Here is a 72,089-nt window from a genome sequence, read left to right as displayed (position 1 = left end):
ATGCCTCTGCAGTAAAACAGAACACACAAATGTGTGGGGACACATGCACACAGGAACAAGCACACACACTCCGCTGTCTGCAATCATAACTGGATATTGAAATCTCCCCATTAACAACAGTCAGAACAGGTATTTTTTGTGAGACTTCATTAAAAAATGTATTTAATGACGGTACTTTGTTTTTTGTTTTGTTTTTACTTTATGAAAATACTTAAAAACTAGGGCTTTCAAAATGTGATATTTTTATCACACTCTTTTCATGTGAGATATGTCGATTAAATAATTGTATCAATATTTGCAGAGAAAGGCCCCAAAATAACAATAATTCAATATCTAATGATTAAACAATTCTAAATAATTAAAATAGGCAATATATTGTTTATTTCCATATCATTGAACATTTGGCCTACAGTCCACAGCAATCCATTTTGAAGTGAAAGACACGTTTATGTACACATGCATCAGATGGACGCTTTTGGAGCATCTCACTTTGGTAACATTACATCATAAACAGGTTTTTAGGATGCTGTGTCAAGTTTAACATAGTTTGAAACCTGTATTCGTAGTTGCTCCGTCCAGCTGTGTCTGAACGCAAGAAGACTGTCCTCATCTTGTGCTGTGTGCTGTTGAGCCAAACTCATCTGTCACAGGACAGATCATTGATAATTGTGGTTTGCTGCCTGTATAGTTGTGCATTGCCTATACAGCTGATGTTGCATTTACTGCCCCCTGCTGATCAAGACTGGTAAAAACATGAAGGTAGTACTTCAAGCTTGAAATATTCTGATGGTAGTAAAAATCTTTATTGTGGACCGGGGCATGATTAATTGCATAAAAAATAACAAACGCGTTATTGTTCATATAATTCAATACACAGAATTAATGTGTTAAATCTGCCCCCATTAAAAACATGAAAGAAAAAAAAAAGCTTATGCTAAATGAATTAATGTAAATTCTATGAGAAAATGCATCAGTGTAAGAAATTAAAGTTTTTATTAAGCGTCAATATTCTCAAAATTGATTTTTAGGGGCAGTATTTTTTTCTTTTAACTTTTCAATATGTATTTTTTGATAGCATATTTTTCAACAACCCTTGCCTCTGTGCAAAAACAAATACCTGACAGCTTCAGGTCACTACATTGTCTGCAAAGGCTCTAAAACTATAATTAGACAGGCCTAGAGCAGAATATTATGAAATAGCCTATATCAAATGCTAGATAAAAAAAACAAAAAAACATTTGAGTTCACTGCCCCCAACAGTTTAAATGCCTGAGGCAATTCTGTCAGTTTCAGTGGCAGTTTTACCCCAAACCCTGGTTAATTTCACTGGTATACAACTTAATCTAACAAGAGCTGCTTCAAATACAATAAAACTTAAAGTAAAACTGAATTCTGGTGGAGTAATTTTGAGAACATTTTTTTTTCTAAATTGAGAAAAAACAAATTTCAAAGAACAAATCATTATGCCCTTAAATAAAGAATGCTGATGAATAAGATGAATCACACACTTGATATGTAGGCGAAGTGTTTTTGTGGGGGAGAAAAATACTTCACGATTGCTGTCGATCCATTTTTCGTTATTAAAGAAATAAACTTCTTTGTTAGGTAAAATTTGTATGTAAGCTTCCTTACTGTATGTCCAAAATGCTGAATTCAGGGTTGGGCCATTGTGGAGAGGGGAGCTGAAAAACCCAACCACCCCCCCCCATCCCCAAACACCATTCCAGGTCTCAGTTTGCTACACCGGTGAAGCTTTAACTTTAATTAAAAGTTTCTTCCCTGTAGGTGACCTACATCCCTTTCCAAGGTGACTGAGTGTCAGAGAAAGAGAAGGAACTGATTTAAAAAAAGAAAAGTATGATTAAATGATGGAAGTGTAGGAGACGGAAAAAGCTGGACAAAAAGTTGTGCCACAGGGGAAGAGACGACACCCAGGGACGCTTAAACACAGCTGGCGATCAACAATACATGTCACTAAGTCATATAGGAATATTTTAATTAAGATACATACAGTAAGCAGTATACACTGGGAACAGAGACAGTATAAAATTTAGACATCAATATATAAATGTATATAAAACCCAACATACAACATCTAAACATTTTCTATATATTATTTAAAGGTGCAATATGTAAAAAAAAAAATTGCCAGTGTGTGAACGGCTTGTAACGCAACTTAAAAAATGAGCCCTTCCCGGACTTCCTAGGTTGCCTATTAAAGCCTGTAGAATGATGTTCATGGGAAGGGAGCGGGTCGCTTTTGCCGGGAAAATCCAAAGGATGTGACGTATATGCGCGCTCCCGAGAGCCTTGCCTCAGACAGTAGCTTCTCTTCTGCTATTCAAGAGCATCAACAGATAGCCTACAACACTAGGTAACGATATCTTAGAGATGGAATCCAGTAAACGTCCGGCTCCCAGCACAACACCGACTCAGACCCAAACTCAGAGTAAGCCAAAACAAAATTTAAAAAAATGTATCTACTGAATCCCATCTGTCTAAGCGGAAATGTGATCGTGGTCGAATGAAAACTAGAGTGAACATCGGCAGGGCATTTGATTCCTGTAGGGACCTTCGTTCGGTTTTGGGGATCAAAACCGAGCCTGAATTGGCGTTCTTCTTATTGGACAGGTAAGCTTACATAACTGCAAAGCATGTGAAATATAGTGCCATAAGGATTGATATGTGTAATATTAGCTAACTTGATCTTGCCTGCTAACGCTGATGAATTGCAAGCTACCATAACTTTCAAATGATTTCAACGATCTTCTCTTTATACTGAAGGTCAGGTTAATGTCAATGTTAATCTGTAATTATTCAGCAAGGTAAACTAAAATAACACATGACATGACTGCTAGACAATGTTCAAGATAATGCAAAAAGACCCATTCATTAGTGTAATGTAACTTGGTTATACAGAAAATATATACATTCTATTATTATAAAACTATAGCGCATCGATATATCAAAATGACAGTTGTGATGGAATCACATCAATACTGAATTGTGTCAACATATTTATAATGTACAGTCTATTTTATAAACAGCTACTGTCATCATCCACCAAATATAGCTAACAGCTATTGATAAAGCTGGTTAGCTAGCTAATGGCAACATAGGCTATCGTATAAATGCAGTCAATGTATCATGCAAAGTAAAGTGATTACTTCAAACTACAGTCTCGCATAGTCAGACCTATATCCACACTTTGTTTTAGCCCTGTTCCAGCACTGGAGAATCAAATATAATATGCAGTCTCAAAGTTTGTAGTAAAACAATCATAACTGTGTAATTTTAATTATGCTACCTCATCTATCAGCATGATGTCGGTGAATCACGTTCAGTCTCTTTGTACGTTACGTCATTGTTTTGGTCGATGCTCGTGTCCCTATGGAGTGTGTGCACGAGCGCGAGCATGAGCAACAGCTAGCTGGCTGCAGTTCACTTAACGGCCACAGGTGTCATTAATAAAAAGGGTTTCTGAATCTTACATACTGCACCTTTAAGGAAATTAGAAACACATACATTTATTAATTAGGAGCAAATATATAATAAATGTACCTAAATATATAGTAGTAATGTTTAAAGCCATATTGATAAAAAAAAAAAAAAAAACTACTTCTTTGGAGTACAATATTTTTATCTTGTTCATTAATTATGTGTGGGTGATTCTTACAAAACCTGACAAAAAATGTCCTGGTCCTATTTTACTCCAAAATCAAAAGTAAACTAAGAAATTATATTTTGTATATAGAAAATTAAGCTTATTTGAGCCCATTAAGATTTGTTTCATTGTGACATTACTTAGTTGTGTACATTTTACCCACAAATTCTCATTACTGCAGTGCGAAAGAAGATGGTCATTATGATATTCTCATCACTGCAACGTGGACAAAAATGCAGTATTATTAAAATTTTATTTATATATGATTGTAATACTCCCTAGATAATGCCTTTCATTTTCACTGATTTTAATTGAAAAATATCATTGTACAACAGCATCTTTTTGCTGTGACATAATCACTGAAAACAATAGAAATAGTAAAAGACAATGCCTGAATATGTATGGTAATGAAAATCTGGGGGTAAAATGTGTTTAAGTGTCCTGAAAATAACATCACAACACAACAAAAATCGTAATAATCCTAACATTTTGGATTTATTTTCTTCATTTCTTTATTTTCTTTATATAAAATAGATTTAAGTATGACCAGGATATTTCTTGACAGGTTTCATGTGAATCACACCTGTCATGATAGACAAAGTTGTCACTAAAGAAAGAAGATCATATCAAGCTGTTATAGAGGACAGCCTTCTGCTATTCTTTCATCAGTAAGTGCTCAAACACTATATCAGTGGTGATCATAAATCATTGTTTGTCAGTTGTTTGAGTCATGATTATCAGACAGCCAGTATCTGTATGGTAACACAAATGATAATTGAGAATCAGACTCGCTGGATGTGGCACCATACATGCTACACCTCCCTGGGCACACCTATAGAGGAGCAACATCTACTGGGCTCCCCTCTATGAGCAGCATGGGCCAAAGGGAGAGAGATGAGAGAGATGGAAGCCTGAGGGGCCAGAGAAAGTGTGATGGGGTGGGGGGTGGAAGACGAGGGAGCTCTCTGTTTCACTTAGTGTCTGTCTCCCGGGCTGACTCCCAGCTGAGCCCTCCTGTGACTGGGACTTTATCTGTGTTCAATCATAGCGGAGCTCCAGCAGGCCAAATCGTTGGCCACCCCGGGCTCCTGGACAGTGAAATATGGCCACAATTAGCCCCGGACACAGTTCAATGATGATAAAGCGCATTCGCACCTTTTACGCCATGATTAAAAGGCCTGTCCGCTCAGCCACTGATAGGGAGAACTAATTTCACATTATTATTATTAGCATTACCAATCCTTGATTGTAATGCACTCACCCATTTTCTACTCTCCCTCTCTCTCTCAATTTCTTTCTTTCATAGCATCCAAGCCTCAGATAGATGCTGGGGGCTCTTTATCATTTACACATCAGTGCCTGTGCATTGCTCCCCTGTCTGCCCCATTTATTTTGCCTCTCTTTTCTATGTATACCTATAGTACTCTATCTTTATTCACATCTATCAGCCTGTATGCAGGGCAGCCCATCTGCCACTTCTCCGGTGCCAAACAAACAAGACACCTGCAGAGAATATTACACAGCTCCGTCAGCAGACAGCCTCCAATGTCATCTGCACAGATATGAACCCACACAGAACAGATACACACATACAATCACAGAGCTCTACCAAAAAAAAAACAGACGTTGGGGAAAGTCACTCCTCACCCGAAAAGAGTTGATAAATGGAGGGGCCATAATGAAATGGAGACATCAAGGAGCATGAAAAGGAGGAGAAAAGAGGTGAAAGGGAGGGAGGATGAGAGAGAGAGAGAGAGAGAGAGAGAGAGAGAGAGAGAGGGGGGGGGGGCCATAATCCTGCACGAACAGAAGTGTGTACAGAGAAAGGAAAAAGAACAGGGGAGCGAGAGAGAGAGAGAGAGAGAGAGAAAGAGGCAGAGGAATAAGAAGGATCGCCTTTCGTCTGTGTTCCATCAAGGGAGAAATTACACATTTACTAAGGTTTTTTCTGAGGACGACGGCCCCCATAGATCAAACCACTGAATGTACGAGCCAATTTTCAACATGAAAAATAGACACCAAGAATCAATTTCACCTGTGTTCTCTTCCCCCCTCTTTTCACACCAATGGCCCCTGCTCTCACTGTCCCATGGATCAGACCATGTTTTATGTCTCCCCGTTACCTATACTGTCCAATACACCTCTGTTACAAATGTCGAGTCGAGTGCATGCAAGACATAAGTATATTAAGTAGACTTATTTAAATTAATCATGCTACCTTGCTCAGTAATGGAGTCTGACATTCATTCTCAGGTTCAAACCTCTTTTTATCCTTTTACGAGGCCGTCCTGGGCTTCTACAGTAGGATAGAGAATTCCATTATTATGGAAAAAACCAACAAGCAAATATATAAAAAGAAAATGGAGCAAAAACTAAAATCAATAAAAAAATATGTACGATTTGATTAGCTCTAAAATATAGGCACAATTTGCATAAACACAATCATGCTCTGTACAAGTACATTCACTGTGTTTTTAAATAATGGAACTGCATCACACGAGCCAAAATTCCCATTCCCAGTGTGAAAGTTAATTAAGACACTCCCAGCACATATCCAGACATTATCAGGGGAGTGCAAGCTCATGATAGCGAGATTATTCTTGTTGTGTATTGTGAATGCGAGGGTACAGTTTATGACATGTGGTAATATCTTTAATGCTCACACACAGCTACACAAGCGTGAGAGATGCTTACACAGCAGTGTGTTCTGCACCTGGACATCAGGAAGTGACTCCCCAGCCCACTTCCACTTTGCAAAGAAATGCATGCATTGGATCACCAGTGTGAACTGAATTGTGTTCTGACTTGACAGTAAATTTAGAATCACTGGCTGATATAAAAGAGAGCAACTAGATTTTGGCACCCACCAGGTTTAGCATCGTTTAAGAGTGAAAAAGGGAAAACAAATACAGAATGTAAGTGTAATGCAATTGTTGAAATAATTGTTTAAAACACAGGAAGGAAAAAAATAAAGCAGAACCTTTTTGCATACATCTGAAAAGCTTAAAAGCACAACTTGCTTTTTTTTCCCCACATTTCATATATCCAATGCATATACATTTTTCCCCCAAGGTTTTACGGAAACACCCCGTGCCATGTGCATATGACAAGTCTTCTGTCTCCACTGAAGTTCACCTACAGTCATTGTCTCTGTCAGAACACAATTACTTCACATCCAGGAAAGGGGCCCTGGTGATAAGCAGTGGGAGGGTCTTCATGTAAAATTCACTTAGGTGCCATATTTTTCCTCCTGGACAAGATTAATTGTATTATAACTCGTTTCAGGGAAGAATAATGGCACGACCGCCATTCTCCTCAAACACTCCGCTCACGGGTATTTCTTAATCCATCCTGCAGAATTGAGGTTAAGAGGGAATCTCCTGGAGGTTATCTGACTCCCCTACAAGAGCTAGCAGAGATTTATGGGCTAAAGAGACTGAGATGCGATGGTCATATTCATATGGTAATGCCCCATTGTCACAGGCAGCACATGGTTTTCTTAATCTTGGCTGTAGTGAAATTGAGCTGGGCGCTTTATCACGTGCCACGATGATGTGGCAGGAGACGCCACAAAGCGGAGTGTGTTCAGAATTAGACGTGTTTTGTAGAACACGGATTACTTCAGGTAGAAATCTGTGAGGTGAAATGATAACTCTATCCAGTACTTATTTTATTTTTATTTTTTTTTTCATTTGATTTTTTTTTTCTACAGTATGAATTCCAGTGAGATAAAGGATCGTTGTAAGGCTTGCTGGTCTGATAAAAAACTGGATGGATTACAGTCTATGTATTAACTCCTGATTCTTATGTCATGCATCAACAGTATACGTTTAACAGAGAAAATATTATCAGTTATAAATCCTTGTAATTTTTTTCTGCATTGTATGAATGTCAGACTATTTTTTATATGATCATGACTAATAACACTGCATGTCAATAACTGGCTCAATCCATTCATCTGGTCTGCAGCATTCATCCATGATCTGTCTTATGCTCATTATTTACCAATTTTGATTGGCATACAGTATAATGCCATCCAAATCCTCTCACTTTTTGTGTTCAACACTGAACACCACAATACACACTTTTTTGTGGAAATTAAAAAAGTGGTATTGTAAGAAAAATCTTCTTAAAGCTTAAGTGTGTAATTTCTGCACCACTAGCGCCACCAAACAAAACAGCTAAATAAACATTGTTTTCAAACAGCTTTCCAGAATACTCCCCCTGTCTGCCATTAAATGAATAAACAAAGTCGAATTCGAGTGTTATCAAATCTTATTGAAATCGGTATCGAATCAAGAGCTTGTGAATTTGAATAAAATCAGGAAAGCTGTATCAATATAGATTAACATTAAAATTGCAATTCACACTTGGCTCGATTGCTTGGACCGAACAAGAGTCAGTTTCCTCCTGCTGCCCCCATTGTTTTCTGTTCACATCATATTATTTTGGTCCGATTGTGTCATCAACATGATTACAAGTGGCAGCTGTTTACCACTGTAACTAGGTAACGCATAAGAAGACAAGTGTTTTTTTTTTATTTTTTATCCCCAATTTGGAATGCCCAATTCCCACTACTTAGTAGGTCCTCGTGGTGGCGCGGTTACTCACCTCAATCCGGGTGGCGGAGGACAAGTCCCAGTTGCCTCCGCTTCTGAGACCGTCAGTCCACGCATCTTATCACGTGGCTCATTGTGCATGACACTGCAGAGACTTCCTGCATGTGGAGGCTCATACTACTCTCCGCGATCCATGCACAACTTACCACGTGCCCCATTGAGAGCGAGAACCACTAATCGCGACCACAAGGAGGTTACCCCATGTGACTCTACCCTCCCTAGCAACCGGGCCAATTTGGTTGCTTAGGAGACCTGGCTGGAGTCACTCAGCACACCCTGGATGCAAACTCGCGACTCCAGGGGTGGTAGTCAGCGTCAATACTCGCTGAGCTACCCAGGCCCCTAAGACAAGTGTTTTTGAAGTATTCATCTCTTTGGATTTACATGCACAGAATGACACATGTGTTAGTCTGCCACTGATGCACTGAATGTTGAATGATTTGAAGAATGTTAGCATTTGTCTGCCGTGAGTCTGCAGATATGTTGCAAGAGATGGGAGCTGCTCTCTGAAGTGGGTTTATTTAGAGACAAACAGGTATGAGAAATGCATTATACCATTAGAATTACGACTGGGGGCCTGCATAGCGAATTATACGTCATCAATAGCAGTTCACTTCAGCGATTTGGTACGATTGCTTTCATATCAGCAGTGAACTGTACCAGAGTTCGCATGAACAGTACCCCAGACCACCTTTTCAAGTGGACTTCATTGTACTTCGAGTTCAGAAAACACTATTCACATAATCCAAACAAACCAAATTTCGATGTTATTCAAACCTGGGTGCGCACCAAAAGTGCTCGTGTTAAAGCACTCTAACACACTGAGCTCATGCAGGCAATGCAAGTTCAAATTTGGCAGGTGACATTTCCTGATCCTACAGTATTTCTTACTGTCCCTATAAATTAGTAGTATCTTGAAATAATATTATTTAAAAAGTAACAGCCTGATTAAGTAGAGAGTCGGGATGATGACTGCAGCAAATTGAGGGGCCAGCAATGGCATCTGGACAGATGTAGGAGGACTTCATTAAGTTAGATGCAGTGTTTTTGACTGTTGGTCACTCTTTCAGAGCCCATTAGATTTCAGTATCACAGTACTTGTGCATGCATTTTTCTCCATATCATCTGCACACTGCCCAGGTCGCTAATCAATAGGTATATTAATCATTTGGGAGATAAAAAAAAATGTGACAAACCAATTATTAATCTGCCCTGTCAAGTCCAATACAGTAATGAATTTACTACAAATGGTCTTCGCTTCATCCATTCATTAACTGCTGATGGGTGGCAGACTTCACAATGTCACTGGATTTTCTCTAGTATTGATGCTGGCCTGGCAGCTAATTTACAACCTTGTCTCTTGTGTAGAGCCCCAGTCTGCACTAATAAAATGGAGCTTGATAATCGTTAAGGGGCCAGTCAGACAGCAGGAAATGCTCTGTCTGCCTGCACCAAGCCTGCCTAGCATAACACTGTCTGCAAAACTAATTCACAGGCCCTAAAATGTGCATGCCCCTTTTACCAATATATATGTGTACTTGTGTGTGCACATTGTTGAAACAGTGTGTGTGTGCTGGATTCACTCTATTTACAGCTGCAGTAGTTGACAGAAAGGCAGGTTGCACTATGGGAAGAGAGAGCCACTCAGTGTCATTTCCATAACAGGCAGCCATCTCTATACACAGCAGCCTATTAGTCCACAGCTGACGAAACACAACTCCACAGACCCACAACGGTCACGACGGGAGGCACAGACTTCCCCTAATCATTTACTTATAGTATGTCTTCATCAGCCTTTATTGATGGGTGTTTTACACCCCACTAAACCTACTGACTGTATAGAGAGCAAAGACAGGTGATGCATTGAGAAATAATTTACTGGGTGCAGCTCTCCCCTGTAAGTTCAATTAATGATCATTGAATGAGCCGGGTAGTTTGTGATTCTTTTTCTGCGAGTGGAGTGATCAGAAATTCAGCAAACAATCCTGACTCTGTTTCAGCTCAGCTTGAATTTCAACCAGCCGTTTTCCAAGTTGGACAGACTGACATAATATAAATCCTTTTTGCATCCATGCAAAACAGCTCTGTTAGCCTATAATATCATGTACTATTTATACACTTACTGTTGTTGAGTGGTGGACCCTTTCTCAACCCCACAACCCTGAATTTGCATACAAATGAAGTTCTAAATGGGCTCAATGACAAAATTGACTTGCAATTAGAAATATTCCAGAGCTGGTCACTTTGCAGTGGACAGAGCATGAGCAAAATTAGGGAAAAAAGGCCTGTTTTGCATATTAATGAAGCTCATTAGCTGTCACTTCACTGAGCTGACAAGAGGACTTATATGTGCAATGGCCCCACAGCTTAATTTGAGATGTGTGTTCTCAACACTAATTGTTTTTGAGCATGTTTCCTTAGATCATTGCAGAAATTGTGTCATTTTGTCATCTGAAAGAACACCGCAGGCAATATAGACTGTATATATCAAATCTAATATGAGCATGTTTCTTTAATTCAATTGGCATTCAAATGCAGAGGACAAGACAGAAATCAGATTTAAAAAAAAGATGAGCTAAGAAGAGCATTTATGCACTGTCTATGCATTCGGTTTAATAGACAAAAAATAAAAACAAATAAAAAAGAGGGGTCCCATCCATGGAAAAACAAATACTGTGATGGTACTATGGTACAGTGTTGGTATCAGATGGTAATACTGTAGTACTTTGATGTATACTATATATTACGCTTATGCTGTAATCCTCACATGTAAGTTCACTGTAAAAAAATTTAGTTTACAGTAAATTCCTGCCTACTAGTTGCATGACATTCACTATATTTTACAATAATACGTCTACAATTTATTACAGTTGAAATACAACTGTATAATGTGACTTTGCAGTGAACAGGACCAGGGAATTATTGGAATTAAGCAGTGTTGTGTTGTAAAATCTCAATTATTAAACATATATTTTTTAACCTGCAGTGTTCTTTAATTGTCACCATTGTTGAGATTTGTATGCTGAGAGTTGATATCTGTGCTTGCCTGGTTGACAAGTACCACCAAAAGTTCATGAAAAATAAAAGTAATCATATTGTCGCATGCATTCCTCCCTCATTAGAAGGAATTTAGAATGATAACATTGCTTCACTTTTAAATGCACCAAATAGTGGTGATTTCATACTGTGATTAAAACTGAAGACAATCACTAAATTAAACTGATATTTTCCATTCATCACAATGCAACTGCATCAGCTGAGAAAAAATTTATTAATTTAAAAAAAAATTAAGAAAAGATTAAGTCAAAGTTCTCATCCAAAGGAAACACTAAAAACCATGATGTTGACTTCAAATGAAACGCTGTTAGTATTATCCCACAATGTAGTGAGATATAATTTCTTTTTTTACAGTAATTTGTTTTCTTATGGAAGAAAATGACCCAGACTTCATTGATATTACAATACAATTCGGAATACTGTATTTTATTGTAAGAAATTGTAAGTAAATCTGGTAAAATCCTGGTAAATTTCACAGTGTTGCTTTGGATGTGAGTATCTGCTAAATTAATAAATTGATAGTTGACCTATAGCGTGTCCATGGACTTTTTGTCAACATCAAGTTTTAAGGTTAAAATGTAGGCCTATATGAATGAATAAGGGAATGTGTATGACTTAGATCTTGTAACCGGTCACCATTTCTTTCAAGTTTGTCTTCATTTCAGCCACATTTTTTCCTTCACTTGTTCATTTTAAATGGTCCTGAGGTGTCAGTTTTATTTTTCAAAAGTACAATGTTCCATGCAATCTCTTAATTAATATGAGGTTATAAAGCTGCATAAATAAAAATAAAAATATATTAGCAAAATGCTATATTAGGTGCACTGACATTTCCTTACCACAGTTTATATACAAATAAATCAAAGCTGAGCTGAATAGAGCAGTCAAGATAAAAAGTCTGTGGTTGAACAGCAGGCATTCTGAAGCCGGTGAAATTGTCAGAGATACAGAACTATCTTCACTCGGTAAGTGACGGGCCACTCCACTGTCTGGAAGGGTAAGGAATGAAAGCCCGGCTCTTTTGTTTGTAGGCTGCCTAATTATCCGCTGGTGTAGTTTGTGCCAGCCTCTGTGTGTATGATGTGTGTGAGTGTGTGTATGTTTGCGTGTGTGCTGAGGAGGTTGGTGGTTATCGTGTAGACAGCTTTAGCACCCCCACATTGTAAACACAGGCCCCAGTTGCTTCCCCTGGCTTGTTAACATCATCTGCGTCACTCAGCACACCGTTACTGTCAGGTCCTTGCTGCGCCTGCCGCAATCAGCATTAACCATGTCAGCCCCTTAATGGGCCTGCCATAAAACCAGCTGACAGACCAGCCAGCGTCGATCTGTGCCTAAGACAAACTGCCTTCCTGCCTTGCACGCACACACATGCCCATACACATCCATTTACACATACTGTAGACACAGGGAGCGTACACACTCTAGTTAGCTCAGATACACACAGGCACACACACAAATAGTGTCTCATCACTCGCCATCTCCCCAGCCTGCCAGACTCAATAGTGTGATGGAGGTTGTGCTATGAGATTATAATAACAATAACAGGGCCACCCAGATCCATTCTGCTGTCAACAAGTGGAGAAAAGACACTTGATAACACCGCTCTTTCTAAGCTGCCATTTTTCTAACATTCACTGACCCTCCACTGGGTCTGTAACTGCACTCAGCAAAATATTACTCTATCATATCTATAAAACTGTGCCAGCTTCTTTTTTCCTTTTTTTTCCTTCTTCAATTTTTTATACAATGAGTGCTAGCTCTGTTGCACAGTGGCTTTCCAGCTGAATAGTATGATATCATTATCCCATCGAAACTGAGATGCTAAGAGCTTTGACTTGGTATTTGTTTTTTGTTTTACACTTCATGTAAGTGATACGCACTTGTGCATATGCATACAGGGGTGTTCAGGAAAATCAAATGGCCCATTGCTTTAGATGAATGAAATCTAGATACTAGTCATACAGTATGTGGTTATTACACAAATTGGTGGCTTGTACCTTGGAAGGGCTTGTTATGCAAGGTGACTTGCATTTCACATATTGGTCCTGTCTATATACTGTAAAAAAAAAATCCTGTTGTTTTTACAAAAAAAAATAAATAAATAAAACTGGCAGCTGTGGTTGCCAGAATAATTATGTAAAAAACAAAGTAAAAATTTAAACAACTTTACAGAACAACCTGTACATTTTACAGTTTAAAACTGTTGTAATTTACATGACCACGCTGGCAATCTGTTAAATTTAAAAAAACATCATAAACTTGATATTAACCTTCTGAAACTGTACAAATCTGCTTTTTACTTTATAAGGTATTGTTAATCACCATACAAATTACAGAAGAGCACATGATGACATGAAGTTCCCCAATAGTGGCTCTTCCAGGAGCAATGACCAATAAACATGTAGAGACAGTGTTGCACTCACACAAACACTAAACACCTTCAGGGTAAAACATGTGAAAAATAATGCAGTAAACATTAACTTAACTACATTAAATATAAAGCAGAACACTCCAATGTACGTAACTGATATTAAAAATAATAAGAAACAAAACTATTCCCTAAAATATAATGAAATATGATGGGTCATGCAGGGAATTGTGGGAACGCCCGATTCTTGTTTTTTACTGTAATTTTAACAATAATTTACTGTAAAAAGTACATGTATTCTCTTGTTAAGCATAATGTAAATTTTTACCATTAATTAAACAGGAAAATCATACTTTTCACATCTAAAAAATGTAATTTTTACAACAATTTTGTACTACTGTATTGTCTTTTAAAATATATTATAATATTACTGTATATTTTACAGTTAATACTCGTTAATGAGCCATTCTGTCAGCCAGTGGTCCACCCTGCCTCCTGCGAACCTGAGGGAGAGACGAGGGAAGGCGTGGGGAGAGAGAAAGGGCAAGAGAGAGAGAGGAGATAGAGAGAAGAACTTGCTCGCCGGCTCCCGGAATCGCTGTCACCTGGTCCTCAAGGGCTCCTCCGCCCTCTGGTGCACGCCAGCTCGCTCCTCCCCCGGCGGACAGAACCGCTCCTCCCCTTCTTTGGCGGACGGCAGCAGTTCCTCCGGCTCTCTGTGGCCAGCAGCGACCCCTCCGTCCCCAGGCAGATGGCCGTGGCTGCTCCCCTGGAGGATGGCAGTGGCGAGGACTCCGCGACAGCGCATCCCTCCTTCCTCACGGGTTTTGGCACCACTGTAACAGTATAAGGACAGACAAGGAGGAGGCGGGAACTGGCTGAACAGTAAACATAACGTTTTAATGAGAAACTCAACTTAAAATAAACGTAAACAAACACAGACACATATGCAATGTGACCACGTGCGTCTCTCTCTCTTGAACTGGCATCTCCGGCTGCCCTTTATCTCGCTCTCCCGCTGATCAGCTGATTCAGCGCCGGCCGTGCTCCATCTCGGCCCAGCCACGCCCTGCTCCTCATCACACTCTTGCTCTCTGCCCTCGTTTTGGTTGACTGTGATGAGTGAATATCCTCAGTTGTCTGATGCCGCCGTAAAATTACTCCTTCCATTCGCCATAGCTTATCTGTGCGAGGCTGGTACAAAAGTACAAAGATGAAGGTAACACAGTGAGATTAGAGTTTTAAGAGTTAGCACATTAACAGCTGTGAGTCAAGTGCTCAAGGAAGAGTTTAGATATTTATTGAAGGTAGCAAAGGGCTCAGCTGTCCAAATAGAATTGGAAAGCTTTTTTACTTTATCACCGAACACATTGTGCAAAGCTTAAATAAGGAAATGAGAGTGTAACACAACTCTCATCTGCTGCTTTGTGGAGCATCTCAGGATACATGCCTATATGACACAGGAAACATGTGGTCCCTACATAATGTACAGTGCATAAGGGTAACTGTATTTGTGCTGATTAGTGTATGGATTTTTGTGTTAGCCTAAAACGGTTTTTGACCAGGCTAATGGCACCAGCTATCAATGCTATTAGCTATGAAGCTCACAGAGAGAGTATTTCAGAATCCAGAATCACTCTACTGGATTCAGATGGCTGACATTCAGCTTTTCACATGACTTCACTACAATAGAACTCAACATGCCGTAGCACAGGTCCCTCAGCAGATCATTCAGGTTGAAGATGCTGTCACGTACAGCGCTGTCCGTCGGGACATAAAAGCAAGGGGACGCATGATCATGTCAGATGCTGGCCTTTGCGTAAACAGCACTTGGGGCACAAAGGCTAACTACATCCTCGCCCCCAGCTGATGGCTGCTTTTTCGGACGGTGCACCGAGACGATGCCTCTCCAGGTAGACTGAAATGGCCACCACTGCGAATGTGCTTGACCTTTCCCTCCCTGCTCTAATCTGATTGTGCCTCTTTTATGTAATCAACCGCTAAAGGTCACTGAGCTATTTAACATGGGAACCCTTTAGCTATGGAATTTGCCTTGCAGTAAATTACCTTTATTATGTTTCACTCACATGTCACCCATGTAAAAAGCTACTTAACTCCTTGGGTGTCAAGAGTTTTACAAGCGATAATGTTAATGGTTAATCGTTGCTGTAACACTGTCCCATTTGAGGGTAAATCATTTGATATATATATATATATATAGGTAAATGAAATGAAGTGATAGGGATGTTATATGAGGGGTACCCTGACTCACAGGTAAGAAAGAATGACCACTGGAGCAAATTTAATGGCTCCAGCTAAGGCAACTCTAAACATAGTGTGTATCAGCGACTAAAAAAAGTTCCAAGGAACAAAAATGAAAATGATTTTTTTCATTTTTAGGCAGAATATAACTGAAAATGTGAACGTATAAATTTTTTAAATGTTGGTAAACAGTTAATAACCGGTTAATTTCGTTGAGATCATTTTTTCAATGAAACCAAAGTCTAACTGGTTTATCACAGTAAATTTTATTACACCACTTCCTATTGCCTAAAAAAGCTTTCTTTTTAGTTGAACATGATAAGCATGTGCTTTCATTCTGTAGGAAACTGCTGTATCACACATTTCTTTGCCTTAATGCACGTTGTGAATGAAGCCTTCTGTGACACGCTGAAGACCTTTTAGACAGCTATATATAATTATATAATTTTATAAATATATATGCACTATTAATCCAGGTACAAGGAAAAATATCAAGGTATAAAAGTACATTTCTCTGTTGTTTCCAAGGCTTCATTGAATTATTGTTAGATATGATCCATTAATACAGATCTGATGCTGCTGGGTTCTGTCCGAAAAGCAGATCAAATCAAATAATTCAATTTAGTGCATTTAGCAGTCAATTTAGTCCAAACACATCCAAGCAGTGTATACATGCATGCAGGAGAGAGAGATTTGGGGTATTAATTGATTTTAGATGGATAAATGTATTTTCTAAATATTTGAAATATTTTTGGGGATATATTTAATATTAAGAATACATTTATTGAAAAGACACTATTTCATATAGGCTTCTGTATACTTTGCTTGTTATAATTTCCATGCTGATAATTCCCCCACGTGGGAAAAAATGTAATTGCTTATTTTCACTTATTTTGGTTGAGGCAAGTCCCTTATTTTGAGCTTGTTTTTCCAGACCATGTCCCTTTTTTTCTTGAAAGATCTGGTAACACTAACTGGTAGGATATTACTCACCCTTAGCAGAGAGTACTGTTAATATAAAAAAGGATGTTATTTACCGTTCTTTAATTTCGTTCAAACTCGTTGCCAATTGGAAAGGAGGCAGCGGAACGCCAGAACGGGAACGAAAAATACAGTTTCTGCTCAGAACGAACCAAAAGGAAAAACATTTCATTTTTAGTCCCTGGTGTGTATTACTGAAGTTTATTTGAGGGAGACATAAGTAGTAAATCCTTCCATCTGGAGGCAGGCTTTCCTGTGGTAAAATTCAGCCCTCAAATATATCAACTGAAATAACAGCTTGACCACAGTATGCCTCAATTCATTACTGTGGAGTTAAATTCTAGATCATCAGCTAATACCAAATCCATACATGGGAAAACTGTCAGATACAGGAGTATGACAGTAAAAATAAAATGTCAGGCTTAGAATGATGGGCAGTGTCATTAAATCTGCATTTTTACAAATCTCCAAAATATGACCAATGTTTTTCGTAGATGGTTTTACATGAGTACATGAGTCATAAAGTCAGAGATCTAAAATTCAGTTTTTAATTCAAGAATTTACTCTCCCTGAGAAGATTGAGGAACAGAAAATGTAAAGAAGGTAACCTCTCTCACAAATAATTATAAAGAACTTCAGGAAGACACTGTGTGTTAGAGACAAGATGGGTAGGAGTGAATGAATAAAACTGCAGTGGACTGTAGAGAATTTCAAAGTGAACACTACAACTTGAAGATATCTTTTTTTTAATTCTGATCGAAACTAGCATATGGGGCAGGGCTTTCAAAAGGTTACAAACTATTAAAGGAATATCGCAGGTTCAATACAAGTTAAGCTCAATCAAAAGCATTTGTGGCATAATGTTGATTACCACAAAAAATTATTTTGACTGGGTTACATTGGGTACACTTACAATGATAGTAAATGGGGCCAATCTGTAAACGTTAAAATACTCGCCATTTCAAAAGCATAGCCACAAGACAAACAATATGCGTATTAACATGATTTAAGTGTGATAAAATCACTCACTAATTTTTTCTGTGTAAAGTTATATCCAATTGTACAACTTCATTGCCATGATGATGTAACAAACCTTAAAACCCTAAAACGACTGCAAAAACAACAGTTTAATCAACTTTACAGCTCATATTATACACAAGTTTTAACAGAAGAATTAATGTAAGTGCTTTATAACATTATAAGCTTCACGTTTCTGCCTTTAAACCCTCCAAAATTGGCCCAATTCACTTCCATTGTACATGCCTCACTGTAACCTTGATTTTGAAACCCTGAAAAGCCCTCCTTTTCCGAGTCGAAATTGTTTTTGTGGTAATCAACATTATGCCACAAATGCTGTTGATTAAGATTAACTTGTATTGAACGCAGAATATTCCGTTAAACCTTTGGAACATCGATTGCCTTTTAACGGTATTAAAGCAGGCTTTTACAAAGTTACTTTAACGACGGACATCACACAGCATGCGTCTTTATAGAGGTCACAAATAAAAAAAAATTTTTAAACAGTTTAGTTCTGTCCTTCAGGTTTCCTTTCCTTTTCCACTGCAGGGGAGCAATCTCTTCTATCTCCACCACACACTGTCCTCAAATGGAAGCATGAAATGGTGAGGCTCTTAAACCCCCACACTATAATCTACAGCAGCACAGTCTTGAAAATGGTCCAAATGAGATAATTCATGTCTGTTTGCTCTAAATGGGAAAGCATCGTTTTCTAATAGAATCATATTTCACCCAGTCTAAAAGCTTCCTCAGGAACAATTAAAGATAACGAATGAACATTGCCTTATTCAAACTGATCCCTCCACATAAGCACCCATAACTCTAAACCAATTGTAAAATTGCCTCTTCGTGAATGTGCTGTTACGTTTAATATGATGGTACAGCCTCTTTCATTAATCAATCGCTAATGAGATTGAAGCCTTACTGTTGACCATGGCTAAGTCCTGCTTACTCAGGTTGTGATAGTCATTTTTGCAAAGAAAGGCTTTTTCTTTTACAGTGGCTCTAGAGTCAGATAGGAGTCAAAAGTAAAAGAGGCAAAGTAAATGTACAATAATTATACATACTGATTCAAGCTTGTTTCATAATAAACATATTGCTTCGTTTTTGTGAAATAATTCTACTAAACTGTAGAACCAATAATGTTGCTAATATTGCTGATACAGTGTCAGTATATTTAAAACCCATAAAATGGGACACTTAAAGGTATAGTTAATTTACTTAACCTCATGTTTTTGCAAACCCATGTGACAAAAGATGTTAGGCAGTATTTATTGTTAGTCACCATTCACTTTCATTGCATCTTTGTTCCATACAATAAAAGCAAATGGTGACTGAGCATGTCATTCTACCTAACATTTCCTTTTGTGTTTCACATACTGTAAGAAAGAAAGCCATGTGGATTTGAAACAACTTGAGGGTGCAGAAATGATGATAACATTTTTATTTGAGGTAAACATACCCTTTAAGCTAATCATATTGCATAATATATTCTTCTATTGCTAAAAACAAAATCTGCATAAAGTTTACCCTAAACTAGTATTGGGTGATTTTGATATAGCCATTTTGATCATATTAAAACAACAACAACAACTCTAACTGTACTGCCACACAACAATAAAAAAAAAAAAGAAAGAGATTAAAGCAACAGAATTAGCACCAACATAACAGCCTCGAATACATTAGCAAGGGCACTGTATACTTTTGTAAGAGATACTTTATATCTTTGTGATTTATTTAAACCAAGCTCTATTTTATTTAGACTATCAGCTAAAATAGTAAAGTAAAATATAAAACAAAACAAACCAAGAAAAAAAAATTCTGCAATACTTCCTTGGAGGAAATGTAGTTAGAAACCTCTGTAAACTCCACTGGTAGTTTTCATCGCCTAACTCCTTTTAGTAAACTTAATTAAATACTGGATAAAAGTAGTACAGGGAGATAATTCCCAGTAAGACAAGTGGTACAAATTAGCATTAAATAGATAATGCTCCACATTGGTGTACTTTATCTTAAAGCAATATTAGAATACTCTTTCTCCTCTAGTGTCTAATATGTGTAATATTCTTAAAACTTATTCATGCTTATTCGGTACCAATTGCATGCCTCTATCTGATTAAAAGTGATGTAACAGTGCTGAAAACTCCTATCCCTTTGCAGTAGTTATGAGAGTAGCCTCATTTAATGAAAGACACCTAGTGCTGCAGGGCTGACCAGTCTCATTCTATTACTGGGTCGATGATGTAGTCTCAATCTATTTTCTGACAGTTTGGAATTTAGTGCAATAAATCCTTTATCCTAAGGGAAAAAAGCACTTTGGCAAAAGTTTACTCTTCAAAAGCCAAAAAGGATCTTCAGATGGGTCCAAGATTTGAAATGACCACTTGGAGGAGTTTTAATGGGATGATCACTTCTTCCTAGCCAGGGGTCAGGTAAATACTGTTCAGACCACGTAATGTGGCGGTAATATTTTGTAGATCATGTTTCTATTATTTAAATGACATTGTGCAGGGGAGGGAATCACACTGGCACACCGAAAGGTTGAGCAGCAGAGGGAAATGATTTAATGTAATGGGAGGAATAAAGCATCATTAGCGCAAATTAACTGTTGTCAGTCGAGGTGATCTTGTTGGGTGCTAATGCCATTGGCAGCCGCTGAAGGTGGCAAATTATGCACAGGGGGTGGGGTGAAGTGAAGTGCACATCAGCATGCATTTAGCGGATTGCAGATCCAATTGCAGATGCGGCCACAGCCATTCCATCGGGTTTTGTCTCCTAGAGTTTAAGTAGTGCCAAGATGAGGAATGCCCATGTTTAATTCACGCCGTTTATGTTTAACTTCATGCCAGGAATGGGCCGCAGTCCATTAATTAGTACCGAACGGCCGTTTAAAACAAGATCTGCCTTGTACAGGTCGCCCATTTTCCCAGGTTTGAGAGGCTGCGGCTTTACCTCTGTCACCTGCCAAGCACCTTGACTGTATAGATTTAACAGGGAAAGATCTTTTACACCAGTACAAAATTCTGCATAGTACAGATAATTCCAGAAGACATCTAAACAATTAAATTGTTTGCAATAAAATGGACAATTTAGGTGAGCGCCGGTGAGTTTGTTCCTAATGCTGCCACATGGCATCAAAATATACATTTTGAGTAAATGAGGAAAATATAAGAAAATACAGTATATCCTTTGAAATTTGGTTAATTTTCTTTCTAATTAAAGTGCATTGATGTTTGCTGAAGTGCATATGGTTCATATCATCTCAAGGCAATTACAGATGGGATTTCCTAGAGAAATATGACCTTGTAGAATCCATTCTCATCAGTGCTTCATGTTGTTATGACTTTCCATTCTTTCAGACTTAATGTTAGCATACAATGAGGGTACAAGGGTAAAAGGCCCACTCACTTTAGGTAAAAGGCCCCCAGGGGGGTTATAGTGGTATTGCGTAGATATAGGGGCAATAGTTATAGTGCAAAATTTGTCAACTAATGCAAATAATTCTGAGACAGCGAGATGCTTTTTTTGAGTAATATATTAAGATAATGGTTATTCAAAATAACCACTTCAAAAAGGGGTGCACCATTTCCTGTTAATTTCAATCACATTTGACATTTTATTACATCTCAAGTATTCTATAAACAAAATAATATCCATTGTGATTGGATCAGTCAATGTGAGCCCACTTTGAACATTTTTTATAACAAATCTGTTTCTCCTACTTTAATGGGGGCCTTTAGCCCCTGTAACAGGAATACTTTCCTTTTGCAAACTGGACAGTTATTGAACAACTTTTAATATGACCTTGAAGAAAACTGAAAATAACATATATGTATTTTCTCTCAAAGTAAATGTGATACTTTCAGGGATTTTCATTAACTGCATAAATCTGCAACATTTTAAAATTTTTACCAAATTAACAGTTGGCAGTCACTTTTGAAGAGACCAAACAATCCAGTGAGAAGTGAACACAGCTGGCTACAAACAAGTACACCAACCTGAATAAAAATAAGAATAATCTTTTATAAGATTACGTAATCATTTTACAACCCTTTAATGTTCTGCTACTATGACAAAACATACATTTTATGAATACTTTGATAGGCCTGGCACAGGACTTTGACTAAGCCAGGCAATGACTGATACCTGGTTTGCTCAACTATTTTTCAGTAGTTCGCAAGTTAATGTAATCCTGCTTAGAGGGTAGTGTAAACGAGTGTGGCTTGCTGTCCTGGCCGAAGGGCTCGAGGCTCGAGGCTCAAGGCTTGACCTGACCTCGAATACCCTACCGGACTTAGTTATTAGTAAATAGATAGGAGGAGGAAGGGGAGGTGGAGGGATGCCGGAAGACTCGACGCCATGTAGAGGTAAGCAGCTTTTTATATTCACTTACTCTGGTGATGTGATTGGTCGGATTAAATGACCTTGCTCCTCCCGAACCTAGTTTATAAAACTCCATCAAAATGATGGACGAAGACAGCATTCAGAGCAAGAGATCGAGAAATGGTAACGATGTTTCCACTTACATTGCTGGATAAGAAATCATTTTAGATTTGGGTAAAATTCCACTCTATGTTAGTCAGGGACGTCCTTCGACCATCCTGGGTAAGCCAAAGACACTGGAGCAAACTCACATTATAGAGTGTGTATGTATGTTTGTGTACGATACTTCACCTGAGAGGGTGCGGAAAGATACGTGAGAACTTTTATAAAAGGTCCAAATATGGTGATTCCGCATATGTTACGAGATTTCTCGAGAAGCGTCAATCAAATGTCTAATTAAACAACTGTCCAATTACAATTAATATAAGCGAACCGACAGGGTTCTGCTTTCTCTCAGGAAGAGCGTTAAATTGATCTATCTTACGTCAGTTCAATAGTAAATGTGTGATTCTGCGTGTTTTAATTAGTCTGGATTTCTTGCCAAGAAATTTGCTCATTACTTCACTTTGTCCGCAAAACTCTCCAGCTCAATGAATCAGTCAAGAACATTCCTCCTCCTCCTCCCCGTCTAGTTCATTGACTCTGTCAAGTCATTTCTCCCATAAATTTCCTTTGTAATCAGTAGGCTACCACAAGATGGTTGTGAAGCATCAGTAAACTTAGGTAAACTTCTTTTTTCTTCTTCTTTTTTTACTGATTTTACTGTTTGTTTGTTTTTTCACTTATTACAATGTTATATTTTCAGAGTATTTGTACATGTGTTGTTGTTTTTTTGTGTTGTTTTTCAGCAAAATACTGTATATATATATATATATATATATATATATATATATATATATATATATATATATATATATATATATATATATATATATATATATATATATATATATATATATATATATATATATATATATATATATATATATATATATATATATATATACTGTTGTGTATATATTATATATATATATATATACAACAGTTAGTTCCGGTACTCAAATCTGATTGGTCGAGAGATGTTCCATGAGTACTGATGTCTCAGTACATCAGCACTCGTATGCTTCACTGTGTGTATCACGCCACTTGTGTTCGTGCCATTCTAAACTAAAGTGTAAGAGCAGTGCATATATATATATATATATATATATATTTAAGCAATATCACAAGAGCAAGAGTGCAATATGGCCCTATATCACGCCACTTGTGTTCGTGCCATTCTAAACTAAAGTGTAAGAGCAGTGCATATATATATATATATATATATATATATATATATATATATATATATATATATATATATATATATATATATTTAAGCAATATCACAAGAGCAAGAGTGCAATATGGCCCTATATCAGCACTGCTGTGATTACTTACGGCACTCGGCCTGTGGCCGAATCACTGCAGTGCTGATATAGGACCATATGGCACTCTTGCTCGTGTGATATTGCTTAAAAACACAGTATATATTACATTATACATAATATAATCTGTAAACACCACATTATTTTTTATCATTAAAAATTAAATTTATTTGACTGAGACAAAAGAGCAGCAGAGAGAAACATGATCATCTCTGCTGCACTATGAGCATACTGAAGTCACGTGTGTTGAAAGGAATAATACCCTGTGTGTTGATTAACCCATGATAAACAGGCTTTTCCCACACAAACGTGGCTGTCTCCTGGGTGTTTCCTGCACACATAGAACCCCACAGTGTGCGGCTGGGAGGGGAAGAGCAGATTAATTCTGTGACGATAACAAATATGCTGATAAGTGATGTGTGTCCACAGGAAATGGCAGTTGTAGAGGTTTCTTTTAAAAATCAGGCTGGTGTGATGTTCTGAATAGGTGGGGCCCATCATCATAGTGACATATCTAAATCTGCTTAGTTGGCGGGGCCTAACAGATTATCAGCCAGATTTGAGTAATAGACTCCTCATTTAGCCTTAATGCATTTTGCATAGAGAGCAACCTCCTCTAATCATTCTTTAAGATGAATCGTTGTCCCAGGAAAAATTTTAAAGATATTAGTCTACCGGCAACTGCATAAATCATGAGGTTTTTACTAATGGGACCAAAGCTAAACACAGTTCCACCCTCTTAAGCACACAAAGAAGATTATTATGTTGGTGTCACGATTTTTGCTCCCTAGGAAGTGGTGTTATTTACATAAGGTGTTTTTGCTGGAATATAAACCTTTTATTGTAATAATTACAAAAATTAAATATGGAAGACAGTAAAAGATCATTTTATATAATTCTTATTATATGAAATATATTTCCAATGCTGTATTTCCATGTATATTTTTTCAAGGTTGATATACTGTAGGCCTATATTATTCAGAACAAAACATACACTGGCTACTCTGTGCACACAGAATTATACATGCTTATTACACTAATTAAAAAGAAGAAAACATGGTAAAAAAAATTAAAAAAAATCACAGAGTTACACATGCTTAATACACTAATTAAAAAGAAGAAAGCATTGAAAAAAATAATATGGGCTAATCCCTAGTTAAGATGAGTCATTGGACAAATTGTCAAGGTTTTTTCTTGGCTCAGATACCTGAAATTGCAGAGAACAGACAAGGACATTTGCTCAGTCCAGGTCTGTAATAGTGGGATAATGTCAGAATACCCACTAATGCTAAAGGAGCTCGGATCGTCATATATGAGAGAGCAGGGCCAAGTCTAAAAGCAAATCCAAGTACACTATGTACAGTATGTTAATATATATACTATACTTACTAAATATCTGTCCATCTAAATACAACAGATTAAATAAAACACATAGAATAATAAGAGATTACATCTCAGATACAATACATGTTCTATGCTCATATAAGAATTATACTTTGAAGTCTTTATCCTATAATACAGAAAGTGTAACAAAGAGAATTTTGCTGCACAAGAACAAGAGAAGCTGAAGTGTCAGTTTTACAGCAGAATCAAAAGCCTGCTGCTTAGTCTCTGTGCCTCTACAGAGTTTTTGTGAACCCTTGCTTCTGGAGGGCTGTCACACAAGAGTACATCTCTCCCCTTCATTAGACATACTCCCTTCTGCTGCGCCCTATATTTGCCTTACCCCCTAAGTCAAATTAAACACACCCCACGCATGCTTGGAGACCAGCTTCAATCTTTCAAACTATACATCATTGAGACACACATACGCTCTCGACCAAGTGCACCACTAGTGTAGCCTCATGATGTCACATGGTTTGTTTTGAACAGATAATTCAACAATGCTTTTAACAGAAGCCCGCTGCTTGTCACATGTGATGGCTGTGAAGAGCCGGAGATGTTCTCTTGAAGGGGCCCTGTGAAGCGCAGTCACTTTGAACAATCTTGCTCAACCCGCGCTCTGAGAGGTGCCGTTCACACGCTGAGGGCCTCTCTCTCTCTCTCCTCTAGCCCTTTCTTCTTCATTTCACCACCGTCTCAAAAGTGGAAACTTGGAAGGGGGCTTGGAGGCAGGGGAGGAAGTGCTTGGTTGTAAGCCTAGTCCAACTGAAACCCCTTCTCTCATCTCTGAGTGTCCAATTCCTCAACTTACACGGCAGGAAAGCTTTACAAGTTTGTCAAAGTGGAGATGACTTTGGTCATGTCTCTCTCATGCTTTTATCCATAGTGGGAGGGGGCCTGACGCTTGATGTTCGTTTCAGTAGGACACTTTGCTCATTAGTGGAAGAGGGAGTGACTCAAAGCTCTAACACAATACGTCTCGTCTGAAACAGGTGTGGAGGAAAAGGCCAGAGGGCCGGAATGGCCCCTGCAGGCTTACTGTAAGCGCCATGGGTTTGTGTGCCAAAAAAGTGGGGGAGTGAAGGAGACGGAAGGACAAACATGGGCTGATTTGATATGTCTGTTTCCTGACACCAGACATTCAAAGCTGGAAAACAAAAGATGAAACAAACACAGCCGATAGGAGAGGAAGGCGCGAACGGAGACATCGGCTTATGTTTAACCTCTAAACCTGAGACACCACATAAAATACAACACTGTTGACATAACTAGTTTTAGGAAGGATAGGTCAAAACCCAGCCATGGACAACAATGCGTGGTAATTGAATGAGCTGTAAGTATCTTCAGTTCAAAAACAGTTCAAAGATAAGTTTGATGCTTCAGTGCCCGAAATATACACTGTAGGTTTATATAGAATTTACTGCATTCATTTTATATTATAATCACCAGATAAGTGTTATGGTTCAATAAGGCATCTATAGGGTACAATGGGGCTAAAGGCACACTTTAAGGAAAATGTGCCTTTTTTTCTGGTCACAAAGTGTATTTCTTTTGAGTGAATATTCATGGAACAACATAATGTGTATAAAAAAATGTAATAACAGAAGGTTGTTTAGTTTAAATTCTAAATTTTTATTTTTTAAAGGGAGATTTTACCCCACACTTAGGGTAAAAGGCCCACACATATGGGGTAAAAGACCCCGAGAAGGGTTCAAATGATTTCATGTAAATATAGGGACAATAGTTATAGGGCAGCATTTTTCAACTTAGGCAAATACTTTTGAGGCAGCAAGAGGCTTTTTTGAGTAAGATAATACTTATTCAAAACAATCACTTCAGAAAAGAGTTAACCATTTTCTGTCAGTTTCAATCACATTTGGCTCAAGTATTTTATATTTTATAAACAAATTAATCTCCAGTGTGATCGGATCAGTCAATGTGAGCCCACTCTGAACATTTTTCATTACAAATCTGTTTTGCCCACTTAAAAAAAACATCGTGTTTTATGGGGGCTTTTAGCCCCAGTAACAGGGGGCTTTTTACCCCAAATATTATCCTTTCACTTATTTGACAGTTATTAAAAACTTTTGTTTTAATTACCTCGAACAAAACTGACAATGACATATAAGTATTTTATCTCAAAATAAATGTGATAATTTCAGGGATTCACATTAGCTACATAAATTTGCAACATTTAAAGAACATTTAAATATTAGATCAAATTACCTCAAAATCAAACTTTAGACATTGCACGTGATGATCTCATGAATCAAATGTGCATTTTGCCCTGTTGTACCCTGCTATATTATAATATAACATATACTGTATAATTATTTTCAAATTACAAATATATATTAATAATGTTAAGACTTACTTATACCTTCATATTTAAATATGGTGTAAAGTACAGATATAAATACAAATACATTTTCATAACAAAGGTACGCTTTATGTGATCAATTTCATAACATTTTATAAATTCACTGACAGTTTGTTAATTTAAGTCCTATGAAATAATGGATCTCCTTAGGATTTCTGGACTATCTGATAATTTAGTAGTCATCACAGATTTGCTCATTTCCCCCCAGATAAGGGCAACAGTATCATAACAGAAATTACTCCTCTGAAACGAACTATGAACATAACTGAGTGCATGGCGATTGTATATGGCAGTATATCTTCAAAAGCAGTCTATCTCAGTGCATGTAGAAACAGATATACAATTTGACATTAAACTCAAAGTGAAAGAGGGTGACAGTCACAAAATCCCAGACAGATTTAGAAAATTCACAGACATCCCCCTCTGTTTGATGGCCATTGACTGTAAATGCCATTGCTGTAACCCTTTTTAAATTCACATTCTAATAGACAGAATAGATATATATACAACACATAGTATGAAGTAATAGAATAAAAAAAAAAAAAAATCTGTTTTATGTTTTCAATGGCAATACCAGCTTTGCAAGAAAATAATTTGCAACTGATAAAAATCGTAGCATACTATCCTTGTAAAACAATTAAATATCTGTGTATCTAATTACCTAATGTAAATCAGTCACTTTAATAATTTTATTATAAGGAAATTTGTCTTTCTTTTTTTTTTTTTTTTTTTTTTTGGCAAATAGCTAAGCAGATATCTTTGACCTGAACAATTCAGTAACAGCATTGAATAAGTGTAAGTAATGTAAAAGTCAAACCACAGGACTTTCACTTTTGTGTGTTAAGGAAAGTGCATTCTAAGGGGTTTTGTTAGACACAAAATTAGAAATTACTGTGTGATTTATTGTTTTGTTAATGGAGATCTTTTTTCATGCTCTAGTGCAACAGCTGCTTTGGCTGACACTGCCATCTGTTGTTCAAGACAAGGAAATAACACACGGATGTACAGCTCTGAAACAAGTGTATTTAAAGGGGGTCTGTCTTGATTTATTCACCCGCATGTTGTTCCAAACCCATATGACATTCTTTCTTGTGAGGAACACAAAAGGAGATATTCAGCAGAATATCCAAGCTTCTCTGTCCCTGGTCACCATTCACTATCATTGTATTATGGAAGAGAATTACAATAAAACTGAATGGTCACCAGGGATAGAGCAGCTTGGATATTCTGCTAAATATCTTGTTTTGTGTTTTACAGAGGAAAATCATTGGGGTTTGGAATGACATGAGGGTGAGTAAATAAAGACAAAGTTTTTGTTTTTTGGTAAAGTATCCCTGTAACACTTTAAATACTATAAAATCCTGAATATGTAATGACAGAAATATAAACCGAAGAAAAATCTCTCGTAGTACAAGATCTTCTATAAGAGCAATTTTATTTCCAACATTTTTTTGTCCTTAACAGTGAACAGTGAAAATATAGCTCATCTGCCAAATGCCAATATTTTAAATCTTTAATCTCTGGGCAAGCTTGCCATGTGGGCATTCAGATTCCCATAATGTTCAGCGGCTGACAGCAGCCATTTTCCATGGACGAGAGGGCTGAAGAGGCCTGTTGACCCCTTTTCACCACAATCTTCTCTCATCACACTGTGCAACTCTCAGGGCAAATTCAGGACTTTTTCTAGGCATTGCCATTATTAGTATGCTGTCAATTACACATGCCTGCTGTTTAAAAGAAATCCAATGATAAAAGTTATTTGAAAGCCAAAAGGCCAACCTTCTCTTTAAACCCCAAACTTGAGTTTTGTTTTTTGTTTTTTCTCCAGACTAGAACAGCACAACAGCTATAAGAAATAATATTACCTCACTTTAAATGTTGCACTTAAGTTTTTGGAACCTCCCCCCTTTCTCTCTTTCCTATCAGTGGCTCTAAATGATATATGAAGTGCCACAGAGGGCTTTCCGGAGACACAAATGCCAGTGACTCGCTCTGAAATGCCAGATATGACAGTCAAAGTCATGCCATGAGAATCTCTGCCTGACCAATTTGAAGTCCTCCTGATCATAAACTGGCTGACTGTCAGGTATGACAAAGGCCAATTTTACCTGCCTGGAAGTGAAATATCTCTTTGACAAATATGAAGGTAGGTATGGCATTACATTGACGTCAGATGTCTTTTTGGATAAACAAGAGAGGACTGTGTAAAATGCACTAGTTTAAAAGTCTCTTTCAGTTTACAGTAATAGTAGATTTCTCTGTATAGCTTTACATTATATAGGGATATATTCTGTACATTATGGCAAAATGCCAGCTCAGTGCCAGTAACTGTTTTTGTGTTTGTAAATAATGGATAGAGTCCAGTACAAAGAAGCACTGATACTCAAAGGAGGTGTTTGTAACTGCACAATAACAGTGGCTTGTCAGTTGTAGCAATTCCAGCTGGCCCATTGCACTGATTTACTCTATCAAAGGCAGAATCTAATCGATTTTTAGTTAAAACAAGATTTTATTTAAGGAAGGCACATTAGTCAAATACATAAATTTATTCATTCATAATGTTTAAATACACATCTTTACTCCTTCACAATGTCTACAAATGTCAATAATGTGACAAATCCATGACCCCTAAATTACCACTTAATTCACAGCATAAGACAAATACAGAAGAGATTAGTGTACAAATGTAACCCCATTGAAACTTAAATTAGGGTTTAATCAGTTTGTTACATTTCTTAAAACAGCAATGCTTTACTTCATTTCACAAATAAGACTGTTTGTGCACGCGTACATTTACAGTGTGTATATTTACAACCTATACTTTTCAAAGGCTGATCAAGAGCTGTATAATCAGTGGTGCACATGGAGGCGCTTTGTCGTCAATGTCTCCTCTGAAGTGTTCATGCAGCGGGTTAGAAATGTCCTGCACCTGTTGGAATAGTCCTCTGGGCAGTCTCTGTAAAGACTCACATGGGCAGGGGTGATGAAATCAAAGCTTTCAACCATCAGCCCTTTCTTCTGCAACACCTTAACCATCTTCTCCACATCTTTGTATCTGATCACCCTGTCTGCTCTCGAATAGAGATACATCTGAGGCCAAGGGGCTGGATGCTCCATCATGGCATCATAGTGGTTCTTGTGAAAGTACTTGGTCATAGGATACAGGACAATCCTGAGAAGGACAACCATAACAGCAAACAGTGCCAGGAGGAGGTACTGCAGCAGCACATTGACTTTAGACCTCAAGGTGGTTTTGAGAGCTCTGAGGGCACCTATAACATTTTGACTGCCCGGGGCGCTGTCCACAACTGTGCCCATCACACACAGAGTGCTAAACTGCTTGTGACTGTGCAATAACTCAACCATGTAGCGATACAGCATGAAGCCACCATTGCTGAACACATGGAAAAAAATTGGGTTGTTCTCAACCTCGTAGTCATAAAGAAGTTCAAGTAATTTGTGAGCAGTGCTTCGGAGTTCCTTGTATCCGAATGATTCTGAAAAAAAAACTGTTTTCAATGGAGCCGTGCAGCGCACAGTCACACATCCCTGAAAGGAAATGAGAAGCTGTTATTGGTGTATCTTATGCATTGTGTATCTCTAGGATCAGTACAAGAAAACATATTTCAAAGCTGCATGTTTTTTTGTAGGAAAGTGAGTAAACAACGTATTTTAACCTTTATAATATAATATTATATGTGATGTTTTATTTACTTACACCAGAAGCCCTGCCACAGAACATCATATACTGGTCAGTTGCGTTATACAAAAAAAAATGTGCGTGCTTAAAACCTAGTGTGACCGCCCTTCTAAACCATTGGTAAAATACTTCTACTTTGCATTTTATATCATTTTAATATTTTTTTTTAATTATAAATTATATTATCAGCATATCAAATTAAGTGAAAAGTTTAATCAACAACGTATCATTAATGTAAATAATATAAGTATGCCCCATTTTGTCTTAACAGCATGCACTCATGCATACATATTGTATATACAATGGTGTAGATTTGGTTTGAACATTGGTGGCATCCAAGTGTAGGTCTGAAGGGTGGGGGTGATGATGTGCCTGAGGGGATGGTTGTGTGGTTCGGTTAGTATCAGGCATGCTTCCCTGTGATTTTTTGTTAAGTTTTAGTTTTTTTATAAAATCGTAACATTTTAAATGTCACTGCTTAAATTCCCTCTGCTTCTCTATCAATCTATCTATCAGAGTTAGTACTGACATTGGGAAATAATGCAAGCATTTCCTTATGCTGTAATTATAACAGGAGTGCATCATTAACATTTATAGTATCAACACATCCTTGTACTACATTCAGTGTCCCCAAGCATTTATGATCAAAAGATAATGTTTCATTACAACACATTACACAGTGCATACATTTCCCTAAATCTAAAACGTTCTGTTTATTTCCAGGTTTAAATCAGATTTTGAATCCCAGATCTTAAAGCCAGACTTTTGAACCCCATAGTATATATTTACGTTGTTAGGGCCTTTAGAAAAAATTGAGATCTCACCTGTTCATTATAAATTGAACTGTATTTTGCCAGATGTTTGTCTCTGCAGCCAGCCCAGCCTAAAAGAATAACCACTGGTTCCTTTGATCCGCGCCAATGTTTTTCTGTCAAGAGACGAACAATATGTCCAAGCAACACAAATCCCATGACAGATACACACATTTAGTATCGAATTTAAGCCTTAAAACCGCACAGTTCCTGATAAAGCTCACCAATTTAGTTAACATCTCGACATGTCTCAAGGTTACAAACACATCTTGCAAGCTGCCATGCATTTTGCACGTACAAATATATACTAGAGATTAGTGTTTGTTCTCAGACAAGGCACGCTAGTGCTGCTGTCACCTCACCTGAGATCAGTGCCTCTGGAAATACTATGTTGTAGTCAATACCATCCTCCCCCATATTGAGAATTATTTTGCCAGCCGTCTGACTGCCATAAATGATTCACTTCAAACGAGCCTCGTGTCTCACTGCACTTGTTGTGTTGAGACAGTCAGACAACAGACAAGGGCGTTCACGCGAGACAGTGAAGAACTGTGAAGTCGGCAACATCAGCGTGCTATTGTTTAATACAACATCCGGAGCAGGATTTAAAAGTCAAGTAAAGAAATTCAAAATAAAAGTCAGGTCATACTAATATTCAGTGAAACGTAGAAGAAAATTGTGTTGCTTGCTCGCTTTTTTATGAGAGTGATACTAACGATACAAAGATTTGGCTACCATTTAAAATACGTCAAAATACAGTGACTCCCCCAGAAGTATTACCACATTTTAGACACACTTAAAACGGTATGAATGCCACTGCATTAGTAACAAAATGTCAAACCAAGTGGCAATTATTTGAAATATAACACAAACACTCCCCCACCCCAATGTGGAATGCCCAGTTCCCGATGCGCTCTAAATCCTCGTGGTGGCGTAGTGACGCGCCTCAATCCGGGAGGCGGAGGAATCGGGGCCGTTTACACAACAACGTTTTCAACTAAAAACGGAAAACTTTTTATGCGTTTTGGCTGTTCGTTTACACGACAACGGCGTTTTGGGGCCTAAAAACGCAAATTTTTGAAAACGGGTTTCAAGGTGCTAGTTTTTGAAATCGATGCCATTATCGTCTCCGTGTAAACACACAAAAACGCGGATTTGTGAGAACGATGACGTCACGCGCACGCGTATTACGTGTTCAGCCTATAGGCATGCGCGCGAGTACTTCAAAACAGCGCGGGAAACATTCAAAACTAAAATGGCGGACTACAGGACTGTGTTTGTTACCGACGCTTCTCCAGCAACGTGTAGATTTACTGCATCACTACTACGACCAGCGATCGCCATCTTCATTGTTTGTATTCACCGCTCTGTGGAAGAATGCTTATGTGCGCATGCGCGTAGTGTTTATTTACAAAGCGACATCGCAAACTACTGGCCTGGCATGCATAATACAGCGTTTTTAGTCGTTTTCGCGGGTCCGTGTGAACGGGGATCGTTTTAACAACGTTGTCGTCTGTACGCGAAACTTTTCAAAAACGCAAAGGAAAAACTTTTCTGTTATTAGTACATCGTTGACATGTAAACGTACCCCAGTTTTTTTTTTTTTTTTTTTTTATTGAAGAAAATATCAAAACAAACAATACAAATACAATACAACATTTCAAATGCTAGGGGGAGGTATAAACAATATTATAAGAATACTTTAAAGAGTGTACATGCTTGTAAAATTCGAATAGCTTTTTGTTTCTTCGATGGCAATATTGACTCAATATAATGCTTCACTTCATTTTTAAATACTATAAAACATGTTTTTTTTTCCCTGAAAATGTACATTTATGAATGTGAAATTTAGCCATTAAAATAAAAACATTAATAAAATAAGTGCAGGTTTGTTTATCTTTGGAGTTTACAATAATACCTAAAAGAACATCGTTCCACTGTAATGTAAAATTTTCATCAACATTTCCAACAATAAAATCAAGTACATTTTGCCCAAAAAAAAAAAAAAAAAAAAAAAGACACATAAGGGCAGTGCCAAAATAAATGAACAGCTGTCTCTGGCTTCTGCTTGCAAAAGCCATAACTTTCATCTATATCTTTTTTAAACTTGGTTAAATAATGTTTAGCAGAGTATATTCCGTTCTTGTGGTCTTCCTCTGAGTGCAGACCGATGGGGCACTAGTCAGCAAGTCCATGAGGGGGCATGATTGGCATTTGGGCCAGACTTCAAGACTTCAATCAGATGACGCATTTTTTACATTATGGTTTTATTTACATGCAGTTTTACAAATTATTATTTTAAAAAGTCATGGCATTGATAGATAGGGTAAAGGAACACGCTTTAAACTAACTATTGAATATTTGTTTTTATTAAATAATTTCAAGCAACACACTGACAATAAAGCATTAGATAATAAAGAACCTCTGAAAAACAAAGTGCACATATGACTACAGCAACAAAACCCCATTGTTTTATATCTTTAGAGAACAAATCAACATTATTCAGACACATGGATGGTTACAGCTTAGAACACAGTAAAATGTATAGAAAGAACTTACTACCATATATTCGCAAAAATAGTTATAAAATACATACAGCCACACTTCTGCAGGTATAAATAGCACTGTTAGACCGAATGTTGCTATATCAATAAATATAAGCAATCTTACAAGCTACAGTCATGTGCATTAAATTATTCTTTCCTTTCTTGATATTTTAGAGACTCACAATAATTATAAAATCCTCTTTGAAACAACAATAACAATAAATTGAATAGGATCAATTCCATATCTCTGGAAAATTAAATAAAACAAAGTTTTGAACAAGTTCTACACATCAGATTTAAAAGTGATTCTATATACCCATGATAAGCAAGTGATCTGCCATTGGCAATCAGGAAAAGGTGATTATTAAAATACATTTTTAATCCGCAATTGAACATCGCCTATTCTGCCATGTTTTTTCCTCCAGCTCAGAAACTGGAGTCTTTCTGATTGGTCTGTTGGAAGGACTGTTGGGTAGCGGACTGCCGTGAGCCCGGAGCAGTGCGGGCTTCGACGAAGACTGCATCGAGGGCGCAAAGGGGGCGCTCCCGAGAACACTCGCAAGTGCTAAAATCACAAATGGGACACACTACGGACTCGTAGACTTCACAAGCACGCGCAACTGAAGGCCAAGAGACTGCAAGTCCACATGAAGTGCGCCATTTGGAACAGAACTGTCAATCAGCGCATCTTATCATATGGCTTGTTGAGCACATTACCAGAGACCTAGCGTGTGTGGAAGCTTCATGCTATTCTCTGTGGCATCCATGCGCCCCACTGAGAGCAAGAACCACATTATAGCAACTATAAGGAGGTTAACCCAACGTGACTCTACCCACCCTAGCAACTGGGCCAATTGGTTGCTTAGGAAGCCTGACTGGAGTCACTCAGTACACCCTGGATTTGAACTCGCAACTCCAGGTGTGGTAGTCAGCGTCTTTACTTGCTGAGTTACCCAGGACCCCCACACAAGCACATTTTTTCTTTTCAGGCAGAACATTTACCAAAAACGTTTGTTAGGTTTTAACTTAGAAAACAATAGACTACTAGAACAGGCTACTGTAACTGTTAAATGTCCTTAGTTAATGTGATGAACTCTTGTATTGTAATGATGTCTTATTCATACTTATTTAAAGAACAGGACAACACGTTTTTATTTATTTATAATCCTGAAACATTTATGCGGTCCAAAGTATACAGATGAGACTAAATAAATGCTTTTCCTGTGACAAATACATTTTTTTTAAAAGCACAACTGTTCTGATTGGGCCCAAGTCCATTTCAACAGCTCATATTAACATAAAATTGCAGTGTACATTTGATACTTAAATGTTTTTATTAACTGTGTGAAAACTGCGAACTTGATACCATGTTTCAAATGAATTTCAAATACATTTTCATATGCTACGGTTCTCTGATTGGTATATACATTTAGTAATCGTACACTACTGCAAGATGTTTGTTTGGTTTTGTTTAATTGTATTTTTATTGTGGGTATCTATGTGGTGACCATTACAAGTAACCAGGACTGCTAATGATACATGCATATGGTATTTTATTTCAATAAAATGTATACCAAACATAATTACATTACCATTACATTTTACATCAGAATACTTTCATAAAAAAGTAACTATCAATTTTTTAAATAAACAAACATTTAAAATGGCTATGTTAGCTGAACAAAATGGTTACAATCAGTAAATGCTCCCTATTAATTCACACATAACCTAGAAATTATTTAATTGCAAAAAACAAGGTTTACAAAACCAACAAGAAAAAAAAAGGGAAATAAAGAAGGACACAAGGATTATTTAATCATAATAAAACTAAAGTAACAGGTCATATTCAAAGCAGCTACTAAAGTAACTATTATCAAAATTTGACCCCTCTGTAGCGCTGTATTATTCTCTTAGTTCCCCCCAAGGAGGAAAGCCTTCCCGTCAGACAGAGGCTCCCCCTCCGATGTATCTGTTTCAAAAGAAATAGACGGCATAGGCATGCTTAAAACTTTGTCCGTCTTCCCTAATTTCTGCCCACTGGTGGTGATGCTGCTGCTGGACTGTGCAGGAATGGCTGTATCTGTAGAGATCTCTGTGGACACACGGCGGCTAGATGTCAAGGAATTCACACTGGAACCGTCAGCCTCACTCTCCGTCCAGCAGGAATCAGTGTCCGAAGCAGAAGACAAGCGGGTCTTCCCCCAGCGGCCATTAGCACGTGCAGCATTGCCCATGTTAACCCCCAGGGAGCATTGACTGGTAAGTGTCGGACGACGGGAGGAGAGGGCACTGCTGGAACTGAAAGATGAACGGAGGTCCTTCTCTCTTACACGCAGGATAGGGCGAAGAACTGGGATATAGCGCGCAATAGCTGCCCGATATTTTGGATGTGTGATTGCATAGATAATGGGATTGTGGATGGCTGAGGCCTTGGCAATAACGGCAGGCACTGAATTCATGTAGGGGGTCAGAAAATGGGAATAGCCTGCTGTAGCAGTTAGAGCCACCACGGAGTAGGGTGACCAGGATATTATGAAGAGCAAAATCACCAGGAGGGCAACCTTAGCCATCTTCCATTCATTCTGCATACGTTCAAACACCTTATGCGTTTCCCCACAACCCAGCTCTCTTATCTCCCTCCCGGCTGCTCGGATAGCTCTGAAAATTCCAAAGTAGCAGCTACCGATAATGCCCAGTGGGATAAAGAAGACAAAAATGAAGAGGAGGATGGTGTATGCACGCACTGATGGAGTGAAAGTCATGTAGTCCCATGAACAGGAAGTCTGAAGACCCTCTGGTACAAAAGCACTCCAGCCGAAGAAAGGCGGAAGGCTCCAGCCTAAAGAATAGAGCCAAACAACAGCCAGTACTGCGCCAGCTTTGCGTCGGCTAACTTTGCCTACAAGGGCAAGAGGCTGAGTTATGGCAAGGCAGCGGTCGGCCGCAATAGCAGTCAAAGTCATCATGGAACAGATTCCAAAGAGGGCTCCACAGAAGGCATAGAGCTCACAAGCACGCTCACCAAACACCCAGCGCCTATGCAGGCTGGCTGCAAAGAACACGGGTGACTGGGTGAGAGACATGAAGAAATCAGCCACAGCCAGGTTCACCACAAACATGTTCCCCGCAGTGCGAAGTGTATGGCTTCGGGAGAACACGTAGATCACCAGAGCATTTCCAATCACTCCAGTGATGCCAACTATTAAGATGACAGATCCGATGATGTAGTGGGCATGGTCAGGAACATCCACAGTGGGGAACGGGTGTGGAGGCTCATGGTGGTGGCTGTGGGTTGGCCCATGGAATGGCACATGGAGTAACTTGTAGCTCCTGCCACCTAAGGACTCCTTAAAGCTTGAAGTGCAGTTGGTGTCTTCAGGGGCACAATGATGTCCTCTCCACGAAGAGTGATGGTTCATTTTCTGTCGCTTGATATTGTAACGTCAGTAGTAATGCATGAAATATTGTATGCAAAACTAAACTAATTCTAGTAAAATAAGTAAAAAGCTCCTAAATTGTTCTGTCAAAACATAAACAGTGGAACTGTTCTCTTCTCTAATGTGCCAGTCTCTGAATGGTGGCTCCCTGCTTTAGCTTTTATGTACTAATCAATGTGCCAACAAGTTATTATTGATCTGTAGTTCTCAGCTTGGCCTATGGTAATGGTAAAAAATTGTGAACACTCTAAATTTTGACCTGCTTAAAATTGTATTGAACAGGTTTCTATTTCTGGGCTATATATATATATATATATTCAACAATGCTATTCAACAGCTGATGACAAAAAAAAAAAAAAAAGTGTCTTATACATCCATGTAACTTAAAAATACAATATGACATGAGCACATTTATGGAGTATGCATTAATGCCTTAAATTGTTTTGATTTAATTTGATCTATCATTAGCTAAAATTGCCTCAAAGGAATGGTCAGGGTTTAATTCAATTTAAGATCAATCAACACCATTTGTGGCATAATTACCACAAAAGTTACTTTCAAGTTGTCCCTCTTTTTCTTTAGAAAAGCTAAATTATGGGTTGCAGAGAGGCACACTATTTCAAAAGTACAGCCACAAGACAAACATTTACATGTTTACATGATTTGTGTGATAACATTTCCTACTAACCTTTTCTGTGTAAACATATATCCAAATTTACAACTTTGTTGCCATGAAGACATAATGATAAAAACCCTGTAATCCCAGAAAATGACTATTTAAACTTTACAATTCAAAAATACACAAGTTTCAACAGAAGAATTAGTGTAAGTGCAATTATACGCTTTACATTTCTGCATTGAAACCCTCCAAAAATTAACTTCTATAGTAAGTATCTCACTACAACCTTGATTTTTGCTTTTTTGAAAGAAAAGCAGGAGCAAGTTGAAATTATTTTTTGTGGTAATCAACATTAAGCCACAAATGCTGTTAGTTGAGCTTAAATGGATAGTTCACCCAAAAATGAAAATTCTCTCTTCATTTACTCACCCTCATACCATCTCAGATGTGTGACTTTTCTTCTTCAGCAGAACACAGAGATTTTTAGAAGAATATGTCAGCTCTGTTGGTCCATACAATGCAAGTGAATAGGTGCCAAAATATTGAAGCTCTAAAATCCACAGAAGGGCAACATAAAAGTACTTGTTTGGTGTTTAAATCAATATCTTCTTAAGCGATATGATAGGTGTGGGTGAGAAACAGATCAATACTTAAGTCCTTTTTCCTTCACTTTCACTTTCTGCTCCTTCTGTTTTTGGTGATTCACATTCTTGGTGCATATCTCCTCCTACTAGGCAGGGAGGAGAATTTATGACAAAAAATGACTTCAGTATGTATCTTTTTCTCACCCACACCTATCATATCATATCTCTACATATGGATTTAACCAACAGAGTCATATGGATTACTTTTATGATCCCTTTATGTAGATTTTGGAGCTTCAGTATTTTGGCACCCGTTCACTTGCATTGTGAGGACCTACAGAGCTGAAATATTCTTCTATAAATCTTAATTTGTGTTCTGCAAAAGAAAGAAAGTCATACACATCTGGTATGCCAGGAGGGTGAGTAGGAAAGAATTTTCATTTTGGGGTGAACTATTCCTTTAACTTGTATTGAACCCAGAATATTCCTTTAATTAGAAATTTCTTAGAGCAAAGGAAATTCTACTGTTGTATTACCATGCTGAGTGATATTATCCTATTATCATATGAGTGATATTGAGATGTAAAATAGTAGATTACCAAGTGTAATTTTCTAAAAAAAAATATAATAAACCTAAGAGTGAAGATTTTATCAAAACAAGGAGCTTGCAACTTTGACTGTACATTTTTTGTGAGTTAAGATTCTGAATGATGTAATGATGTTATGATGTTAAAAATAGCTACGCTGACATTCACAGAGAGAGGGGTCCCCTTCCACATTAATGACCCCATTTTCATAGATTCATTTGCAGTTCAAATGTTTAATTTGAAATGTTGGCAAGCACCCCAGATAGCCCTATAACAGAAAGAGGTCATCAGGATGAGATGTAGACCATGAAAAGCTGTTTCGATTTTTAGAACTCATTAACTAAGTAAATGCTACCGATGTTTCTTGTTTAGAATAGCAAATTAGCCACAGAAGGGGCAAATGTTGATGGAAAAAATCTTTTTGACCCAAAATAAGTGTATGGATTGTTTGAGTGGATGCAGTGAGCCAAATCAATTTATGCAGTGTGGAAGTGGATTAGAATGCCTGGTCCAATAAGGACTGATTACCATCCCTCATCATGGGAACTGCTCACTGACCTAAACATGTACTGAAATGATTCTCCCTGTTCCAGTTAAATAATGATCAACCTATCACTTCACAATCTATTTCCCTATAGGGACTTGACCTACTTATATATATATTGCATTGCACACTATTTAAACTATTAACTATTTAAAACTTTATATAGCTGTATTTTGAGTTGCGAGTTTATTTAGTGAACAAAAATTATTGTAAGAAATACTGTAAACATAAAACAGCCATATGGAATTTTCCACAATTGTTTGACTTTATTAAAATTAGCTGTTTCAAGATATCCCTCATCAGATAAAACATTTTATATGGTTTCGACATGCCAGCATATGAAAATGAAAAACAAAAATTGGTAACAAGTTAAAAAGAAATAAAAGAGATCAATTAATCAGAGCTAGTTTTGTTAACTTAAGTTTTTTCTTAAGTTTATAATAATATTTGTATATAAATATATATTTTAAAATAAATCTTTATCTTTTAGAATTGAATTATTTGTATTAAAAAAAAATATTCTTAAAAGTTCTTTCATTTCCAGAACTGGAAAACATTTTCGCAGTCTTTCAGAATAGAAAGTCGGACAGAAGGCCTATGTCAGGGCCTTATACTGTAATTCTTTGATCCATCTCACTATGTCATTCGAGGATGTCTGTCTCGCAGGCTTGTAGGTGGAGGTAGGTCAGGTTTCTGGTGGTGATCTGTGATTTTTTAGGGTGACAGTCTGACTCTTTACTTTCATTAGCACTAGGAGTCAGAACTGGGGTCATGGTGCCCATTCGAGGTTTGTGCCCATTTTCCTTGTCACATCTGATCCCATTTAGATTTTTTTCCCCTGTCCATTTCTGGGCCTCAATGTCAAAGCTGGATGTGATGACATACGATACATACATTGCTCATTCCACTAGCAAACTTCTGTTACAATATATAAATTGGGAAAGCATACTATTGGGATGTTCGCACATCAGATATTTACCTGTATTTTGAAGAGTGCACAGAAGATGATTCAACTCCTTCCTCTAGTAAATATGCATCAAAAATAACAGTCTCTGTATTGGCCAAACAAAAACCATTGGCCCTCCTGACATCTGTTGGCATGATATATTTATATTACTATAAAACTACAGAGCTTTATCAAACGCCAGTACTGCTTTGTAACTTTAGAATACAGACAAACTCATGAAGACAAACCGGCTACAGTGACAGGACTCTGGTAGAGAGACTGGACTGGTTCATACATGGTTTTCAAAGTGTAGTCAAGAGGAGAAATCTTGAAAAATGTAAGAACTGCCTCAGACTGGGAGTACTGGAAAATAAATGATTTGCATATTAAGTAGGTTATTATAGGGAATCATTACCTTTCAGTGACTGGGAATGAGTGTGCTTGAGTAAATTAATAAGCACCTTTTGTGGCAGTTTGATTATATTCCTCAATAATTTTTCCACCTCATCCAACCTGGCTTCAATGTCATTGTTTTCTTCTGCTTCTTTTATCCTCTGTAGTGCTGATGAAACAAACACATAAAAATCTCCAATCAGTGAAATGGTTACTCATTCCAAACGTCCTCTACTCCTCTATGAATCAAATAAAGGCATCTACAAAGACACAAATGTCATACCCTCAAGCATCAGTGATTCAGTGAAACTCTCTCTGTCCCCTTTAAATGATTTCCTCAACTTTTTTGTAAGTTTCACTAGATCGTGATATCGCCTTCGCACATACGTTATGCTTTTTTCAGACCATTCAGTCCTAATTTCGAAAAACCCTTCGTCTTCTCCAACGGGATCAAGAGCGAAGCGCTCGAGTCCAACCACCCAACAGTCATTTGCACTCCGATCAGGAAAACGTTCCATGTCAACACTTGCTTTTATGGTATAGTCACCTAGGCTAAACGAATAAATTCACATATGCTAAAAAGAAATTGCATAGATTTCTATAGTCCCCTTCCAAAGCACGTATTTCTCTACAAAGGAGTAAAATAAAAATAAATCGGCAATCCCTAAACAGCAATTAGGGGCAGTTCACAACGAACGAGTATAAAACATGCTAGACGGAGCCTCGAGACGCATTTTTAAAAGTCAAAGTTCTTTTTATGTTGTTCAAAGTCGGCCGTCTAGTGCTGTTTACAAAGATAAAACCATTTTGGGGAAAAACTGATTGAAAATCCCTTTCGGTGTTTACGGCCTCTTTAAAATGCAAATATTCGTCGTGTTCGCTGATAGAAATTCGCAAATTGTATTATGTGATACGAGTTCTTCCCACAGTACTATTCCAAACTTGCCTGCCTTTGTCTTCGCCTCCTGATAATGAGCTCTAAAAGCCCCATTTATGCACATTCTCTGTGAACTCTCCCGCAGGACCAAGAATCTGTCAAGATTCTAATGGATGAGCTGCAGCATTGCCACTTTTTCCTTCTCACTAATCCCAAATAACAGATTTGAGCGTACTCAGAACTACAAAATAGTTGTACAAATCATTGATATCTTAAAAATGTTATATGATACAATACCTTCTCTTTTAATGGGTAATTTGGCTCCTCATTCTTCAGTTGAGCAACTGGTGGGATAATCCAGTTTCTATTGGATTGGTAGTGGGATTTGGTTGTCATTTTAAGCGCAGGCTTGCTGCAACGTGGGTCAATCCTTTAATCGGGTACCATTTTAAAGCTATACTTAACAGCCTATGAAAAGAGTCAATTACATTCACCCACATTCCACTTAACATAATATACCATGACCTACTATGCAAATGCTGAGGTGATCTCTTCTTTTTTACAGCCATGCCAAAATATTCATTGACAATGGTACATAAAATGTAACCTACTATATCAAAGTTGGGCCACAATTTTTTATTTTGGCTAAAATAAATACATTTGGAAAATTAGGAAAACATTATATAAATACTTGGCTTTGTCATTATAACTACTAGAAAAGGAAACACTCAAGGACGATGAATTTAAAACATAGAAATAAAAAAATCTAGTTTTATTAGAATCATAAATATCATTTGGATATCCTTGCTTAAGGACTTAAGTATTGATCTGTTTCTCACCCACACCTATCATATCACTTCAGAAGACATGGATTAAACCACTGACGTCATATGGATTACTTTTATGCTGCCTTTATGTGCTTTTTGGGCCTTCAAAGTTCTGGCCAACATTTACTTGCATTGTACATTTACCTACTGTGCTGACATATTCTTCTAAAAAATATTGTTTGTGTTCTGCAGAAGAAAGAAAGTCATACACATCTGGGATGGCATAAGGGTGAGTAAATGATGAGAGAATCTATCTTTATTTATAAGTGTGAACTATCCCATTCAAATCATTAAAAACAAAGTTTACAATTTTCCCTCCATAATCAAAAAACTTATCAAATGTGATAAAAAATTCCATAATCTTCATTTAAAAGGTAAGATCCTACTACACATTTCTATAATGACAATGTTTTGTAACACAAGACGAGTGTATGGGTAACCCAAACCCATGATTTCATTTCAGTTTTTTGATCTTTACATTCTTATTCATATGTGTTATCTACACCACATTTCCAACCTTAAAATTCTTCTGCAGGGAAAAAATGCATAAATCAAGCCTTTCAGGACCTCTAAAGTGTACAACCAAAATTTCAAAGCATAGGAAATCTCAGTGTAGTAAGCAAAAGCAATTAGTACCCGTGAAATCACAGTGTAAACACGTAAATCCTCCTTGAAAATGACATTGTTGGTGTCTCCCACTCCTTCCCCAAGCAACACCATTCCAGACAGAGAGAGCACTGTGATAGGGAGGCTGACTCAGATCGTTGACTGTGCCTTTCTTCATGAGCATCACGCAAATCAGTTCTCCTAAATGTCTTTCGGCAAACACTACATTTATGTGTCTTAGAGCCTTTTCTCTTTCCATGTCCCCACCAATGCTGCTCCATATCAACCCACTCTTCTGACTCCCAGCCACAGCGAGGGCATCTGACAGCATCATGTGGTCTCCATTGTGGCACCTCAGGTGTACTTCTAGCGTGCTACAACTGGATGCAGCTGTTTGACAGAGGATGCAGACCACTTCACCATCCTCCTCAGACGGTTTCTGCATTTCATCAGCCGACAGCAGAGGCTGTCTATCATCTATGCTGTTCTCTGTAGCATCACGCTCACCTGATAGATGGGACAGTCTTTTTCGCTAAACTTGCAGATTGGGTAGGACACTTTGAGTTGGAGATTCTGCACAGCCCAAGAGTCATTAGACGAGCCGACTGGGCCATCACCTCGTCCTGGACATCTGTGTCCATTCCACTGTTCTAAGAGACAGCCAGATCTGTGCTAGATTCCTCTAGTTGAAACATATGTTCCTCCTCACCATCTTCATCATGCCTCTCCTCTTCAAAGAGTGTGCTCATCTTGACAAAAAGCAGAAGTTCACCCCAAATTTAAAATTCTGTAATAATTAACTCAACATCATGTTGTTCCACATCCATATGACTTTCTTCCATTGAAACACTTAAGGAGAGGTTAGGCAGAATGTTCGGGACTGACAGCCTCAATACTCATTCACTTTCATTGTATGGAATAAAGATGAAAATGAATGGTCATTGGTGTTGTCGGTCAGTAGCATTCTGCCTAACATCACCTTTTGTGTTTCAATAGAAGAAAGTAAGTCATCCAGGTTTGGGACAACATGAGGGTGAGTAAATTATGACAGAATTTTTATCCTTAAATTATGAATCCTACAAAATAACTCACATTCTAAACTTTAAGGACATTGTGGACTTACCTCACAAGTCTGTGCCACATGCAGGTTGCCATCAGTGTTCAAGCCCAGGCTGATGTCACATGACCATGGGCTGATGTTCTGAAACATGCCACACATCGGAAGAAGGAAAGTCATGCCCTCCATGTCCATCTGATCCTCGTTGCCTTTTGAGCCAGAATGCAGGCCACTCTGCAGTTCGTAGGGTGAACTATTTTGGTCAACCTCCCCTTCATCATCAACTGCCATTCCCACATCTAAACTTTATTCGTCCTCTTTCTCCAGGCAGGCCAGATGGGGGCATGGAGATGCTGGATCATGTCTTTCCATGACATGATGGCTAATTCTGGCTTTTTGGCTGCTGGTAAACTGACAGACTCTATGTCTGTATCCACCAAAGTGGAAACATGAGCTTCAATGCCCTCTGTTGAGCTGCAATAAAGGCTGGAAATGACATTCTCCTCTGCAAGTCTAAGGGTTACAGGCTGGACATCTTGGTATGCATCTTTAAATCCACCCATTACTGGAAAATAGTGTAGAAGGGAACAAAAGAGATCAGATAGTCGTTAAACAGTCTTGTAAGTTGTCTTGAATATGATACATTCAGTTATTCTGTGACAACCAATGGACTCCAACAAAAAGCAGTTAAGAGAAAGCAAGGGTATTGAGCTCTTATAGTTATATATTTACAGCTAATTAAGTACAATTTCGTTAGACAGCCCTTATCACGCTATAATACAATGATAAAGTTTGACAGATGGCCGTATAAACCAAGAAGTTTCGCTTTTGCACTTTCACAGTCTGAGGTAGTGGCTTACATTAGCTGTATTAAAGAGAAATCATTCAGGGATCAAGCTACATTTTGTTAGTTTTTCAAAGGCACGAAACCAAATTTAATGTGTACAGTGCAATACGTGAAGTGCTTACATGTACTATACGAGTTCGTGTGTCTGATGCTACAGACGCCAACGTGCGATTAAGGGACCCAGCGACAATTGTATCCCACCCAAATAACGTTAAATGCAATATCCTCCTCAGCATCGACAAAGTTAAACAGTGGTCTCATTCTACATAACTTATTTCTAATGTTCTTAAACGGAATGTGTGGATAAAATATTTAACAATCAAATTTAATGATAATTATTCGTTAATACGTTGTTGTGGGACATTATTGATGGTTCCCTGCTTAGTTGTTTGCGCTTCCGGGCTCATACAGAGCGCATGCGTGGTTTGGTAAAGCTCCCGGATTTGGCCATCCCAACCATAGACATATGTCTACATAGACATATGTTTATATGATCCCAACGAACCAGCATGAGCCCACCATTTTTGGAATCCAAAACAAACATAAGAAGGTAGAAAGATCACCCATGTCGGTTGCAAAAAAATACGTAGGTGGCGGTATGTGCCTAAAGTGCGGAATACGCCAAAACCCCAAAGAAGAAGAATCCCAACGAACCAAAGTGATGAGTCGATTCAGTGATCATGTAAATTCAGTTTAATATCTGCAAATATGACTTTGCAATTGACAATAATTCACACACAGAAGAAAAGTCTGAGAAACTTTTAAAACAATATGCGAAGGACCGTATATTTCGTTATTTTGAAGACTGATTTCACAGCCCGTTTGAATTAGGAATCGACTCTTTTCGACCACCGATTCAGCAGGAACAATCAAGATGGCGAACATGGACGCATTTGCCAAAACAATAGCAAAGGATTGTGCGTAAGTGGCGCGTTTACAGCTCTAATGTTTTTGTTTGTTTGTTTGTTTTTTGTTTGTTTGTTTGTTTGTTTTGCATTTAAAGCTCTAAATATATGGTTACATATTTGGTAAATGATAAGATTTCAGTAATACTGGTGTGACGTGCTTTCTTTCATACATGTTAACACGTCTTATCCTTTCTTTAGCCGACATAACCCAGCTGCTTTATGTTTTTGTAAATAATTTAAAGGAATATTCCGAGTTCAGTACAAGTTTACCTTAAACGACAGCATTTGTTGCATTTTGCTGATTACCACAAAAATAATCTCAACTCGTCCCTCCTTTTATTTAAAAAAAATCTAAACTCAAGGTTACAGTGAAGCACGTACAGTGAAACTGAATGGGGCCCATTTTCGGAGCGTAGGCAGAAATGTGAAGCTTACATTAGAATAAAAGCACACATTAATTCTTCTATTGCATCATTGTATTATTTGAGCTGTATTGTGTCGTTTACAGTAATTACAGGATTTACAGCATTACATATTCATAGCAACAAAGTTGTAAAATTAGATATCACTTTACACAGAACGTAGTACATTATAAAAAGTGGTTATGCAATTGTGTTACCACCATGATCTATTTCTGCTAGATTTTTTTTTTACTTTTCAAGTTTGTTCATTTAGTCAGGATAAACCATTTTGACTGAATAAAATAAGTTGATTTAGATGTTACCACGTAAAAAAAAATTTTTTAGGTTACCTGACAAATTTGTTTTACAGTGTAGTAAGTGATTTTATCACATGAAAATCATGTTAACACAAATATTGTTTACATCTTGTGGCTATTCTTTTGAAACGGTGAGTATTTTAACGTTTATGGATTGACCCCATTCATTTCCAATGTAAGTGCCTCACTGTAACCTTGATTTTGTTTTTTAAAGAAAAGGAGCAAGTTATAATTAATTTTTGTTGTAATCAGTATTATGCTGCAAATGGTGTCAACTGAGTTTAACTTGTATTGAACCCAGAATATTCCTTTAAATGAACAAAACAGAAACAGACGGCTTGAATACATTGTGATGTTGACATATATCTTCAGACAGCCTACCAAAACAAAATATCTTTGTTGTGCTGGTTGGAAATGGTTGGAAAGTTTATGTATTAATTTACTGTTTCCCACTCTCTGGCAGGGGTGATGTGGAGAGCTCTGATAGTTTGGATGAGAGTGAAGTTGTTCCTGGTGAAGGTGCTGGGAAAACAGAAAACATGGGCTTTGCCAGTGAAGAAAGACACAAGAGAAGAAAACACAAACATCGAAGCAAACACCGAAAACATAAATATCCCACACCAGATGACAGGGACCACAAATACAAGCACAAACACAAACATAAGCGCAAACACAGAGACTCATCCAGAGGCGATAGAGACTATTCTACAGGCTGTGATGGTGCAATCATCTCTCCAAAGAGATCCAGGCTTGATGATCTGGTTGCTCTAGAGGAGCTAGAGAAACAGAGGGCCATGATTCAAGCAGAGCTTGATAACGAGCTAATGGAAGGGGCTGTGCAATCAGGCATGGGACTGATATTACAAGGTTATAACACAGACTCAGAGGAGGATAGTGAGATCCAGGAGGCTGTAGGAAATGGTGAGCAATGGAGATGGGATCTCAATGAACATGTAATTTCTAATGACCATGGAGACCATCAGACAACAATGGATATTGGAAGATCTCGACAAGATCACACACATGATGAAAAACTTGTTTCTTGGCAGGAAGGCAGAAGCACATCTGATGAGATGGTAGTCCGACAGCATAAGTCAGAAAAAAGAATAAGTAATTCTATGCTAGATGTTAGCGGTCCCAGCCATGCGAGGGAGAGGAGACGATCCCGGAGCATAGAGAGGTCCAAAAAAGCAGATCAGAGGTCCAAATCTCCTGTGATGTCCAGGGGACGGTTATCCGGTGACATAAAGATGGAGCGAAAGACAACCAATGCTGAAAGACCCACACAGCCTGATCAGCAAAATGTAGAACACAGAAATGCCAGATCTTCAGAGAGAAGGAGCAAGTCTAGATCTAAAGAAAGATATACCAACTTGCCAGAAGTTGACAGAGACAGGGAGAGAGAAAGAAAATCGGTCAAGACACCTTCAGAAGAAGCCTCGTCTGGAAAAGAGAATAGATCTCCTTGCAGAAAACAAGATACAGGTCCAAAACAGCAGAGCCCCACTGTGCAGGCCAGGGCCCACCGCTCCCCTGAACACTTCCCAGTTACCCAGAGCACAGACAGAGGATCCAGACAGGACAGATCTTCATATCACAACAGATCCCCTCCTAGGAGAGGCAGATCTCGGTCTACTGAAAGGAGACGAAGAGAAGAAGACCGTCAGAGACTTTCTAATGACAGGTTGGACCCTTCTAATTGTCTTTCAAACACTGTTCATTACAGTGTTTGATAGAAATGTGAAGTTCCTCTAACTTTGCAAGTTGTATATAGTTGAATCAGAGTTAATTTGCAACTACTTCCATATACTGATATAAATTAGTTGTAATAATCATACAGTAATATATTCTTAATAGTATTTGTAGCACTTCCCTAGTAGCACTGGAATGAGGAAGTGGGAGACGGTGTAAAAACTCGTTCACAGCTGATCTTTTATTTTAGCATCTCGCTTTTCAGTGATCTCTTTAACACATCAAAAAACACAAACACAGGTCTGGGTTCTCTCTTCCTCTGAGGCTCTCGTCTCCCCTTTATCTGTCTCGAGCTGCTCACTGCAACACAGAACAGCTGTTAGAGAAATTACAAGCAGGTGTGAGTCCTTATCATTCCCCTCTCCCGACCTCGCTCTCCATTAACAAATCTGTGCTCGACCACGCCACCGCCTCCACAATATTGTTTTGATGAATTTATTGTACCCTTTGGTTACCTACAGTGTCAAACATCAGATTCTGATATACTCACAGTCCACTTGTGTGAACCCCTGTTAAATGACTTTACGTCCCTTACAGGATGCGATCCCGTGATGTGGCATGGGGCCGTAGAGAGTTGAGCCCATCTCTGAGGTCCAGACAGAGGTTAAACCACTCCCCTCTCAGACGGACGTCCCATTCTCCTAGGAGACGTAGTAGCAGGTCCCCTCTTAGACACAGGTGTTTGTGGTGTGCTTTTTCACCTTCTTACAGGGATAGTTCACCCAAAAATGAAAATAGTCATCATTCAACCTCATGTTGATCCAAACCCGTTTGACTGAGGTTAACATACCTAACATTTTGCTTTGTTTTCCGTGGAAGAAAGCCATACAGGTTTGGAACAAAGTGAGAGTGAGTAAATTATGTCAGAATTTTCATTTATGGGTGAACTATCCCTTTAAAACCGCGCCCTCAAAATTCCTCAATAAAAGGATGTAAGTAAATACACAATTAATAATCTATAAATAATAATGCATAAAACCAGTAAATCTACTATACATTTATTTAGAGCTCACGCCAATCACCAAATGGTTATGTCTTTACGAAATGTTAAAACTAACTTTGCAGTAAAACTTTATCAATATTGCATAGATCTAGAGAGTGGGACAGGACAGATCGCAGACAGCAGTTGCATTCTGAATCTCAGAAAAGGTGGAAGAGAAGAAGCAGGGAAAGGGAGGACTTGTTTAAAGGCAGTCTGTCTGAAGGCATGAAGGTTGAGCAGGAAGACTCAGATGATGAAGTGTGAGTATTCAAGAAAATTACGGTATATTTCTATGATATTGAGCATGTTCAGACTTAATTATGAATAATAGGATGCATGAATTGATCTTTGTTTAGGCTGGAGGACTATGAAATTGATGAAGAGGATGAGGAGGCTTTGATAGAGCAGAGGAGACTTCAGCGCTTGGCTATTATACAGGTCAGAATATTACTTATCACTACTATGGCTTCTGCTTTGTTTTATACCTAAATGTAATGTCTGTATATCATTTTGTCCTGTGCAGAAATATAAGTCTGTGAATGAGGACAGTAACATGTCAGGACTTTCAGAGCATGGTAGTCCTCAGAGCAGCAGTCACAGCCGATCACCATCCCCTGATGACATCCTTGAGCGTGTGGCCGCTGATGTCAAAGCCTATGAACAAGAGAACCTGAACACGTTTGAGGACAATGTGAAGGCCAAGCATAATCTTGTCTCAGAAGAAAAGGATGGTATGTTATCTGCAAAATAAGGTGCATTTTACAGTTAAAAATGTTTTACATGTGATGTGAAGATGATGTCCGTCATATAATTGGTCTAGAGGAAGCTATTTTACTGTACAAAAGGGTGGCCAATAGGTATGTGCAAAACTACCAGATTTCATAATCAAATAGTCAGTTGTTTAATCGAGTAGTCAACTAGTCGGTGTTGAGGATAATAATGTATAATTAAGGCTGATTTATACTTCTACCTCGAACCCACGGCGTAGGCTCCGAATAGTGGCTAACGCGTTGGTTTGCATTTATAGTTCTGCGTGTGTCGGCGTCATTCTGTGAGTACACAGCCAAACTATATGTTTCATAAATAAACAAAAAATAATACACGCAATGTCATTTCTGGATTCAGAAGTATTTATTAAATTATGGTAGCATCAAAAATGAGTTCAAAGTATGTTAACGTTGAAATTTAACATAATATTTATGATACATGTTGCCTGAATTGCAGGCAAAAAATAAATGAGGAAATTACTGTACACTAGCACTTGAGTCACATAAATAATAATACATAAATATTTTGGCATACTTTTGACGTTCCGTGCGGGAAAAAAAATCATCAAATTAATGAATAACTACTTGCCTGAATAACACAAAATGGGTGTTGACTTTACAATGCTAATAGGCAATATAACCAACTCTTTAACAGGTGTTTTAATTTGCTGACAAATTGGAAGCATTCTGTTTCCATAACTTATTAAATATGATTATTTACAGTATACATGCTGCCAAACATACCGTCAAATCGTGCCAATCATAAAGTTTGCGAGTAGAATACAAAACATATTATTTCACTCACATATCAAATTAATATCAAGACCCAGATAAAAAAGCTTTTAAAGTTTAGGCTATAAGCTGTAAAAAGATGTCTTTTGCCACATTTTGCTTGTAACTTCATGAAACACAAACAGAATTAAAAAAACAACAGAGCTCCTGATTGAGACAGTTGCTTTAATGGTCAGGAGCTCAAACACAATGATATGATGCATAGATACTAAAATAATCCTGGATAAAATACAACTCTACCACAGATATCCTTGATATCATCCTGGAGGGCAGTCTCTGGTTAAAGTGGACCAGTCACAGCTGTTGTGGTCTGCGTTGACGCGACATGACACACAGTTACATTTTGAAGAGGTGCACGTCAGGCCTTAGCTGTAGCTGTGGGTTGCCTACGCCATAGGTTCGACGCAGAAGTATAAATTGGCCTTTAGGCTCCATTATTGTGAGGAGGAGGAGGGTGTGGCCGGGCCGTGAGGACGCACACCTGGCCCTGAATTGTTCTAATCAGACGGGAGGGGGATAAAGACGAGCCGGAGGCGCCAGTTCGAGAGAGAGCGAGAGACACACGCGGCCACTGTGTGTGTGTCTGTGTGTTTAAGTTTATTTATGTCATTAAAAGTTTCACTGACTGCTCAGCCAGTTCCCACCTCCTCCTTTCCCATCCTTACCCATTACAGTTATGTTCACATGACCCTGATCAGACATGATTTAGAGGGAAATACGGATGCTAAGCACAGCACTTCGACATATTAACTAATGGATATTCAAAAAATATATAGGCTAAATAACTATAACATCTTATTGCACAAAACTATCAAACTAACAGAAGTCAGAAAGGCTCCAATACAGAGTGGCACAAAACTGCTTATGCGCATCCTGGACGCAGAATGACGTGCTTTAATGTGACCAGAGCAGTTGGGAGTCTCAGGGTTATCCTCGCTGCGTATTCAGAAGCACAGAACTGCAAGATACTGATGCGGGTACACATCTAGTTCATGACATAAAGCATTTTTACTGCCTATTTATTTAAGGAATGTCAGACAGAATCAGCAAAAGACTTGAATTTCTCCAAAACACCTCACAAATATAGGAATATTACTCACTGCAGAGGATTTAAAGTCTGACAGTGATCTTCTTGTAATGTATTGTTGATTGCGACGCTTTGGTTGAAACAGATGCGGTGCATAAATGGACTAAACTTAAAGCAGTAAAGAGACAAAACCTCTTGCAGAAGGTTTTACTGTGCTGACTATTATAATTTTTTAAGCTCAGCAAGCTATAATCATGCAAAAATGCTCTCCAAGAAGTTGCGTCTCCCATTAAACCATCACCACTAAAAATGTTAATGTTAGCAGGGTTTTTCCTGGCTCAAAATGAGGCAGAGGTGGTACCATCCTGATCATGTGCACACATACACTTGTACCATGCCTTCCACTGGCTGAAGCAAACACTTACAAGCAACATATTTTAGGTGTTCTAATAATTAGATGATTGAAGAAGATGACAATTATCAACTTATAGCTTATTTAATTAAAAAAGCTAACCTGTTCAACATTAAATTAATACAACATAACAGCTAATTTGTTCATTTCTGCTGTTATCAGGAAAAAAGTCTGGTGATCGCGCCGGCGCCTCCGGTGACCACAGTGGATTGACTGTTATGTATCAATAAACAACTCAAACAGGAGCAATTCAAATATTGAATTTTGGAGGCATTTCCAACCCTGCACAACACTATTTTAAGCCAACACCTGATTAGCTTGCTTGTTGTTAAGCTTAATGTAGGCCTATTGCCTAAGTTCTGCTGGCTGTATGGAGATTTTTTTTATAGTGGCTTAATTTCACAGCAGTGGCAAACAATGTCGAAGTTTAGGGCAAACATTATCCTTACCTGGCTGTCACAAATGAAGGCTGGTCGGGTAGACTTGGAAGTCAAGAAGTTCTGCGTGCGTTAACTGTGTGGAGGCTGTGACAAAGAATGTCAAAGGGGGGGAGGAGCAGGGGCTCGTGTGGTAATTCTCGCAGAATTACAACTTAAATGCAGATGTCGGGCACATGTTTAATTGAGAATTGATGGCAAGTGCCAAATTTAAATAAAAACTAAAATATAAATTAAAAAATAAGAAATGACTTGCAAAAAGGTCACTTATCTAGTGAAAGAGGGCGGGTGCTTGAGCACCACTTGGGGTCTATCTGTGCACGTGACTGCCTGCCTGAGTTTCGTCGACAGTCGGAGGCGGCACGAAATTTTACGGATGTGGCCGCCTCATAATTTTCTATGCAGGAAGAACCCTGGTTAGAAGTCGAACCCACTAATCGACTAGTCAGTTGTGGATGACTAGTCGGTTAGTCGACCACTGTGGCACACCATGGCCACCATGTTGAGATCAAATGACCAGCTGAATACTACTTATTATCTCAGTAACCCCTTTATTATTGAACACTTCCAACATTTGCAAATAGGGTAGGGTTTGCAATGGCATTGGTAACCGAAAACCTTTACGTGATGCTGCATCTATGTCAATAGGTGTCAGTATGAAGTCCAAGACCACTGTCTTATTGGTTGTTTAGGAAAATGCAGAAGGTGGTTCTATACGTTATCAATGAGCCTACGTTCCTTTCATTGCACCATTCTTCTTTTTCTTTAGGTGCTAATCTGAAAAAGCCACAAGCCCCTGATATGTTCACAGAGTCAGATGACATGTTTGCTGCTTACTTTGACGTGAGTAGCCAAGTTCCTGCTCTCCATTGCATAGGTCAGTGGCTTTGCAAGCCCCAGAATTTCATTGAATTTGTCCATGTAAGAGGATCTCTACAGGTAGAGTTGCATAGTCCTGTGCAAGCTGTTGTTTCTCTGTTGGAAACATTGTTCAATGCTTTTTCCCAAGTGGGAAATTTGACTCTGTTGTGCTCACATGATGCCCCTCAGACTTTGAAATAGTTTCTTCTGGTGTCTTGTGTCACTGAACTTTTTAATCAACTCTCTGAATTTAATCGTGATGACAATGATAATTCAAAGGTGATGTCTCCACAGAGTGCCCGGTTACGGGCAGCTGGCATCGGGAAGGACTTTAAGGAGAACCCAAGTCTTAGAGATAACTGGACAGATGCAGAGGGCTATTACCGTAAGTTATTTTTCCAGCCAGTTTTGCAGCAAATTCTGTATGTAAATGTTTAGACAGTCTTCATTAAATTGTAGGTGACTGAAACTCATTTTATCTTGTTTGATTGTTTGAGTGTAAAGCTGGTCTCCTATTAAAGAGGAACTGAAAATCTATATCTCTTCACGTGTTCAGGTGTGAACATTGGCGAGGTGTTGGACAAACGGTACGGGGTTTACGGCTACACGGGACAGGGTGTCTTTAGTAACGTGATCCGAGCCAGAGACTTGGCCCGAGCCAATCAGGAGGTGGCAGTGAAAATAATACGCAACAATGAGATGATGTAAGACATTTCATAACCCTAAAACACTGATTGCAAACACCTCTGTCTGGTACAATTAGCTTCTTGTGTGGTTTTCTTATCAAACCAGAATGTAATGTGTTCATTATGTCTACAATGGATGCCTTGGTGTTTTTTCCCAAGTAGATTGTGTTGGTGTTTTTTTTTGGTAAGGTTGATATTTTAAAAAGGTGCAGACCTTGTAGCTTTTTATGGTTTCAAAGCAGACATGGTTTTCCCACAGGCAGAAGACAGGCCTCAAAGAGCTGGAGTTTCTTAAGAAACTAAATGATGCTGATGCAGATGATAAGTTCCATTGTTTGCGGCTGTTTAGACACTTTTACCACAAGCAGCATCTGTGTCTAGTATTCGAACCACTCAGGTACATGACAATCAACATTTTCTAATTCATATATTCACTCAAAGCAGTTTCAGTAATACCAGCTCAGGACAAACTCTTTGTGTTTGGGTTCTATTCTGTTTTGAGTTACAGAATGGATCCTCAGTTAATGTATTCTTGTTTTCTGGCTTTAGCATGAACCTCCGAGAGGTGTTGAGGAAGTATGGCAAGGATGTGGGGCTACACATCAAGGCTGTGCGCTCGTACAGCCAGCAGCTTTTCTTGGCCCTCAAACTTCTCAAGCGATGCAACATCCTGCATGCTGATATCAAACCTGACAACATCCTGGTGAGTCGCATATGCCCTGTGACTTGTTTCAAGCAGTCTCTCTCTCTAATCTAATAATATAAATGTGTTTTGTCTTTCTCTGAAGGTGAATGAATCTAAGACCATTCTCAAATTGTGCGACTTTGGCTCAGCGTCACATGTGGCTGATAACGACATTACACCGTATCTGGTCAGCCGCTTCTACAGAGCACCTGAGATCAGTATGTCTGCTGTCAACTGAACTGAGAAAGCTGTCAGCGGTGTTCCCTTTAAAGACAGAACATATCGAAAGAGACATATTTTGATTTGTTCAGAAGTAGTGTGTACAAATAAAAAGTAGACATTTTAACTTGTGTAACACACAGATAAGACTGGATAAACGTGTTTTTAGCTTTAACTAAATTGACTTTTCTTAGAGTTTCTTTTGCTCTTTTTGCAGTCATTGGAAAGTCATATGATTACGGAATCGATATGTGGTCTGTAGGCTGCACTCTCTATGAGCTGTACACAGGAAAAATCCTTTTCCCTGGAAAGACCAATAACCACATGCTAAAACTAGCCATGGACCTGAAAGGAAAAATGCCTAATAAAGTAAGAATTAATTAATCATGCATCAGATTTTAGGGATTAAATGGAAAATTAGAAATAAAGACAAAAAAGAAAAACCTAGAGCAGACTTATTAAAGGAATAGTTCAGCCAGAAAGTATAGTTCTCTTGTCATTTACTCACCCTTTTGTTGTCTCAAACTCATATGATTGACTTTCTTCTGCGGAACACAACGATTTTTTAAAGAGATATGATATGTTGATATCCACACAATGCAAGTCAATGGGGCCCAAATCTTCCAAGCCTGAAAAAAGGACATAAAGGCAATATAAAGGAAATCCATAAGACTCAAGTGGTTTAATCCATGCCTTTTGAAACGATAAGATTGGTTTTGTGTGAGAAACAGACTGAGGAAGAGTGATCGAGCTTCAAATAGTGATCGCACCAAGGAGACTGCAGATGTCAAGATTTATAGTGAAAAAAGTAGTTATATTTTGGTCTTTCCTCACCCAAAACTTTAAAAGACATGGATTAAACCACACTAGTCGTATGGACTACCTTTATGCTGATTTTATACCTTTCATTTCTTTTTTGAAGTTTTGGACCCCATTGACTTTGTTTGGACCCCATTGACTGTTTTGATATGAACACATCATACATCTATGAAAATATCTTTTGTGTTCCAATGATGTAAATGATGAGAGAATTATCATGCATTGGTGAACTATCCCTTTAAATACATATTCTTTTTTTATTCACAGGTGATCAGGAAAGGTCTATTCAAGGACCAGCACTTTGACCAAAACTTGAACTTTTTGTACACAGAGGTTGATAAGGTCACAGAGAGGGTAAGCATTTGTGTATTCCATTCATTTTCACTTATAACTATGAAAATGTCCTGTTTAAAATACTTCAATTTTAAACCAATGATTTTAACTAAATACTACTCTACTCTAAATTGATCTGCTTATTCTACTGTTTGTTTGTCTCTCTCTTTCTTCCTCTCCCCATCTCTTTTAATTTTATACAGGAAAAGGTCACAGTCATGAGCACCATTAACCAGACTAAGGACCTGTTGATGGACATGGTGGGTCGCCAGGCACTACCAGAGGACCAGCGAAAGAAGGTGGTTCAGCTCAAAGATCTGTTGGACCAGATCTTGATGCTGGACCCAGCCAAGCGGATCACCATCAACCAGGCATTACAGCATCCTTTCATCCAAGAGAGAATATGACCATATCAGCACACCTCAGAGACTCTGCCAGCTAATGATGGTTTTGTATCTGCCAATATGACTCAGATGGCAAAAGACCTTTGAATATTTTATTGGCATTTTGAAAAACGATGCTATTTTATTTTATTTGTTCAGATTTGTAGTACTTTTCGAAGCAGGACACGCTCAAGTTTTACACCCTATAAACTGTAAAAAGAAAATTCTATCAAGATATTCTATATTCAGATTGCATGCTTTATCTACCAAGCTACTTGTAAGTCAACAGCAGTTAAAATTATATTAATATCAAATATATTTTATATTATGTTTATTGTTCAGAATGTAAGGATGTCTGTCTTTGTGCTAAGATCACACATTTGTTATTTGATATTTGATGTAAGCCAAATATTACTCAACCACTCAAGGACTAGTTATAGCGTGGCATGAAACAGACCAGCATAAATGCTGTCTATATCCACCCTCCCTTAGGTGTGAGAGTGAGAACGCAACCTGGCGTGCAGGCCCTCGGCATGCCCTTGTCCTAGGTGTGTTTCTGCTGAATCTGAGGTCTTGGGTCCTGCTTGACCTCATCTGCAGGGAAAAGCCTCCTCTGTAAAGGCAGGTTGTGCATCTGTATCAGTACACTGAAGGTAAGCTTACCCATCCATAAGAAACGGGATTGTCCTTATGCATAATGTCCTATTGGCTTCTCCTGCATGTTTACAAAGTGTAAATTAGATAAATGGACATTGATTGAGACCCTTTGTCACTCGATGTGCTGGTGTTTCTCACAGAGCCAAATCGGTCAGTCTGAATGAAAAGCACTGGCTGATACGTTCACAAAAATGGAAGGAATCCCTTGAGCAAACCGGTTATGTTTAACATTGAGGGTAAGGGTGAAGGGGAACCCAAATATTTGTAATGGACCAAGCACCTTCAGTGTACTGCCTATGATAGACATAATGCAAATTTGTTCAGAGTTGTGTTTACAATCAGCACACTTACTTGTCATAGTTACTTTGTAGAAGTGTGTGCTTTTTGAAACTGCATGTGAATATATCATATGTATTGCTTTAAATGAACTACTGTATAGTGTGTTTCGCTATGAATAGCCAATTTTGATATCTGTGATTCTTCTCATGTTTATGATTATGTTGTCTTTTGATACAGGGGTATTCCTGCTCTGATCTATGAATCTGCTTGTTACAAGCGGTAATTGCTTCTTTACTTCATACCTTAATTCTTTTATGTTCCAAAAAGATAAACAAGTCAAACAAAACATAGCACATGTGTGAAGAATTCTCTCTGTGATCTTTACAAAGAAGTCCGTCCTGCATGATAATGGAATCATTTGTATTTATTGTAAATTCATATTATTTGTTTTAGAAAAAATATATACAATAAAGATGTTTTGTGGTTGGAAAAAAAAATCCAGAAAACATGATTTTAGACCTCTTCCTGCTCTTACAAGTGGTCTTCCTTTCATAAATTCCATGTCAGTTCATCATAGCTGTAATAATGTTAGAACTTATAATTCAGTGTCTTATAAAAAGAAACATATGGTCTGTTTTCTTTCACCAACACTAACTGCTGTTTGTGCTGTTTCTCCCACTGTTCTTTGTGTTCGAGTATATTCTCCGGACAATGGAGACTTTTGCCTGCCTGCCTCAGCTTTCAAAGGGACAAGACCTCTTCAAGGCCCTTTATCCAGGTCACTTCTAAAGGCATGTTAAGATCAACACAAAGCAATGCTCTGATTAAGAACTTAACAGCCAGTTGAGAGGACTGATGCTTATGTGCGTCGTCCTGTGTGAACAGCCCCTTACATTTGAACATTACAACGAAGAGTTCAGGTGGAAGATACATTTTCTGGCAAAGGTTATTATTAAAATAACATATTTTTTATGATTTTAGTTTTGAATAGTTCTACCTGCCAGTGTCAGCCCAAGTTGTCTCAAATATGGTCACAGAATAACTTGCCAACATACACCTTCGCATGGACTCTGTTTTATCTATCCAGATGTACTGCAGAAGTTAATTTTTAGACAGCTGCATACTTTATATCACACATTAAATAATCACCATGTACATCAGCTGATGAGTGTGCATTTCCACAGGATGGTTCAAGAACGTGTGCTTTCTGGAATGTACCAAGATACTGGTATATTTATTCTTTGTATTTTAGGTGCTGTCAGTTTAGAGAAGACTCTTAAAGGGAATCGCATCTGGAAAAAGGTTTCTGTTTTAGAGAGTGCTCTTAAAGAGAATTCTGTTTTGATTCTAAGATGACACTAGTTTTTAAAGTAGTTTCTCCTTTAGCCTATGTACAATTTGACAAAGTTAGAGACTCTGCTATTGTTTTCCACTTTGAGGCATATTATGATCTTAAGAGGCACTTTTGAGTAAATTAAGCAAATCAAAATGTAAGATATTTATGCTGTATTACCTTATGCATATACCTGATGTATATATCCTAAATTTGCAATTATAAGTTATGAATGTGCCGTAGTAAAATCGCTTTATTAATTAATGGTTAAACATTCTTACAAAAAATTTACGTATGCCAAATTTATGAATGAAAAGGTAATACTTTTCCTTTTGTTTTTGAGAAATATGTTTGCATTGTCACCCACAAGTGTTTAACACAATCTAACCATTTAAATTCTATTTCAGGGTAAGTCTAAAAATTCTTCCGTACTCATGTGACAGCAAGTGTGAGAGATATCCTGACTGCCAGCTGCTGTCCTACTCTATTATTGAAGTGCCTTTCAAGAGCTCATCTCATCTATTCATGGGCGAAATTACCTACAACAACCATGCACAGCATAACAATACGTTTATTTTGTGTGAAATTAAATTCCAATATTGTTCATTTTTAATAAATGCTAAATTTTAAAATGGCATTGTCTAATGTCTTTTCATTTTTCTGTAAAACAGAGTTAATTTAGCTGCTTAAAGTCAACATAACACACATCTGGGAAAACTGTCCTCCAAATTGGTAACAAAAGTGACTAAAAAGATATCTAACATACTGTATTACACACAACACAAAAACCACAGTGTCAATGACACCTTTTTTTTAAAGCTTAAAGGGATAGTTCACCCAAAAATGAAAATTCTCCCATGATTTCCACATCCTCCTGGTGTCCTAGATGTGTATGACTTTCTTTTGCAGAACACAAATTATGATTTTTAGAAGAATATCTCTGTAGGTCCTCACAATGGAAGTAAACAGGTGCCAAAATTTTGAAGCTCAAAATACCACATAAAGGGAGCATAAAAGTAATCCATATTACTCCAGTGGTTAAATCCATTGCTGAGTTGGGAATGGCATACTACCCATACTACTCTTACTACTTTTGCCATATGTGTCTATGTCAGAAATATTATGGTAGAATGCCATTTCGAACTCAGACACAATATGATAGGTGTGGGTTAGAAACAAATCAATATTCTCTTCTGCCCAGTAGGGAGCGATATCCATTAAGACTGTGAATCACCAAAAACAGAAGAAGAAGAATTGGAAAGTGAAACTGAAGTGGAGATTGACTGAGCAGTGAGCAGAATGTATAGTAAAAGAAAAAAAAAGGGCTTAAATATTGATCTTTTTCTCAACCACACTTTTCATATCGCTTCAGAAGACATTGATTTAACCACTGGAGTCGTCAGGAGTCCTTTTAAAAAGGAAAACTTTTTTTAAAAATACATCATAAGACCAAAATAAAATTTTTTTTAGTGAATTGTTGGCCTTCTGGAAAGTATGTTCAATTACTGTATATGTACTCAATTCTTGGTAGGGGCTCCTTTTGCTTTAATTACTGCCTCAATTCGGCATGGCATGGAGGTGATCAGTTTGTGGCACTGCTGAGGTGGTATGGAAGCCCAGGTTTCTTTGACAGTGGCCTTCAGCTCATCTGCATTTTTTGGTCTCTTGTTTCTCATTTTCCTCTTGACAATACCCCATAGATTCTCTATGGGGTTCAGGTCTGGTGAGTTTGCTGGCCAGTCAAGCACACCAACACCATGGTCATTTAACCAACTTTTGGTGCTTTTGGCAGTGTGGGCAGGTGCCAAATCCTGCTGGAAAATGAAATCAGCATCTTTAAAAAGCTGGTCAGCAGAAGGAAGCATGAAGTGCTCCAAAATTTCTTGGTAAACGGGTGCAGTGACTTTGGTTTTCAAAAAACACAATGGACCAACACCAGCAGATGACATTGCACCCCAAATCATCACAGACTGTGGAAACTTAACACTGGACTTCAAGCAACTTGGGCTATGAGCTTCTCCACCCTTCCTCCAGACTCTAGGACCTTGGTTTCCAAATGAAATACAAAACTTGCTCTCATCTGAAAAGAGGACTTTGGACCACTGGGCAACAGTCCAGTTCTTCTTCTCCTTAGCCCAGGTAAGACGCCTCTGACGTTGTCTGTGGTTCAGGAGTGGCTTAACAAGAGGAATACGACAACTGTAGCCAAATTCCTTGACATGTCTGTGTGTGGTGGCTCTTGATGCCTTGACCCCAGCCTCAGTCCATTCCTTGTGAAGTTCACCCAAATTCTTGAATCGATTTTGCTTGACAATCATAAGGCTGCGGTTCTCTTGGTTGGTTGTGCAACTTTTTCTTCCACACTTTTTCCTTCCACTCAACTTTCTGTTAACATGCTTGGATACAGCACTCTGTGAACAGCCAGCTTCTTTGGCAATGAATGTTTGTGGCTTACCCTCCTTGTGAAGGGTATCAATGATTGTCTTCTGGACAACTGTCAGATCAGCAGTCTTCCCCATGATTGTGTAGCCTAGTGAACCAAACTGAGAGACCATTTTGAAGGCTCAGGAAACCTTTGCAGGTGTTTTGAGTTGATTAGCTGATTGGCATGTCACCATATTCAAATTTTTTGAGATAGTGAATTGGTGGGTTTTTGTTAAATGTGAGCCAAAATCATCACAATTAAAAGAACCAAAGACTTAAACTACTTCAGTCTGTGTGCATTGAATTTATTTAATACACGAGTTTCACAATTTGAGTTGAATTACTGAAATAAATGAACTTTTCCACGACATTCTAATTTATTGAGATACACCTGTACTATCCCTTTAACTGCTCTCACATCCAAAGGCAGTCCTTTAAACTGACTAAATAATCTCTAATGTTATAATTTAAAAACTGACAAACATGAACAGAACTGAGACTGAAATGTTTTGCCTAAATAGCATGCTTGTGTTATTTGCCTTGAAATGTATGCAACTTAGTTTGAATTTTGTTATGTTATGCATTGACACACAGACAGTTGTTATAAAAGTGTCCAAATAAGTTTTAGGGCCACTGTACATGCATTATCTACAGTTATTACAGTATACACTTTATATAATTTGTATATTATAATAATTAGACTGATTATATGATACTACAATAGACCAGTAGTTACAGTATCATGATACCGGTTGTGTGTTCACTACCGCAGACGTGCAGACTTTTCAGTCGATGTATTAACTGAGTTATATAGATGTCCTGTGAGCACAAAATATTAACACAAGAGTATCCATTGACAATGGTTATGTAATATCAAAGTTTCCTATGCAGAAATTCAGACTACACCTATAATGGCAAAAAGAATAAATCCCCTTACCTTGTCACTCAATGCAAACGAAGAGGCACCTGTGTTTAAACAAGCCATCAAGATAAAAGTCATACTTACTAGTCAGCTAGAAAACCATCAATAGTCTTGTGTAGACGTGCACTCACCTCCAGGTGGTGGTGTGAGATCTGTCGTCGCTCTCCTGCTCTGGAGGCGCAAACACTGATACATCAGCTAAATTCACGCGACATGTACAGTAAGGGGCCGTTCACACCGACGCCTTTTTGCGTCCGTCTGCGCTGTTTTTAAATTTTTGTTCTATGTAAACAAACGCTAGACGGAAGTCTGCAGGAGCGACGCGTTTTTCAGACGCCGTGTAAAGTTAGGAAGTTTTAATATGTATTTATTTATATATTTATTTACCCATCTATTGTGCATATAAACGTTGGATCAAGGATGCACATCACAACAAAATATAATTACAGCAGACGCCACGCTCTGGTAGATGGTGGAGACACTGAGCCATCCAGCTGTTTTCATCTCACGAGTTCTCCACAGTATATTCATACATAATGAATAAAACTATAGAAAAATCATTGGTTTTGTACGGAAGCCCTGAACCGCAAGGTGGAGAAAAAAAAAATAGTGTCTCAGTTCCTTCCTGAGCCTAAGTCTTAAATTTGTTTTCTCTCTTCAAATGTTTTTTTTTTTCTCTCTCTTCAAACTGCATGCGGTACCAACCATGGCCACCAGGTGCCACTATCAGTAAACATGTAATCTTATGCTTTTAATGCTTTCTCTGTTGCTATATAGCTGAATAATACATTTATTATTTATTTAAGGGTTTGCAAACCTTAAGACAAAATCAGGTTACATATGTTTGATATGGTATTCGTTGTCATGTAACAACTGGAGTTATTTTTTTGTTTGAAATTGTTGGTCTTTCTAAACCATCTATGCCGTGTGCTCGGTGTTACATGGTGGAAGCGAAGGAATGTATTGAGGAAAACGGGAAACATGGGGAAATTATTATGTCAGTCCTTTTGAAGTGTTAGGGGTACATCTGGTAATGTTAAGGCCGCGGGTGTCATGACCATTTATATGTCTATGGTTGTGACATCCTGTACAAAAGAGCAATTTTGTCTGGACGGACGATGAGGATTCTTTATTACAACAAGTCTTGAGCAGCACAAACACAGTCCTGTAGTCCGCCATTGTAGTTCTGAATGTCTCGCGTGTTGTTTTAAAGTACTCGCGCGCATGCCTATAGACTGAACACGTAATACGCGTGCGCATGACGTCATCGTTTTCACAAATTCGCGTTTTTGAATGTTTACACGGAGACGATAACGGCATCGTTTTCAAAAATGTGTACTTTGAAACCCGTTTTCAAAAGTTAGCATTTTCAGGCCCCAAAACGCCATTGTCGTGTAAACGAACAGCCAAAATGCATAAAAAGTTTTCCTTTTTTAGTTGAAAACATTGTCGTGTAAACGGCCACTAAAGTTACCAACGGTAGCTAAAGTTTGATGGACCAACTTCATTGTATGTTTCCAACAAGTCGAAGAAAACTACTTGTTTAGTTGACTTCCTCTCTACATATAAAGGAATGCTGAAACCATGGTAACCGTACAGTCCATGAGCTTTGATTAAAGCAAATTAAAGAAAAAAAGCCCTGCACCATTGTATAATGATCACACTCATGCTCTCAAGAGAGCAGCTCGGAAAATGGTGTGCAAGTGGATGAATACAAAATTAGTATTTTGGTGCATGAAGGATAGTGTCTTTATCTATAGACAGGCACTAAAGCTGCCAGGTCAGCATATTTTAGCAAACTCATAAGAAATAACCACAACAATCCTAGGTGTTTATTCAGTACTGTGGCTAAATTGGAATAAAGCCTCAACTGAACCAGATATTCCATCGCAGCACAATAGTAATGACTTAATTAATTTCTTTACTGATAAAATTGAAATAATCAGAAATAAAATTGGAACAAAACAGTGTCTCATAATTTTCCTCACGAGCAGCTTCAATCTTTCGCTGTCATAGGTCATGAAGAGCTAACAAAACTTATCGAAACATTAAAAGCCACAACATGTATGTTAGATCCAATACCAACTAAGTTCTTAAAAGAGGTGTTCTTTGTAATCTCACAACCTTTTAATATTATTAACTCTTCGTTTTGGGATGCAGACACACTCACTGAGTTTAAGTCTAAACTAAATACTCATCTATTTAGCCAGGCATACACCTAATTTATCCATCAACTCACAATTAGGCTGTTTTAGTTAGGTCTGCCGGAACCAGAAACATTTATTATGATCTATAACTCTGCAAAAATTTGAATGGCATCTACGCTAATATTATTCTATTTGTTTCCCTGTCTCAACCTCGGGATTCCTATCCTATCCGGACTCTGCTGCTACGTGTCTCTGAGTGATGACAACTAAATGCAACCGGTGCCAGCCAGACATCACTTCAGTCTATTACGATGGACTTCAGAGGATGAACTGATGCCAACTCCAAACATAAGACATGGAATACTTTATATGCCACTGCCTGAACCTTGGATTTAGGACAGACCTTACCGAAATTACCGGCCGGTTGAACTGCGATGCACCTCACTGATCTCTGCCTGCATCACCTTGGTCTAATTATGGACTACACCCTTAAAATGGAATACATAGACTTTCAATTATTTGCCAACAAAAGCCTTCATCAGCCAACTAACAAAGGACAATAGGCCTACATAAATGTGAACTTCTGCATTTAATCCAGGATGAACTTTAAAGACATTAGTCATTAATCTTACAGTTCATCCAAAATCTTTGTTTAAACACTGGCCCTTAACACTTACTTAGTTTACAAATTTAAACCATGACTTGCACTGCACATAAATAAGTAATGTTGTCATTATATTCATGCTGTTAGCCAGAAGGGAACTGGCCCCCACAGTGAGCCTGGTTTCTCCCAAGGCTATTGTTTCGAATTTTAGAATGTCGTCTGCCAGATGCGTCCGGTGTGCGACCCCTTTAAGACTTTATATATATTACAGTTTCATTGTCAATTAATGCATGGTTTTCTGTAAAGCTGCTTCGAAATGATGTGTGTTATGAAAAGCGCTATACAAATAAAAATGACTTGACTTGACTTGTCATAATAGCCCAACGTGCATATCTAGGGCGAATTCCAAGGTTTTTGTGCCCTTGAAGGGCACTGCAAGAAGGGGACACTGCGCTGCGTCATTGCAGTAACGTTCAGGTGAAGATAAAGTGAAAGTGACTTATGTCTTTCATTACTCCCTTCATCAAGGGTGTTCCAAATGGCCATGCATGAGACGTGAGTACCCTGCTCCCCCCCAGAGTTCCCACTTCAAGGGCTCAGCCCTTTGAAGGGAGTAGGGCATAGGGATGCTCACTTCCGTTTGGATTTCACCCCTATTCATTCCTGATGGAGCTAAGCTTGTTCAACAGACATTGGTGTTTGGTTGCTTTGAAATAAAACATTTTCTTAACTTTAACATCTGTTGCAAGTTAGGAACATTTTTGTTCATCACTAGGAGGAGCCAGAGAGACTAAATGTTTATTTTTATTTTTTTTATTTTTTTACATGCTTCATAAAATAAGTCATATTTAAAGGGATAGTTCACCCAAAACTGAAAATTCTCTCATCATTTAATCACCCTCATGGCAACCCAGATGTGTACAACTGAACATTTTTTGAAGAATATCTCAGCTCTGTAGGTCCATACAATGCAAGTGAATGGTGGCCAAAGGTTTGAATCCCCAAAAAGCAAATAAAGACAGCATAAAAGTCATCCATAAGATTCCAGTAGTTAAATGCATATATTCTGAAGCGATATGAAAGGTGTGGTTGAGAAACATATCAATATGAAGTCAATTTTAGTTTTAAATCTTCACTTCCATATTCTTCTTTTTCTCTCTTTTGTGTGTGTGTGTGTGTGTTTGGGGGGGGGGGGGGTGGGGTGGTATTCGCATTCTTCATGCACATCGCCACCTACTGGTCGGGGCTGGTCAAAGGTGGAGATTTATAGTAAAAAAGGACTTAAATATTTATCTGTTTCTCACCCACACCTATCATATCACTTCGGAAAACATGGATTTAACCACTGAAGTTTTATGTTTTACTTTTATGCTGCCTTTATGTGCTTTTGGAGCTTCAAACTTCTGGTCACAATTCACTTGCATTGTATGGATCTACAGAGCTGAGATATTCTTCTAAAAATCTTAATTTGTGTTCTAAATAAAAAAGAAAGTCATACACATCTAGGATGGCATGAGGGTGAGCAAATAATGTTTTTGGGTGTACTATCCCTTTAACTGCTCTCACATCCAAAGGCAGTCCTTTAAATTGAATAAATAAACTCTAATGACATTTTAGGTTTGACACACTTAGTCAAAAAAGATATTAGTATCAGTTTAACTGCTGTTTAAAACTTGTCACATGTAACTGCATCGTGCCCACATTGGAAAGAACATACATTGGTTTGTCTGCCACTTCCTGTCGTGAGAGCTGCCAGCCAGATTTAAGGGGTGCTTGTGCTTTGTGGTTATTCGACCCTGTCTGTACCTTAAAAGAACATTTTATTTTCTCATGTTTAACAACATGTGAAACTGAATGTTTGATCTTCATCATGCAAGGCATTTTACATTTTTAATGAAGGAAAAAAAGCAATCCACACCTGATGCAACCATATTTTATCAAACATTTTACATTGTTTACAACACTATTAGAATTTCTGTGCACCTTGAAAGATACATGTTGCATCAAAGTGAAACAGTTCATATTAATAAACAGGTTATGTGGAAATGTATGGGATTTTCTTTGCTCACATGCTCAGTTATCTAGGTCGTTAGAATTCAAAATACTTTTTCAGTGTTGACTTTTGAAATGCATGTGATTGGTGTGTGTTTGTGTCTGTTTTGTACTGAGTGTATCTGTGTCTCTCCACAAGACCCACAGTGAGTAAACCAGACAGATAGTGTATGTCATTGTCACAATGGTTCTTGCCACAATACATGTATTCTAAGTGGGGCAGTCTGGCAAATTTGTTTTGGAAGTAAACAATCTCTTAGTAACCCCCCATATTAACCGACACAATCCTTGGATACATATCATCTAAACAATATCACAATGAATGATTGAGAAAATATGATTACTGTATGTCAACTCTGTCTTTTTAGTGTGTGTTTGTGTATACAGCATGCATTTGTGAGAGAAATGGAAAGAGACTACATTAAAAATCATTATATATCGAATACAGTAGTTCGAGTCCTGGAGGCTGATTAAGATTCACAATAAAGCACAACTATGGCCTCTTCACCAAGCTACTATTTGTAACACTGCACAACACCCATAGCTGATTGTTATTTTTGTTGTATAGTAGCATTCTGTGTGTCTATTTGTGTACTTAATATTTTTATTATAAGGTAAAATTATTCTTTATCATTATATTATTATTTTAAAATAAAAGTAATATGGCACCTGGAGCTGTGCCATAATGTAAATATAGTCACTCCTCTTTGCGTCATGTCTAACAATGCCATTCAGTCATGATTTTATTCACAATATAGCATGGTCTCTTGTACATTATTGCTTAAAGGTATACTAATTCTTTGAATATGTTGCTGGGACTTACACTGACACCTAGGGGCATGGATGCAGCATAATTCAAACTCATTCAAAGTTTTCAGTTACTGATGCCATTGTAGAAATTCAGCATTCACAGTTAGGCATGATTAATTTAATCCATGAGTTAATGTGTCCATTAACAGGTATTCAGCTGGTCATATGATCCCATCATGGCTGCCAACATGAGGGGAACATCTCCATGTAGAATAAAACAGCTTTTATAAAGTCACTGATACGACTAGAGTCTTCATCTCATGTGAGTCATCATGATTATATTAATATAATTAATAGTTTCAAAATTACTAATTCATTTGGTTGTAAAAAGTTACTAGTGCATGTTATATGCAAAAATAAAAATAGTCAAAAAATTAATAAATGCAGGCTGTTCATCAGGTTAAGTATTTAATATTTTGTTTTAAGTTTTACAAAATGAGCAGCAAATACTTGTTCACACTGCTTTTTTTTCACATCACACCAAAAAGTACCAACACAAAGAAAACCATGGATGTTCAAAACTGGCTTTAAGTAAAAAAATAAAACATTCACAATTATAAATGTGCAGCTATGAAAAAATTAAAAAAAATACACACAAAAAATATCATATAATACCTTTCATAAACATTCCTAACATTGTTTAGAAGAAAAACATATATATTCAGAAATTCAGTGCTCATACATGACATATTATATTGTTATACAACATGTAGATAAACTGGAAAATGGTTTATCTATTAATTAATGCTGAACAAGAGATGGAAAGTACTGTTACAGTTAAGTGAGCAAATCAGTAACCACACACTCTCCCTGGGGAAACAGTGTTAATTTATTCACACACTGCACAATTACTTGATCTGGTATCAACATTCATATTAACAGCCCAGTCAAACAAAGAGAACTCTGTCATTCCATATTCAAGGTTGCAGCCATCACATTGTGGTGAACAGGTTATTTCACTATCTACAAGACAATGTTTCCGAGCATGTTAAGTGCTCCTGTGGAACTATGGCCAACCTCAAACTTCTGTTCTGAAATTCAGATGCCAAGTACATGCAGAAAAACTGGAGCATATGCTAAGCCAGCCTCACTGAGAGTGTTCTGAGACCATTCACAATGAGAGAGCATTGGTGGTCTCTGTGTCTGACAACACAGAGGAGCGGTGCAGGCTTCCCTGCAGCTTGGACTTCTTGAGGGAAGGAAGACAGCCATAGTTATTGAAAATACGAAGCATGTCCTTTCGGAAACGCACTCCAATGAATGCATAAAGGAACGGGTTTAGGCAGCTGTGCATGTAGGCAAGACTCTTCATGACTTGGTTGGCAATATCAAAGCGCTGGACCTCTTCACAGTCTGTGATGGTTGTATTGGCTGCCTGAGTGGCTTCAAAGACTAACATGCTGTTGTATGGGAGCTGAGAGAGGACAAACACAGCCACAACGACCAGAATGACACGCAGGGCCTTGTGCTTCTGAAAGTTTTTGGTCCTGAGCAAGGTGCGGATGATAATGGTGTAGCAGAAGATCATCACGATGAGAGGAATGCAAAAGCCCATGCAGATTTGAAGAGCCAGGACCAGGATTTTGGTACGATTGTTTTCATTGTTCCAGTAAACCATGGAGCAAAAATGATTGCCCTCTATGTCCTCTTTGGAGCGGGCAAAGATAAACTCTGGGATTGCCAACAAAATAGCCAGGAGCCAGACCAAAACACATATGAGTTTGCTGTACAAAAGACGAACCCTTTTGGAGTTCTGTGCCTTGGTAGTCTGGACGATTACTATGTAGCGGTCAACGCTGATGCAGGTAAGCAGAAACATGCTGCTGAAAAAGTTGGTCTTGTATATGGCAGAAACGATTTTGCAGAGGGTCGAGCCAAAGGTCCAGCCGTAGATGGAGTCAGCAGCCCAGAAGGGCAGAGTGCACAGGAAGAACAGGTCTGCCAGAGCCAGGTTCAGAAGATACACATCCGTCATAGCCTTCAGACGGTTCTGAAAGTGTGTGTATATCCAGACCACCATTGAGTTGCCAATGGCTCCCAGAATCACAATGATCCAATAGAAAGCAGGCTCATAGAACATTCGGAACTGTCTAACTGCTGCCTTGTCACACAATGTTGCATCATCTTCATAGTCACCTGTAGGCGTAGAAGATTCATTGTCATAATCCTGTGAAATAAAGCAAAGCATGTCTTGTTAAGCTCTGTGCCTATTAACTCCCATACATTTAAACTACATTTCATTTAGTTGGGCATTTTGTTTCAAAGATGCAAACAAACACTGATTACCAAGAGTTGTACAGTGGCTCTAAAAAGTATTTGGACTCTTAAGCATAATTAAAAATGTAGCAGTGTCTTTGCATTATAGAACAAAATGTCAAACCAGTGGTTTTATATGACATAAAGATAGCACATACTCTTGTCAAGCAATGTTTTTAGATTGTTTGTTAGATTGCAAATGATACTAGATAAACAGTTAAAAGTTTTGTCAAACTGTGTGCATCCAAAGAAAGAAAAGTTAGTTTTGAGAAATGGTCTAGTGTCATTTGCTTGCAGATGCCACTTGGTTTTATATTTTGTGTCTAATGCAATGACATTTATAAGTTTGACTAAGGTGTTCTGTTCAAAAGAGTCTTGTTGCATTTTTTGGCACTTGTATATAGTTTGCAGTGCTTCATACAAATATTTGAATATTACTTACCCATTCTGGAGCTGACGAAGTAAAGGCGGCCACAAATTCTGGAGTTGGCGTAGTGAATGCGGTTACAAGTTCAGTTATGTTCATCATTGATCTTTGTTCTGAAATCAGCAAATATAATACACATCAACAATGAGTCAGGTCTATCACACTGAAATACACAAACTATTATTATGTTCACAGTTACAGATATCCAAAAAAAAAAAAAAAGGATTGTGCTTATCATTACAAAATCATAAGCACTTTTAAATCTGCTCTATATGTGTTAAGTTAAGCAATTAGCAACCTGTTCCTAAATATTTTGTAATATTTTCTGTTGTTAAGCCAGTAGCCTACTTACTTTACTGTCTGGGAGACAAACAGGTAATATTAATACAGATGAGCTGCTGTCTGCTATCTTCCCAACCACTAAGATCACTTTCACGCTGTGTTTGGCACTGTCTGGAAAAAGTCTGTTTT

The 72,089-nt window shown here is 38.0% G+C and overlaps 5 protein-coding genes across 13 annotated transcripts in view; 1 reads left to right on the top strand and 4 right to left on the bottom strand.

Moving 5' to 3' along the window:
• Positions 1-30,075: 30,075 nt before the first annotated feature.
• tmem53 (transmembrane protein 53) lies at positions 30,076-33,192 on the bottom strand. 2 transcript variants are annotated; one of them, XM_051699197.1, is made up of 3 exons: positions 32,419-33,192; positions 32,069-32,172; positions 30,076-31,093 (listed from the first exon to the last, which is right to left on the bottom strand). In XM_051699197.1, the coding sequence occupies exons 1-3, from the start codon at positions 32,471-32,473 to the stop codon at positions 30,395-30,397; spliced, it is 858 nt and encodes a 285-aa protein (XP_051555157.1). In that variant the 5' UTR covers positions 32,474-33,192; the 3' UTR covers positions 30,076-30,394. The 2 variants fall into 2 exon arrangements, with proteins under 2 accessions (XP_051555157.1, XP_051555156.1); XM_051699196.1 differs by having other exon boundaries at positions 32,069-33,192.
• LOC127441595 (melanopsin-like) lies at positions 32,419-38,153 on the bottom strand. The gene has a single exon (XM_051699190.1). It carries the CDS (start codon positions 38,019-38,021, stop codon positions 36,513-36,515), a length of 1,509 nt encoding a protein of 502 aa, XP_051555150.1. The 5' UTR covers positions 38,022-38,153; the 3' UTR covers positions 32,419-36,512.
• Positions 38,154-40,629: 2,476 nt separating this feature from the next.
• Positions 40,630-42,364, bottom strand: LOC127441603 (PX domain-containing protein 1-like). The gene is made up of 5 exons (XM_051699198.1): positions 41,996-42,364; positions 41,781-41,881; positions 41,568-41,682; positions 41,353-41,464; positions 40,630-41,240 (listed from the first exon to the last, which is right to left on the bottom strand). The coding sequence occupies exons 1-5, from the start codon at positions 42,228-42,230 to the stop codon at positions 41,015-41,017; spliced, it is 789 nt and encodes a 262-aa protein (XP_051555158.1). The 5' UTR covers positions 42,231-42,364; the 3' UTR covers positions 40,630-41,014.
• Positions 42,365-46,661: 4,297 nt separating this feature from the next.
• LOC127441590 (serine/threonine-protein kinase PRP4 homolog) lies at positions 46,662-60,611 on the top strand. Of its 7 annotated transcripts, none has more exons than XR_007897340.1 (16): positions 46,663-46,847; positions 48,016-49,236; positions 49,842-49,982; positions 50,394-50,546; positions 50,643-50,724; positions 50,810-51,017; positions 54,491-54,564; positions 54,877-54,967; positions 55,139-55,286; positions 55,528-55,665; positions 55,818-55,971; positions 56,057-56,171; positions 56,390-56,541; positions 57,259-57,345; positions 57,528-58,360; positions 58,881-60,611. XR_007897340.1 is itself a non-coding variant. In XM_051699169.1 (15 exons), exons 1-15 carry the CDS (start codon positions 46,801-46,803, stop codon positions 57,729-57,731), a joined length of 3,015 nt encoding a protein of 1,004 aa, XP_051555129.1. In that variant the 5' UTR covers positions 46,663-46,800; the 3' UTR covers positions 57,732-60,611. The 7 variants fall into 7 exon arrangements, 3 of the variants coding, with proteins under 3 accessions (XP_051555129.1, XP_051555131.1, XP_051555130.1); XR_007897339.1 differs by having other exon boundaries at positions 57,528-58,600; XR_007897341.1 differs by having other exon boundaries at positions 57,528-59,945; positions 60,384-60,611.
• Positions 60,612-69,330: 8,719 nt separating this feature from the next.
• Positions 69,331-72,089, bottom strand: part of ccr9a (chemokine (C-C motif) receptor 9a) — a 2,766-nt gene continuing 7 nt past the window's right edge. Inside the window, exons 1-3 of one of the 2 annotated variants that reach the window (XM_051698867.1) lie at positions 71,971-72,089; positions 71,634-71,731; positions 69,331-71,102 (exon numbers count right to left, since the gene is read on the bottom strand). The exon at positions 71,971-72,089 is cut by the window's right edge and continues 7 nt beyond it. In XM_051698867.1, the coding sequence (XP_051554827.1) occupies positions 70,047-71,102; positions 71,634-71,720 (1,143 nt within the window). In that variant the 5' untranslated portion in view covers positions 71,721-71,731; positions 71,971-72,089 and the 3' untranslated portion in view covers positions 69,331-70,046. The remainder of the gene's footprint in view (positions 71,103-71,633; positions 71,732-71,970) is intronic. The other variant, XM_051698868.1, reaches the window with a different exon arrangement.

This window comes from Myxocyprinus asiaticus, chromosome 5 (genome assembly GCF_019703515.2).
Source record: "Myxocyprinus asiaticus isolate MX2 ecotype Aquarium Trade chromosome 5, UBuf_Myxa_2, whole genome shotgun sequence".
Lineage (NCBI taxonomy): Eukaryota > Metazoa > Chordata > Actinopteri > Cypriniformes > Catostomidae > Myxocyprinus > Myxocyprinus asiaticus.
Note: the sequence above shows the minus strand (reverse complement) of the source record. Positions and strands in the feature narration are given on the sequence as shown.

Excerpts from the sequence above, each read along its gene's own strand:
- LOC127441603 (XM_051699198.1), bottom strand. The coding sequence starts at position 42,230 with ATGGAACGTTTTCCTGATCGGAGTGCAAATGACTGTTGGGTGGTTGGA. Across the intron at positions 41,465-41,567 it reads GAGTCCTGTCACTGTAGCCG|ATGTCAGGAGGGCCAATGGT; the intron begins GTTTGTCTTCAT and ends TCATGCCAACAG. Across the intron at positions 41,241-41,352 it reads GTGCACTCTTCAAAATACAG|CTTTGACATTGAGGCCCAGA; the intron begins GTAAATATCTGA and ends CATCACATCCAG.
- LOC127441595 (XM_051699190.1), bottom strand. The coding sequence starts at position 38,021 with ATGAACCATCACTCTTCGTGGAGAGGACATCATTGTGCCCCTGAAGAC.
- tmem53 (XM_051699196.1), bottom strand. The coding sequence starts at position 32,230 with ATGTGTGTATCTGTCATGGGATTTGTGTTGCTTGGACATATTGTTCGT. Across the intron at positions 31,094-32,068 it reads GTTCAATTTATAATGAACAG|GGATGTGTGACTGTGCGCTG; the intron begins GTGAGATCTCAA and ends ATTTCCTTTCAG.
- LOC127441590 (XM_051699169.1), top strand. The coding sequence starts at position 46,801 with ATGGCGAACATGGACGCATTTGCCAAAACAATAGCAAAGGATTGTGC. Across the intron at positions 49,983-50,393 it reads AGGTCCCCTCTTAGACACAG|ATCTAGAGAGTGGGACAGGA; the intron begins GTGTTTGTGGTG and ends AATATTGCATAG. Across the intron at positions 54,968-55,138 it reads AGATGCAGAGGGCTATTACC|GTGTGAACATTGGCGAGGTG; the intron begins GTAAGTTATTTT and ends TCACGTGTTCAG.